The sequence below is a fragment of the Zea mays genome, chromosome 5, assembly GCF_902167145.1.
Source record: "Zea mays cultivar B73 chromosome 5, Zm-B73-REFERENCE-NAM-5.0, whole genome shotgun sequence".
Classification (NCBI taxonomy): Eukaryota; Viridiplantae; Streptophyta; class Magnoliopsida; order Poales; family Poaceae; genus Zea; species Zea mays.
Genome location: NC_050100.1, coordinates 100,432,150 through 100,503,349, shown reverse-complemented (window position 1 = coordinate 100,503,349; position 71,200 = coordinate 100,432,150). Strand labels below are relative to the sequence as shown.

General features: G+C 52.9%; 1 protein-coding gene across 8 annotated transcripts; it reads right to left on the bottom strand.

Moving 5' to 3' along the window:
- Positions 1-16,186: 16,186 nt before the first annotated feature.
- LOC103626744 (uncharacterized) lies at positions 16,187-68,247 on the bottom strand. 8 transcript variants are annotated; one of them, XR_004849541.1, is made up of 19 exons: positions 67,977-68,220; positions 67,467-67,695; positions 66,914-67,037; positions 42,255-42,382; positions 41,485-41,541; positions 41,166-41,357; positions 41,009-41,086; positions 40,555-40,737; positions 40,378-40,458; positions 19,883-19,948; positions 19,685-19,777; positions 19,076-19,201; positions 18,882-18,995; positions 18,506-18,601; positions 18,329-18,426; positions 17,739-18,154; positions 17,042-17,484; positions 16,590-16,880; positions 16,187-16,408 (listed from the first exon to the last, which is right to left on the bottom strand). XR_004849541.1 is itself a non-coding variant. In XM_035959095.1 (18 exons), the coding sequence occupies exons 5-18, from the start codon at positions 41,488-41,490 to the stop codon at positions 16,785-16,787; spliced, it is 2,088 nt and encodes a 695-aa protein (XP_035814988.1). In that variant the 5' UTR covers positions 41,491-41,541; positions 42,255-42,382; positions 66,914-67,037; positions 67,467-67,695; positions 67,977-68,220; the 3' UTR covers positions 16,187-16,784. The 8 variants fall into 8 exon arrangements, 5 of the variants coding, with proteins under 5 accessions (XP_035814988.1, XP_035814989.1, XP_008645344.1 ...); XR_004849539.1 differs by lacking the exon at positions 42,255-42,382 and having other exon boundaries at positions 67,977-68,247; XR_004849540.1 differs by lacking the exon at positions 42,255-42,382 and having other exon boundaries at positions 66,928-67,037; positions 67,977-68,188.
- Between the last annotated feature and the right edge of the window lie 2,953 nt (positions 68,248-71,200).

The following is a 71,200-nucleotide window of genomic DNA, read 5'->3' as shown; positions in this document are numbered from 1 at the left end:
TTGGTAGAGAAAGTCGTCTTCGGAATATCACTGGCCCTGATTTTGATCTGATGATAGCCAAAGCGAAGGTCTATCTTGGAAAATACCTTGGCTCCCACCAACTGATCAAACAATACATCAATGCGGGGCAACGGATACTTATTTTTTATTGTCACCGCATTGGGAGGGCGGTAGTCAACACACAATCTCAGACTCTCATCTTTCTTCTTCACGAACAAGGCTGGACATCCCCATGGTGAAGTACTTGGGCGAATGAATCCCTTGTTCAGCAGCTCTTGTAACTGCTTTTTCAATTCTACCAATTCTGCTGGAGGCATCCTATAGGGTCTTTTGGATATAGGGGCAGTTCCGGGTTGCAGCTCAATTGCAAACTCTATGTCTCTGTCGGGTGGCATCCCTGGCAATTCATCTAGGAAAACATCGGGGTACTCACAGACCATGGAATCCTTTCGATGGGTGACTCTATCAGGGTGAAGGCACAGGAACAGGTACAACCTTGGTTAGGTAAATATAATGTGACTTCACCACAAGTAGGTGAGTGTATTTCAATGGCCCTTGCTGCGATATCAATCACTGCCTGATGCCTTGATAACCAGTCAGTTCCCAATATGATATCCACGCTATCCAATCCCAAGATAAGGAGGGTGGTTTTAATTACAAGACTACCAAATTTTATAGGCACATGCCTGTTGATTTGATAGGTGGCAACCCTGTCTCCTGGTGTCGAAATTGTAATGCCCCCATTTGTGTGATGGAAAGGTAACTAGCATTTTGCACTAAATTTTGCACTGATAAAACTGTGTGATGCACCAGAATAAAAAAGAATGACTGCAGGATAATTCAAAATGGAAAAGATACCAGCCATGACGGGTGCTCCCTCTGGAATGTCAGCCATAGTGGTAAAGTTCAGCCTGCCTTGCCTCACTTGCACCTTCTGCCTCTTGCCTTGGTTTTGATTGGAATTTTGCCCCTGCCTTTGCTGGTTCTTGGGGCAATTTTTGGTGTAGTGTCCCGTGCTGCCACAACTGAAACACCTGTTGTCATTGGCTTGACGGTACTGCTGCTGTGGCTGGTTGTTGTTCCTCTGAACTGGGGGCTGAGAGCGGTTGGGTGTCTGCTGCTGCTGTTGTGGTCAGATCACCCATCGTCCTTGCTACTGCTGAGGTCCCCTATTCTGAGTGTTTGACACAATCCTGAAGCGCTGAGGCTGAGCTGAAGGTCCTGCCATAGGGGTCTTCCTCTTCTTTTCCGCCTGGCGGGCTGTGATGCAGTCTTCCTGAGAAATGGCCATGTTGACTAACTCATTGTAGTTGTTGGCCCTGACTGTGTTGAGACGGTCTCGTAGCTTAGTACTGAGGCCCCTCCTAAACCTGTCCCTCTTCTTCTCATCTGTGTCAGCATGATAGCTTGCGTACTGACACAGGTCATTGAAGGCCTGGGCGTACTGCAACACAGTACGATTCCCCTGAGCAAGCGCCAGAAACTCATTGAGCTTGAGGTCCATGATGCCTGCTGGTATGTGATGCCCTCTGAATGCTGCCTTGAACTCTCCCCATTCCACCACGTGGTCAACTGGCTGCATAGCGAGGAAGTGGTCCCACCATGTTCGCGCGGGTCCGCGAAACTGTTGGGTGGCAAAATGAACCTTGGCCACATCTGAACAAACTCCATTAAGCAGGGGGACTTGGATTCCACCACTCTGAGCCATACATCAGCATCAAGGGGATCCTCTGCCCGAGTGAACAACGGCGGCTGAGTGCTGAGGAACTCCTGATAAGTGGCCGCTGCTGGGGGGACGCTGATGGTGATCACCACCACCGTAGTGCTGAGGTGGTGGCTGACGCTGAGCCAACTGTCGCAGAATCTCATTCTGCTGAGCCATCAGCTCTTGCATGGTAGGAGGCGGCGGTGGTGGTGGAGGAATGCGCTCATTCTGTCCACGGCGTGCTCTTCTTGCCATCAAAAAATTTTGGATGCTCTCAATATCATACTTTTGACATCAGATTTCATACTTGGTAAAAGATTTGAAAGAACAAGGTTTGTAAAACGCCAAACATATCCTTGTATTTTTTCATAAAAGGTACCACATGACATAAAACTTTCCTCATAACTTAAAGTTAACATCATCCATCATTCATAAATCTAAAAGAGTTTTCTAAGGGTTACATCAGTGCTCAAAAGACTCAACTCTTCCTAGCCTAGTACCCCAATGGTGCGAAAGCTAAGCTAGTTTTGAGGAGTTCTACTGCCACACACTTCTATCCAAATTTCTGAAACCTAATGGGCAAACGAGGCAACATTAGACTCGAGGGAAGGTGGTCTCCCTGAGCCAGCGGTGTCCAAACTAGATGCAGGCTTCGGCTCCTCTCCTCCCTCGATATCAATATCCTTGTCGGCCCCTTCGGCCTCCATGTCTTGGATTTCCTGATGATGCATATCCAGGTGCTGGTTGGCTTCCTCAAGTTGCTGCTGAGTGTTTAGGAGCTGATCCTCGAGAACCTGGATGGTGTTCTCCCTGGCTCCTACTTGCTCCTCAAGCTCTTGGATCTGGGTGGCCATCTGCTCCACCTAGAGGTTTTTCTCTACCAGCTCAGTGGATAGGTCTACCACAAGGTCCTCCCTGTTATCAAGGGTGATCTTGGTAGCCTCCACCAGGCCCATCAGTTGGGACATTGCCTCTCCTCGCACTACTTGCAGACGATACAGGGCATTCATGCATCGCACCGTCAGGTGAGCAGTCTACCCTAGGTAAAGAGCCCACACATCCTTGGCATGCTCCACTCGATCCTTCCACATTGGGTCATCCTCCTTTTCAGCGGGGAACAAGCCAATGGGATGAGTGGACAGCTCCAAGGGATAAAAGCCACAAAAGGTCGTCAGCCCGTGGAGGGCAATGGCCTCGATAGTGTCTTCTGCCCGGTATCCGAAAGGCTCGGAGTCCAACGAACGCCAGCCTGGCTGCAAGGGATGAGGCTCCAAGGTCATCCTCACCCTACGGCGGGGTACCCGGTGCTCCTCGAACAATTGCACCGCGTACTGGGGAGGCGTCGTATAACCGGCTCCCTGCAGCACCTCCCATAAAATGCAAGGAAAACCCTCTCGTGCAAGTCCGTCCGTGTGGGAATGTGCGTTCCCTCCTTTCGAGGATTCGAGAGAAGTCATCTGTGTAAGGGTAAGTTAAGCGAAAAAAGAAAAAGAATTACAAAAATAAAGGGAATCAGTGTGTGGCTTTTCTAAGGTTATTTTGAGGTATTGGAGTATACATAATCTTTTATTATCATACCTCATAGCTTTTTAAAGTCCTTGACCACTTACCAAGTAGTTTGAATAAAATGATGCATGCATGCTCGTCCTAAACGACCTCACATCAATCTACAGGGAATAGAGAAATCCCCATCCCTTATAGTAGCCTGTAGGGTTCACTCAAATAGCCACCTAGCTACCCCTCTAGTATCCTAAGGCTTCACGCTCTATGTCCATCCCTATCACCTTACCGATCTATCCAACATTGGTTTCTAATAAGTTTTATTTTTTGAAAAGGATGGTAATTACGGTTTATTGATTCCTCTGTGGTGGTACAAGCTCCGATACCAGCTGTGGTGGAACCGCCCAAATTATTCTAACTTAAGTGACTAAGTCCCACCTCAAAGGCTAGACCACACTTAAATAGGAATAAAACGTCAGTCCCTCGGATCTGGTCCGACGAGGCCGCTAACAGGATCAAGTACCACGTACTCACTCGAAGGTGAGGCACAGAGCAAATACAATAAAGCATAAAACCACACATTAAGGAGTATTTAATTTATTACAACATCATCTGAGTTTATCAAAAGTAGTGATCATTGTTCGGAATGCAGCGGAATATAACTAACACTAAATAAATGGAGGGATGGGGAAGCCTGGCCCATCACTCCACATGCTCCTCCTCTGCTGAGGTAGGGTCCCACTCGAGTGTCCATCCCGGTGGCAAGATGGACGGCCAAGTCACTCCAACAACCATGTCCTCCAGAGAACCTGTAAAAATTTATGCCACAAGCAAGGCTGAGTATACTAATACTCAGCTAGACTTACCCGGTGTGAGGAGTCTACTCCTCTACCTCTAGACATACATCTGTTTGGTTGAGGGGTTTGGTTTGCCAAAAGCACTAGCTGAGTCTAAAAACAAGTTTTAACTTTTCAAGTTTTAGAAGAATCCTTTAGACTAGATGTTTACCTAGCTAATCATACATGATATCAAACATTTTTACCAATCAACATCTTTTGGCAGTCACCTCATTTCCACTTATTACTCAATGTAGCAGCATGGATCAAGCAGTCTCATTAGCTGCGAGAAGCAGACGATTCGAATCGAGTTTTTAAACCTTGCAAGGTAAACCTAAACACACGACGTGGCGAGGCACTCCGTCCCCACACACATCAACCGTCCCCATCGATTCCCTGGCAACAGATCAGGGCTCACCACCTTGGCGTACAATGCCTCACTGACTCCGACTGCCGTCGTGCAGTGACCGCACTTGTACCCACCATAACCGGAATGGGAGACCACGTCTCAGGTCGCGTGAGGGGTAAAGTCTGCGGGCAGGTTCACTCAGGTACTAGGCTTACCGATTTACCATATTTCTCGGCATGTGTTTAATACGTTCAAACGCTTGACACACGGTACCACACCTTAATCCTTATTCCGATTTCCATCTCGTAGACAACGTATCTCCATGGATCGTTGTCCATAGACCATCATCAATATGACAAAAAAAATGGATACAACCAATTCCTGACCTCGCGCGAGTGCTAGAAAAATCACTCGACTTCTACCGAGATCCCTAATTAGTAAAGCAGCTACTCGACCTAGCATACTAGTATCTATCTCAAAAGAAATCCTGAGTTCATGCATCTAAGGTTCCAGTCAACTCCTACACTTAAGTGCACTGTACAAGCCTACAAACATTAAGTGCAGTAAAATAGCATATAGAATAGGTTATGCATAAAACTGGGGCTTGCCTTCCAAGGCTGGGGCAGGCAGATCCTCGATGGCAGGTTCTGGTGCTGGCTCCTGGGCTACCTCCTGAGCAACTCCTTGCTCTGGAACGAGGATGTACTCCCCATCAGCGAGATTACAGTCTATCGAATGCGATGAACAAGATATATGCATATTAATGATATGGCAATTCGTAAATGCTATGCATAGTAAAACAATACTAGTGTAGTGGTATACTAAGGTTTTCTTTGGTTAACCTTAAGGGTTTTATACCTTCATTTTTGGGGTTTTGAAAGAACGTACAATCTTTGATTACATCTTTAGGTTTTATGGGATTCTTAGAAGGTTTTAGTTGTACATTATCTAGTTCTCCCAAAATTTCCATTTTTCTCCCTATTGTGCTTCTTATTAAGTATTTTTGAACTATCATGGCAAGCTAACATTTTCCAAAAATATTATAAAAATTACAGTGGGTAAACACTGACCTCTGTGGGCTATTCTAAAAATTTGAGGTTAAATTTAATTCAGATGCTCCTTGTGCAAAATTAACAAAAATAAGGGTAAACAGGCACTTTACACTATAGCTCTAATTTTTGTGAGGTTTCTAGGTCAACATTTATTTTTGCAAAGATTCTTAGGGAATAATAGGTCTTTGTGTTAAAAATCACAAAAAAACACTTCCTGGATATTTAGTTGTGATTTTCCAAATTTTAATGCCAAAAGGGTACTTATAACTAACTTGTTATTTGAAAAATATCAAACAATAGAACTTATATTTTTCCTAGATTTATAATAACATTTTATTATTTTACCCAAGGTTTGGGGTGCGTTCTCCTCCGGATTATTTTTCTAAGGTTTTTCTAAGTTTTCATGTTTTTCCTAAAATAAAAAGTAGTGCATTTCTTTTGTACTAACAGAGGGTCTAACAAAATTTTCTAGTGAACTATGTGAAATAAGTGAGCTAGCAAAAATGTGGTTGCCCCTGGTTCTTATTTTAAACTCTCTTTTCTATTTTCTTTAATTTTGAGTCAAATGAGTTTAAATGGTAAATCCTTCCTTAATTTGGTGTACCGAGGGGTGTATTATTTTTTAAACAGGCTAGGGAGTGGTTAAGTACCTCTCTAATTTTTCTCAACCCCAGTCTAAAGGTGTAGCTATTTTTCCCTTCTTTATTTACCCTTGGATCAGTTTACTAATTAAATCTAAACTTTAAAATTTTCTGCAATACTTAGGGTGTTTTGCATTTTCCTAAGTAGTTCACATTATTTAGAACCTAGCAAAATTGGTTTGATTAAATTTGGTTGAATAAAACTGAAGTTATGAATTTTACAAGCTCTGTTTATATTTAAATGAATAATGTTTAAAAGGTTTTCTGAAAAGCCAGTTTACACCGAGGACCCTGGGCTTTTCCTAAACCAATTCTTTAACTTATGCCCCTGCGGGACTATTCACCTGGGTCTCTGACTATTCAAACCCCCCCCCCCCCCCGACTTCTTCTTCTTTCTCCCCGAGATCCCTCACCGACGGCGAAAGTAAACAGGGCGGCACGGCTTACCGACGGCGAGGGAGGTCCGACGAAGGGTGGGGTTAGCTCCGGGAAGTCCTTGCGGTCACGTCGAGGTACGGCTCGTCGACGGTGATGGCCGAAATCGGTCGGGCCACGTGCGCAGGCGGGCGGGCTCGTCGGTGGCGTAAGCTCCGTTCTGCTCACGGCGGTAGAGTTCAATCCAAGGGCAAAGGGAGCTTCATGGGGTGCTAAGGTATCTACCCGTGCAAGGAATCGAAGAAAGACTCACCGTGGAGCTCGATCTACGTACGCTGGCGGTCGGGTGAAGTCCGGTGACGTCAATCCCGTGTCTCCGGCGAGGTAGAGTTCGATTCCTGGCTCTGGAAGCTTCATCGAGACACGTAGAGGCTATTTCTAAGGTCGGACGGGGCGGGGAATGGCCAGGGTGGCCGGTCTACGGTGGTCGGGTCTCGGGTGGTCGCTGGCACACCGTGCGCAGAGCGATTGCCGGTGAACTTGCGCTCCAGCGAGGTTGAGAGCGAGCGGGGGCATACGGTCGAGGCCTCAATCGGCTTTATAGGCACGGGCGCAGGCATGGGAACGGGTTTGGCTTGGCGCGACGCGGCGCGCGCGGGGTCGAGCGCCGGGGCATGCTCTGGCGTTGCCAGGGCGCGTCGAACACGTGGCTGTGTTATTCTGCCCAAGTTCTTGCGCCTGCTGAGCACCCAAACATGTGAATCTTGCCTTATGGCTTGTGTAAGATTTCTTCCCTACACCTAGAGCTACCTAGTTCATGTGAGTTCCAAGGGGAGATCGGGTCTGGCTTAGAAGATATGGTGGCACCAAGTCTTGTCTGTCTGCACTGTTCAACCCGAGACAAAACAGGTGTCAACTCATTTCAAACGGTCTTGGCTTTGGTTCAAACTTTTCTAGTGTGTTCCTTAGGTACTTTGGCTCCTTTTTGTTATTTAGACCAAGTGGTTTTGGCGCCATCAATTAGGTGAACACTTCTGATCTTTAGATTAGGGTTCATTTTTGACTTAGAGAAAATGTGTGTTACTCTATAGTGTTCTCCACTTGGGGCTGATTTGGGGTCTTTAAGGGGTCTTTTTGTAAAGTTTCCCATACTGTATTTTGTAGATATATTAATGTACTTGAACTTTGGTAAAGGGTTTAAGTCATGAAATGTTCATTTGCTTACCCTTTCCATCAATTCAGTGCTTGGGACTAATGGCTCAAGAAGGGGGTCTAGGGTTTGAGCCTCTTTTGCCCAAGGTGATAATTGCATAAAATGCTTGGGTATTACTTTTGTCATGAACATTCCTTAGTTAACCCATGGTTTCCAAAGTTTTGGTGCTCCTTCTCCTCCACTTAAACACATGTGATAACAAGTCATGAGTGCATGTATTGAGCCAGGGCCTTGGGTAACACCTGGGGTGTTACAGCACACCACCGATAAGGCTCAGAAGTATGTAGAGTCGTACATTGACCGAATCGTGTGTTTGCATGGGTTATCCCGGACCATTGTATCTGGCCAAGGAGCCCAATTCGTTGCTAGATTTTGGGAACAATTGCAAAAGTCTTTGGGAACTAAGCTAATAAGGAGTTCAGCTTACCACCCACAGACTGATGGTCAGACCGAAAGGGTCAATCAAATTCTTGAAGATATGCTAAGGCCTTATGCGATCGATTGTGGCAAGAACTGGGATAATACCTCTCTTTGGCAGAGTTTGCATATAACAACATTTATCAATCCAGCCTAAGGATGGCACCTTTCGAAGCCCTATATGGAAGAAGGTGTCAAACACCCCTCAATTGGTCTCAGCCTGGAGAAAGAGAAATTTTTGGACCTGACTTAGTGACTGAAGCCGAAAGGAAAGTCAAACTAATCAGGAAAAATCTAGAAGCTACTCAAGCCAGGCAAAAGAGTTACCATGATAAGAGAAGAAAACCCCTCCAGTTTGAAGTGGGAGATTTCGAATATCTGAAGGTATCACCCACCAAGGGAGTGCAAAGGTTTGGGATCAAAGGCAAGTTAGCCCCTCGCTACATTGGACCTTATGAGATCGTGGAAGCATGTGGATCCGTGGCATACAAATTGAAGTTACCTCCAAAAATGTCTGCCATCCACAATGTATTCCATGTATCCCAACTGAATAAATGTGTTCGATTGCCGACCGAGATCTTAGCAGAACCAGAAGTGGAGATAGAGCCAGATCTATCATACCAAGAGTACCCTTCCAAGGTTCTGGATTGCAAAGAAAGATCAACTCGGGCTAAACCGATCAAAATGTATAAGATCCAATGGAGTAATCACTCAGAAGAAGAGGCTACTTGGGAGACTGAGGAATTTCTACGTTCAAATTTCCCCGATTGTCTACCTAAGGGAATTGGTACGTAACCATGCCCAACCCCTCCCCCTGCCCTTTGAGTCTAAATATAAGAAAAATGACCTTAACATAAAATAAGTTAGTTGTAAAATTAAAACTAAGAGGACTTCCATCTGAAGTTGCAAAGAAGATGACATTTGAAGAGCAGTTTACTAAGAAGAACATTAATAAACAAACCACCAAATTCAAGCAAGCCTTAACCTTCACTTCACCCCGAAGGACTCCGACCGAATCTCGGGACGAGATTCCTTTAAGGGGGAAGGCTGTAACACCCTAGTAATTCCCAGAGTTCTTCTTAGTGCTAACTCAAGAACCATTATTTCATGTGAATCAAATTGAGTAAAAGACACCAAAAACTTAAGAGCAAAAAAATTCAACTAATTCTTTTGTCCTAAGACTCATGCCTAAATCATATCATGCATTCAAAATAGGAAAATGTTTAAACCCTAAAACAACCCTAATTAGGCCATTTATGTAGAAAGGAAGAAATTGGTAAAAGGACCATGAAAAATATGGAATCATGGCTTAGGCCAATTATAAAAGTTGAAACACACTAATTAAGCTACAACAATTGTTATAAAAGTTTGGCCAAAATAATTGACTAAAATCCCCAAAAGGCCATCCGAGTGGAAGCTCTTTAGGGAAAATCTAAAATTCAGATTGCTGAATTTCAACCCTCACCTAGAACTTGAGCACGTTCACCTTGATCCCTAGCTCAAATCCTTAAGTCCCCATTGACAAAATTGTTCTTAACTGTGAAGATGGCATCAAGATTCGTGCCGTAGACACGTCAAATCTGGGATTTCCTCTCAGAGTTTAGCAGTGAGACAAACCAAACTTCATCCCTCCATAGCTTTTGATCCAGTCAACAAAACCCATAAGCCTCCACACACAAACGGCAAAGGAATGTCAGAGGAAGAGATATCTCAATGGGATCATGGCCATAATCGCGAAGATTTGGAGCCAATCCGCACTTGAACTTGACCTCTCTCTGCGCTGCCTCGTGCTCGACGCCGTGCCCGGGCGCCAGAGCGCGCACTGGCGCTCGCCCGCGCACACCCCGAGCGCATGTCAGAGCCACCCCTCGGCCGTGCTCGCCCGCGCCTTTAAGACCACTCCCAGACGCGCCTCACCTCACTCCGCACTCACCTACGCTGGCTAGAAACCACCCTTAGCTCCGGCGAGCTCTGCGCCACCCGCTCGAGCCACCCGAGCGCCGGCCACCACGGCCAGCCATTTCTAGAGACCCTCAGCCTCAACCGAGCCTTTGGATAGCTTCCTCGAGGAGCCGTGAAGCTTCTCCAAGCAAGGATTGAAGCCCTGCCTCACCAAAACAGCAAGATCATCGTCGCCGGACTTCGGCTTCCCGCCACCGCGCGTAGACCGAGCTTTCCGGTGAGCCATTCTTCAATTCCTCGTGCCCATGCCTTCCCTAGCACCTAGTGAAGCTCACTGACCAGTTTAATTAAACTACCACCCTAGATAGGTCGGAGCCCTCGCCATCGACGAGTTCCCCCGCCTGCGCACATGGACCAGCCTACTCCGACCATCCCCGGAGGCGATCCACACATTTGCGTGACCGTCACGACCTCCCCAACACCCTCGACCACCCCAGCGGAGCAATCTCGCCATCGGTAAGCCCCTCTGCCCTTTCCTCCGCCGTGGGTATTATTTAATTGGGAGAAGGACCTCGGGTTAGGTTTAGCAAAACCCCAGGGGATTTTCTGAGCTGTCAGTGGCACATCTGAATAGTGACCCAAGGACTAGTCTGTAAGAAAACTTAAAAACATTCGCCAGGGACCCCGATGCAAAGTTAGTTTCCATCTAACCATTTCTGATTTATCTTTTTAAGGAACAAAGAACTTAAGAAATTCATAACTTGAAGAATATTTATCCAAAATTAGTCAAACCAATTTTGCTGGATTCAAAATAATATTAACCATCAAACAAAAATATTGAACACCATGTTTTCTGTAATAATTTTTAGAGTTTTGAATTAAATAGGGAAACTGCCCAAACCTTAATAATATAAAGAAATATAGAAATACTTATGTGCTAGGCTTAAGAAAATTTGTAGAGATACATACCCAACTTAGGCACTATTTAAAAATACTGAGCACCCCAGTATACAAGATTAACTTAAGCTTTGCTATTAAAAACTACATCTGTCCAAAACTTAGAAAATTAAGAAGGATAGTGGAAAATGATAAACAGAGGAAGAGCATATTTTTTCTAGTATACTTAGGTGATGAGGAACCTACGAAAAATACAGAGAACCCAAGTCCAAGACTAATCCATAGGGTTAAATAAATTATTAGGCAATAAGGAAACAAATAATACCATGTATAAGGACAATTTCAAAAATGGGAAGAGAAATTTAGTAGACTCCTAACTGCTAGGACACCACTACAAAAAAAATAAACACCCCAACCCCTCCCAATAAGTGAGCTAAACAATTCAAATATGGTTTTGGCCCATGTTCCAATTAAATCATAAGAAAGCCAAAAATTGTGCAACATTAGCCAAATAAAATTTTACCCAACTATTAATGAAGTAGACCACCAGAGAAAAATATGAAACCTAGTTAAAATGTAAGGTAACACCCAATACCCCCTACCCCATGAAAAAGACCATATAATCCAGAATATTCTACCCCCTCATCCCTTAAGCAAAAAGTTGCCAAATTCTAGAATGATTGCTCTTGCACAAAGAAGAAGATACAAAAAATTAGAAATATGTTGTTTGATATTTTTCAAGTATAGTGGTAGTAGAAAGCACCCCGTTGGCCAAAACTCTTAGAAAATCACAGTAAAATAACCAATAAGTATTAGTGGCTAAAATTTGGTACAAAGTCATATTATAGCACCTAAATACCAAAAAAATGAGCTTTAGGGAATAATCCACTGTTAGAGGAGAGTTGTAGTTAAAGCACCCCCTCTGCCCTAAGATTTGGTAATTTTGTACAGCGAGAACCCTTAACTTTTTAAGCCCCAATTTTTTAGACAAGCAGTTATAGACAAGTGAGAAGCAACTGTAATTTTTACAGAATTTTTGGAAATTTATAAAACTAAATTGTAGTTCAAACCCACCTTAAAACATAAGAGAAAGGGAAAGAAGAGAGAAATTGGGAAGAATAATGAATCTCACCCCAATGAATTAAGCTAGGAATTATAATAAACTTTCACTAAGACACTAAAAGAAAATCAGTGGAATACTAAAATAAATTGACCATTTAACTTAACCATACTTGACCCTAAATTGGCTAAGTGTAACACTAGAATTTTCGTAGTAAGATTAAACTTACCTTATCAATTTAATTACTACTACATTGCATATCATAGCATACATATATCTCACTCATTGCATTCATTAGATTGCAACCTCGCTGACGGAGAGTATGTGCTCTTTCCCGAGCAAGGAGCTGTCCACGAGTAAGATCAAGAGCCAGCTCCCGAACCTGCCACAGAAGATCTCCCTGCAGCCCCAGCATTTGAAGGCAAGCCCCGGTTTTATGCATAACCAGTTTATATATGCTACTTTACTACACTTAATGCTTGTAGGTTTGTAATGTGCACTTAAGTGTAGGAGATGCTTGAAACCCTTAGTTGCATGAACTCAGGATTCCTTTTTGAGATGGATACTAGTATGCTAGGTCGAGTAGCTACTTTGCTAATTAGGATCTCGGTAGAAGTCGAGTGATTTTTCTAGCACTCGCGCGAGGTCAGGAATTGATTGTATTCATCTTGATAACAGGATCTATGATGGTCTATGGACTTGGATCCAGGGTGGATGCCATGTTCATGAGACGGAAAAGGAATTAAGGATTAATGTGTGGATACCTGAGTCAAGCGTTTGAACGTACTAAACACATGTCGGGAAATATGGTAACCGGTAAACCTAGTACCTGAGTGAAGCCGGGTGTGGACTTTCCCCATCACTTGTCCTGAGACTGGGTCTCCCATGCTAGCTATGGTGGGTACAAGTGCGATCACTGCACGACGGCAGCCGGGGTCAGTGGAGCATTGTATCCCAAGGCGGTGAGCCCTGGCCGCGAACGGGGAATCAATGGGGATGGTTGATATGTGTGGGACGAAGTGCCCCTACATGTCGTGTGTTTAGGTTTACCTTGCAAGGTTTAAAAACTCGATTCGAATCGTCTGCTTCTCACAACTAATGAGACTGCTTGACCCCTTGTACTGCATCGAGTAAAAAGTGAAAAGAGGTTGATCTGAGATAATATGTTGATTGTACTAAATGATTGCTACCATGTATGCTTTAGAAGCAGCAAACCTAGCTAAAGTTAATGATACTAGAACTGGAAAAGCTAAAATTCATTTTAGACTCAGCTAGTGCTTTTGGCAAACCAAACCCCTCAGCCAAACAGTTGCATGGTCCAGAGGTAGAGGAGTAGATTTCTCACACCGGGTAAGTCTAGTTGAGTATTAGTATTTTCAGCCTTGCTTGTGGCATAATTTTTTGCTGGTACGTTTCAGGATATGGTTGATGGTGTGACTTGGCCTACCTCCCTGCCACCGGGTTGGACAGTCGAGTGGGATGCTGCTCCAGCAGAAGAGGAGCAGGAGGAGTAGTGGGCTAGGCCTTGCCCTATTCCTCATCTTTCGACGTTATCGACTATCTGCTGCAATTTAAATTATGAACTTATTTAAGTTTATTTGAAAAACTCCGATTCATGTAATAACTCCATTACTTTAATTTGAGGTTTCCTGTTTTATTGTATTTTCTCTGTGACTCACCTTCGAGTGAGCTTGTGGTATTTGATCCTGGATAAGTGGCTTTATCAGACTAGATCTGAGGGATTGACGGGTTATTCCGATTTAAGTGTGTTGCGGCCTCTAAGGCGTGACTTGGGCACTTAAGCTGGAATAATTCAAGCAGTTCCGCCATAATTAGAATAGAAATTTCATGAACACTTCTTCTCAGGAGAGCATGAGTTAGAATTAGTCGATTTAGCTTCAGTCCGACAAGGGCCCGAAGAATCGGTTAATGACTATATCCAGAGGTTCCGGGATATTAGAAATCAATGCTTTCAGATCCATGTCGCGGAGAAACAACTAGAAGGGTTGGCTTTCAATGGGTTGTGACCTTACTTAAAAGAGAAATTAGATGGCACCCAATTCTTTTTGTTAGTGCACTTGCACCAGCGGGCGTTGACCTGTGAAAGCCGAAGTAAAGAAGCATCAAAATCGGCAAGCCATAAGCTGCACCTAGTGGGGTGCGATAATTCGGATGATGAATCCATAGATGTATATGTCGTCGAACTTGTTTGGCCAGCACAGGCTAAACCTTCTACATGTTCTTATTTACAGTCGAATCAAAAGAATAGGCAAGAAGTTAAATTTATTTTAATGTTGCCAAATGCGATAAAATATTTGACGAACTGTTAAAAAATGGCAAATTAAATTAATGCATACTATTCCTCCTCCTGATAAATTCAAAAGACGTGCTTACTGCAAATGACATAATTCTTTTTCCCATGCCACCATTGATTGTAACGCTTTTTGAAGACAGATACAATCAGCCATAAATGAGGGTTAGTTGAGTTTTCAGGAGATACATGTGGACACACAACTATTTCCTATGAATATAATAGAGCTAGCAAGCAAAAGGGTCTTGGTTCGGCCAGAAGTGGCCGATAAAGGCAAAGGAAAAACAGCATCATTAGTGATCTTCGCACGTCAAATGTATCACAAGGAGGAATTGCTCGGAATGCTCCAGACAGAAAGAATAACAAGTCCGGAGGCGCCAGGGGGGGCAGGCTCAATCGAGGAGTCAAGCAAAGGTCCCTGCCTTGAACATCGTGAACTGTCTGGCACCTGCGCGCGGACGGTCCGAAGCTCATGCGGACGGTCCGGCCAACCCAGCCGAACAGTCCGCCCATGGCCAGAGGCACGGGCCTCCACATAAAGCAAAGAAGGGGGTGCAGGGCCAAAGCACATGTAACACACATGGTCGGCTAGTCAAAGCCAACCCTGCTTTTGATCAACTGCTCTCCAAGTATGCTAGCAAGAAGGTCGTTCTACACAATCAGCCAACAAAGAAACCCTGGACAAAACGATCGAATAAGACGGCCCGAAAGGTGACGCAGCATGCATCGCCTATTCATCCAATAATGCCAGCATACTTTCTACCCACCTATTCATCGTTGATGCATTATCATGTTCAGATGTGAAATAATATGACGGTGAACCCATGGTACATGCATAGTCCCTTTGCCTATTCAGACTGGGGGTACCTCAGTTCTATACCTTTTGATCCATCGATCAGATGGTCAAGGTTGAGAAAGATGGAATCTAAAATGGCCTATATGCATTAGAGCTCAATTGAATGATCACCATATTGGTTTGAAATGCCGGTGACTTGCATCAGGCTTAGTGCATATGTTTTTGGTTCATCAATCTCCACGAAAAGGCAGGGGGCATATGTTGAACACGTAAAATGTCCTCGCAGACGGTCCGACCCTAAGGCCGGACGGTCCGCGGTAGTGGCGCGGACGGTCTGCGCGTGCGTAGAATCAGTTAGGATTCCGAGATTCTTGCGGGGTTTGTCAGCTAAATCTGTGGAAAACGATTTGTAACGGGTCCAGACCTCCCCTTTATATAGATGAAGGGCTACGGCCGATTGAAGCCCTCATAATCGATTAAATCAAGTCTACTTATCGTTTTTACCTTATGCATTAGGAGTAGTTCTAGTTTAGCCCTAGTTTAGTCTCCCTCTACCTCAAATCTTCACCCTCTCTTCAGCTCTACGTCGACTAGAGACGTCTTGGGTGGCCTGCCGACGCCAAGACACCCTAGGATCTCTCCTCCCCGATGGGGTCCCTACTCAAAGGCGAGATCTAAGTCTGATGCGAAGAAGACACTCTGCACCATCGTGGACCGTCTGAGCCCCAGACGCGGACCGTCCACAGAGTAGGAGTCGCTCCTGCAACCTATGCCAGGTCACAGACCGTTCGGTCCTGTACCGTGAACCATCCGCCTCCACAGAGTACCACTGCGGTCCTTTCTGGTGTTTAGCGTTCGGATGGACGCCAACACAGACCAAGCTATGGAAAGTAATCTAGACCAATTTCGTTTTGTTAAATGAAAGAAAGAAGAAAAAAAACCTTAGTCCGTTGTGGTTCACGACTTGACATTTGCAGCTAGACTAACAAGGTAACAATGTTGAAAAAAGTAACCAAGCGAGAATCGGACGAACACCGCAGCAACACGTGCCTCGCGTCGGCACGCGTCTCCATTTTCTTTTGTCAGACAACAGGGGGGCGACCATGTATCCACCATTGATGTACACAGTCGCTTTGAAGAAAAGTACACGTATATGCCGTGCAGGCGATTACATAACTCCTCAAAACATATGATACATCAGTTGTCTTTTAGGGGTTCGCCGTTCGCCTACCGTGTAGCCTATTACATTATAGGAGTTACAAACGTTATCTGGCAGATAAAACCACACATGTCTGCCTGTTGCTAAGAATAGAGCGCTCCTGGCTACCCCGCTCTGAGTCCACGGGCCCTGAAGCTTATGGGGTGTTTGGTTTTAGAGACTAATTTTTAGTCTCTCCAATTTATTCCACTTTAGTCACTAAATTGTCAAATATGGAAACTAAAATAGAGTTATAGTTTCCATATTTTGCAATTTATAGACTAAAGTGGAATAAAATGGAGGGACTAAAAATTAGTCCCTAGTAACCAAACACTACCTTAATTTCAAGCCAGTCGATGCATCTCGATCTTGTGCTACTGCATGTCTTACACAAAACAAAAGAATCCGATCCCAATAGATCACCAGGCACTGTAGACAGACATTTCATCTTTATATTACTAGACTGACTGGGCTCTGCTGCAACATACCAATCAATATTCTAAATTTCTACCACTAAGCTACAAGCCTTTTTCTATCCTTTGGTTGCCATCTCCCCTTGCTGCGATAGAATCTTATCCATGGCCGAGAAATACGGCCAAGTCTTCATGCTTTCCGTATCCTTGCTTTCCTGCCAACGTCAGAGAATTACTACTGTCAGATATTGCAACGCGATCTGAAATACATATCAGCTATCTTGCTTCGTTCTACAGGACAGGCCGAGCAAAACAGCCTTCTATACTTGCTTCAGTGATTTTATAGGACTCAGAAGAAACGGAATTTATCACTGACCTCATATTTCTGAACTAGCGATGTCCATAGAGATTTGCACTGTGCCGGAGTACGACTTACTCCTTGGTTCAACATGGTATCAGAAATCTCCTTCCACAGTACCATTCTTCCTTTCACGCTCTGAAATTTCTCATTCATTTCGCCACGCATCTGTATTAAGCTCTTAATTTCCTCAGGTTTCCACTTGTTCCGTTTTGAGGATTTAACTGGAGCAGGAGCTGACTGGATTAATGAGTCCTGACCCATTATGCCAATCTTGCCGAAATTTTGTTTGTCCCCCCCATTGACGATCCGTGCAATTTTGACAGCTGTAGGGGATTTGAATGACTCCCAAAAGTGCTCCAATGTTTTAGGCTGATGTAAATCTGAAGAGAATAATGCTTCGCCATTGGAGCTTGTGGTTGCATCGTCGGGTGTTGTTCTCACAGTCTCGGGAAGGATTTCTGTGTGACAAAGTAGTGACGGGGTCAACACATCTTACAGTATCAAACAATGAAAAGCATAGAACAATGCACAGCCATACGAATTATTGAAAAACTAACAAGTCAATACAAAAGAGACACTTGATGCCAGCTTGAGTGTAGGATTATACCTGACCTGCAGACCAGCCTAAAGTTTCAAGACATGCTATGCAACACCTTATTCAAAGATACTAGAGAATTAGAGTAATTCATAAGAAACAATTTGTTAAGAGTACCTTCAGCATCCACCTCTGGGTTGTCTGGGTGTGTTTTATAACTGCCTTCAAGACTCGTAGCTGGACTCCTGCTCAGGTGGCTAGTAGCTGAGGACGGTCCAAAATTTCCAGATGCTTTAGTGTCGAGGTGTTCTGAGAAACCTGCTGTGGTGTTCTCTGTAGCAACAGCAATGACGTCAGGCCTCTTTCCACTATACTTCCGTACCATTTTCCTCAAGATTTCAGCTACCATCCTCTCCATGTGACTATGTGGACAATTCACAGGACAGCTTGACAATGCAGCATGAGCTGCTTTGTAGAGCGCGTCCAATAATCTTCCATTATCAAGCCATAGACATCTTGTGGTAATCTTAAATTTTCCTTTCAAACCTGACTGCGCTAACCCATGTTCCTTCTGAGGTCGGAAGATCTCCATACTGCAAAGGAATAACACGTGAAATGTTTAGGTGCACTTAACGACAAACACTATAGATGGTTTCACCATTTTGACTATTACAAAGTTCAACATAAATCACTCTGATTTCACATGAGGAGAAAAATTTGCCGAAGATAAATCTAGAAAATACTCCAGAACTGTATAAAGAAACTACCTTACAAAAATAATGCCATCAGATGCAATTCTTAGTCTCTCATCAACGCAGAGATCAGTGGATGTACCAAAAGCCTTATCACCATCACTATACATGAGCTGTAAATATCAAATGTCATGTTAGATATCATAGCTGTTAAAGACAAAGAAAAATTATGGTATAAAATAAATGGTTCACCTGAAGATCCTCCTTCCCTAATGAAACAAACCCATTGGACAAAACTCTTCTGTTTCTTAGATGTGACACACCAAGCATCTCTCCATTTTTTATTACCTGCAATCATAGTAGCAATCTAAGAACCCTACCAATGCTAACGAATATGAGTTTTGCTGTATTCTGGCAATGCAAATAATACTTGGAATTTGAAAAGAAAATAATAATTATACAGATCAAACAAGATTCCTTTATGAATACTCCATTGCTACTCTAGAAAAAAGGCCCTACATTTCTTACTGTAAGCTGAAATTCAATAGCCACTGCAAACTAATAACCGTGCACATATTCTCTCCCTTGTCATACAAATCCAGAGCACCAAGTTACTGAGGTTACTTACAGTTGTGTGCCTTATGCCAGTTGATCTTCCAAGTAATTCATGTTCTTTGAGAAATAGGAGTTCTCCATGAACAGGCAAGAAATGTTGTGGTTTAACAATCCGAAGAACTTCCTCCTGCAAATAATAAATCGAAGGCATGTCATCATCTTAAGGCAACATCACAACAGCGTAAAATAAGGAGAATGAAAATTTACCAGCTCCTCTCGGTAGGCATGTCCAGAGGTATGGAGGCCAGAATCTTTACCCATGATAATTTTGGGGCCAAGATCAGTGAGACGATTCATCATCTTCATTACCCGTGTCTCATTTCCAGGAATGACCTGAAAAAGAAAAGTATATGCAGGACAATAAATTGCAATGCTAACTCCCAAAACCAAAGCATTTTTTTGCGTATAAGGTAGCATTAACATTCTGGAATAGTGGAACGATTATAAAGATTAAGAAAAACATACAGAACTATTTTCAGATGTGTTTCTTCACTAGCATGTTCAGTATCAAATGCAAAGGATACATTACTTTCCAATGTTCTGCACTAGAAAATTTGGTGCCATTTTCCAGGCATTATCTTACTAATAGCAAATAATAATTTGTACAGGCCTTCAAATACCAAAAAAATATGCTTCATAATATAAGTAAGTCCTGTTCAATACAGTTGCGAGCATTAAAAGCACCCACTAATGTGAAGACATATGACCAATATTAAAAAGACCTAGACAGCTAACATGTATAACACCTCCCATGTGACTAATATGAAATATTGCGAAAGCTATGGTCAAAATAAAGTGAAGGATAAATAGCACAACCTTAGCTGAATAAAGAAGGACATCCTCTTTCGATAGTTTAAGAGCATGACTTCCCCCATAAGAAGCAAGATTCAGAGCTGCACGTGGCTCTCCCTGGCAAAGTTTAATACAGCGATGCAAGAGTTTTAAGGTGGCTGATGAGCACATGAAACATTTAGGCCTATATATATATATATATATATAGCATGTATGTCTTACTTGTGAACCTGTAGTGACCACCAGAAGATCTTTAGGCGCATATGCATCCATGTCCTCTACCTTGACCTGCAGGATGCTTCGACTATGCAATTAGGAAGAATACATTCTGTAACATCATAACATGTAACAACAAAATATTATGCCGACAGAGAAATCATGTAGCATATCTATGCGGTGACATCAACTTAAGGTAAACCATCATAATATCTAAAGATAACCGTCAAGCCATACTATCTAAATGTGAATAGAATTAGTGTAATTGGATGGATTGCATTGAGCCCTTGGACAGTTTATACAGACTACAAGACTTGGAAGGCAAGGCAACCCAACGATATATATGGCAGTCTACGATGCACAATATCTAAACTACCAAATATACTCTAACATCCCCCGCAGACGTAGCAGAGCATCACAGACAGTTAGACTGGATAAGAGGAGCCAAAGGATAAACCCCCTCCCTAGTTGGCGTAGCAATGCTGATGTTGCAACCAGAATAGAAACCAACAAGGAGCTCATGCAGATGACAATCCTTTGTGTCGATGTCGATGTAGCTAAGCTTAAGGGCATAGTTGTCATGGTTGAAGAAGTCATGCTGAAGGTAGCCGAGGTCAACGTAGTTGTGGTTGGGTTGTCGTGTTAGTGGAGCTGTAGGCGCAAGAGGCACCATGGTGATGGTGGAAGCGCGTCGAGGCAGTCATCATGGAAGGGAGCAATCCTAAGGTCGACGTGGTCAAGGTCATCTTAGATGAAAAACAATGATGCAATCGAGGTAGACGGGGCAGGAACATGAGGCTCGATACTGAAGTCGATGCAGTCAAGCTGCCTAGAGCAAGGTGTGGGCTGGGTTTGCTAGACCCAACAACGCATCGGAGACAAAAGCATGTGTTGATGTTGCCAATACCAAACATACAAGATAGAGGGCCACAACCATGTATCAACGTCTGAGGGATCAGAAGAGGTCTCGGCGACAATTGTGGTGCATAGAATGACGAGGTACAAGGTGTGGACGCAACATGTGGTTGTCGGAGTAGACGAAGTGAGGATGAGATATGTAGTTGTCCTGGACAAAGAAGCAGTGCTGCAACAAATGCGTCGAACCCGAAAGCGAGCAGTCTGGCGAAAGTGGATGCTCAGGAATGAGCAGTCTAGACGCAAGACGTGGTGGCGGTGATGGATAAGCAACGGTGGCATTACACTCATAGGTAGTGCTCCAAGTTGACAGCAAAGACCTGATCAGCAGGACAAAGACCTTATGCGGACAGATGGCACAGGAAAGTCGTTAATGCATATGAACGACAATGTAGATGACTAGATGCAACAACGAAGCGGACACACGAGCGGTGGTGTTGTGGCCCAACGAGGCGACACCATAGGAAGCCAACAGTCATATTGCTCGAAGACGATACATGGACTCTGATGGACGTCACGAGAGCTGGGCAGATCGCACATAATCGGTTGTACCAATCGAGTATGCGCGAGGTGGAGCAACAATGGAAGAAGTCGGTGGGGGCATCCTAATCTATGGTGGAAATGATGAAATGAAAATGTAGACCAAACTAAATGACCAAGACATGGGCAGGATGGCATCCCTTGGCATCGCATGCTTCGGCCAAGCCACACAGTCGAAGATGTAGATGTCAGCATGGTCAATGTCGGGGCTAGAGCAGGTACGCGCGAGGCCGACGGGCCTCACGATCCTGACCAGTGATCGGGCAAACCAACAACAATACAACAGCAACATCTTGTGTAGGAGCCCTAGGTGTGAGTAGCAAAGGCCCCCTCATCTTCTTACCTCTTCTCGACCCACAAAGTGACTCACAAGGTGAAACCCGTGAGAGAGAGACATAGAGCAATGGGGCGAGGAACAGCGCCGGTGGGGCCTGGCCCGATCGAGCAGAGGGCATGGAGCCTAGCGCACGACAACGGATGAGGTCGGTGTGTTGAGGCCGACTCCTTTCGAGGCAGAGCGCACCTGCGCGGTCACGCGGCCTAGACGTAGCAGGAGGCAGAGCGCACCCGCACCGCTGAGGCGAACCGCGAATGGCTAGGGTTAGGATCTAAACCTAAACTTGTGATACCATGAAGGTGAATGGAATTGGCGTAATTGGATGTTACATTAAGCCCTTGAGCGGTTTATAGATTACAAAGACGAGGCAAGACAACCCATGAATACATATGGCAGTCTATGATATACAATATCTAAACACCAAATACACTCAAACACTATCTCTACTCATAATCATTTAACACACCTAAGCAATTGAACACAACAACTGAATTTGCAATTGTTTCATTATATGTTTATATTAAATAAAGTCAAACCTTCCCAAGCAATGTCAAAGTGTATAAGTTGATTGTCTACCTTCTTAAGCTTTTGAGTTGAACTGGTTAGTGTGTCACTCTAACATGGTATCTGTTAGCGTACGTGTATATGGGTGTATATGGGCCAGGCCCACTAGGCATATATACCCTACTAGGGTTTCTCTATAACATTACATACTGCAATATGGTACCAAAGCCTTAGGTTTTGCTACAGCCGCCGCCGCCCCCTGCCTTGCTACAGCCGCCGCCGCCCCCCACCCTGCTTCCTCCAGCCACCGCGGCCCCTCCATGGTGGGTCGGCCGCCGCCCCCTCCCTTCTCCCCACGCGTCGGCGAGCCCTTTCCTCCCCTCTCCTATCGCGCTGCTCTTGCCGCGCCCCCGGCGGCCATCTTCCCCGCGGCTGGCGCCCACGGCGGCCTTCTCCCCCGCAGCCGGCGCGCCGCCGACCAACTCCCTCGCGGCAGGAGCGCCGCCAGACCTCGCCGCCCCTCTGGCGCCCGTCTCCCCAGCGGCCGGCGTGCTGCCGGTACTCCCTCCGGCACCCCTCCCCTCTGCGGCAGGCACCTCGCCACGCACCGCCGCGTCCCTGGCGACTCTCCCCTATGTGGGCAGCACACCAGCGGCAGCCGCCGCGCCCCCTGTCGCCCCCTTCCCCACCACATACGGTGTCTCCACCCTTGCGCGCCCCATCGCCGCTCTCGGCGCACCGACGGGGCACGCCTTCGTCATCACTACTGCGCTGCCCCCCACCGACGGCCCGCCCCCGCCCGCGCCAACCCAATCCGCCACCCTCGCGGCCGCCCCTGGCCCTGACAGGTCTCAGCCGACCCCTGTGCTCTCCCTGCCGGATGCCGCCCTGCTTCGCTCCTAGCTACTGGCGACGGGATTTCCATATGTCCCACTCGACACGCCTGACGGGGCTCCCGTGCGTAGCATCCCCCTACCGACGACTGTCTACAGCCAGCCGTCCGCCATCACCTCCTCCCTGCGCTACTTCAGATGACGCTGCTGCCATTCTCGCCGCCACCCACGCAGCTGTTACGGCTGCTCGCCAGCGGGCCCAGGACGCCGCCCGTGCTCTTGAGCAAGAGCAGGCGGTTGTCGACGCCATCGAGCGTCAGTACGCCGAGACCTACCGCCGTCTCGACGGCAAGGGCGTGTCGGATGGCTCTCCCACGTCCGCTCGCCACAGCGCCGACACCTTCGAGCCCACACCAGCCCCGGCCTCAACCCTTCGCGCTTCTCTTCACGCTTAGGCGGCGGCCCTCACCAGCATCGGGGCGACCGTCACCGACGTTCTTGTGCCGGACTCCACTCAGTACCCCCGGTGGCGCGACCAAGTCCTGCAGACCCTCCGCCGCTACGCCCTTGCCGACCACGTCCTCTCAGCGGTCCCTGACCCGTCAGAGGATTGGCTTCTGATGGACGAGGTGGTGCTTTCCAGGATCCATGGCACCCTCACGGCCGAACTTCAGGACATCGTCCGCATGTCGGACGATACTGCTCACCGGATCTGGGGTGCCCTTGAGGCTCAGTTCCGCGGCCACCGCCAGACTCGGATCCTGTACCTCGAGACCGCCTTCCGTCAGCTTGCTCAGGGCGATCTCTCTGTGGACGAGTACTGTCGTCAGATGAAGACGATGGTGGACACTCTCCGCACCCTCGGGGCACCCATCACTGACGAGTGCCTCGTGCTCAACCCCCTCCGCGGTTTGAGCCCTCGCTTCGATCATGTGACGCCCATTCTTACCCGCATGAAGCCTTTTCCAACTTTTGCGGAGACCAAGAATGATCTGCTTCTCGAGGAGCTTCGCCTCTCCGCCACTGCGACCGCCGCTCCCGCCACGGCACTCTACAGCGCTCCTCGGGCTGCCCCCTCTGCCTCCGGGGGGGGGGGGGGGGGGGCTCCTCTTCACCGCACTTCGGTCCCCTGCCGCCTGGAGCTCTTCGACAGCCTACTGGCTCCGGGGGGGTCGCGGCCGTGGTCGCAAGAGTGGACGTAGTGGCACGACGGGCGGCCGAGGCACGACAGGTGGTTCCCAGTGGCCATCTGTCTACAAGTGGACTGGCACCATCCACATGTGGCCTGGGCCGTCCGCGGCTGCCTCGGCTCCTCGCCCCGCCACCCCTCAGCAAGTCTTCTTTGCCGCTCCACCTCTGGCAGCGCCCTCGGCACCTCCTCAGCCGCAGCAGGGGCTCCTTCCCCTTCCGGAGCCTCCGACCCGGCCCGTGTGGGGGCCCTGGACAAATGGGTGGGACACGCAGTCTCTCGCCAACTCCTTCTCCACGATGACAGTGGCCCCACCCACCTCGATCTCTGACTGGGTGGCTGACTCCGGTGCCTCCTACCACACCACCCCGGACGCAGGTATTCTGTCCTCCACCTCTCCCCCCCCCACCCTTCCCTTCCTTCTTCCATCGTGGTTGGAAACGGCTCTGCCCTTCCCGTCACCTCAGTAGGTGACGCGGTCCTTCCCGGTCCTTTCCGTTTATCCAACGTTCTTGTTGCTCCCCACATCATTCAAAATCTTCTCTTCGTCCGTCATTTCACTACTAACAACTCTTGTTCCATGGAATTTGACCCGTTTGGTCTTTCTGTGAAGGATCTTGCCACCAGGACCCTCCTCGCTCGGTGTGACAGCCCCGAACCGCTCTACACACTTCGCCTGCCTGCTTCCACTACACCGACCTCTGCCCCACATGTTCTTGCAGCAGCCGCCTCTTCTGTGACTTGGCATCGTCGTCTCGGTCACCCCGGTCGTGATGTGATGTCCAAGCTCTCCAACAGCACCTCTGGTTCAGGTTGTAGGGGATCTTTTGAGCACCTCTGTCATGCTTGTCAGTTAGGTCGCCATGTTAGGCTTCCCTTCCCCATCTCCTCTTCTAGAGCAGCAGGCATTTTTGATCTGATACACTGTGATGTATGGACATCCCCTGTAATCAGCATTTCTGGCTATAAGTATTATTTACTCATTCTCGATGACTTCTCGCATTATCTCTGGACTTTTCCTTTACGTCAAAAGTCTGACACTTATCCCACCTTGTCTCATTTCTTTGCTTGGGTCTCCACACAGTTTAGTCGCACCATCCGGAGCATCCAGTGCGACAACGGGCGCGAGTTCTATAACAATGCGTCCCGTGACTTCTTCCTCTCTCGTGGCGTCCATCTCCACATGTCTTGCCCCTACACGTCTCCCCAGAACGGCCGGGCTGAGCGTATGATTCGCACGACGAACGATGTCGTGCGCTCTCTACTCTTCCAGGCTTCCCTTCCCGCTCGTTACTGGGCTGAGGCCCTCGCCACTGCCACCTACCTGCTCAACCGTCTCCCCACCAAGGCGGTTGCCCACCCCACCCCTTACTTCGCTCTCTTCGGCATCCATCCCTCTTACGACCATCTTTGTGTCTTTGGGTGCGCTTGCTACCCCAATCTCTCTTCCATTGCTCCTCATAAGCTTGCCCCTCGCTCCACGCGTTGTGTCTTCCTCGGTTACTCTCCCGACCATAAGGGTTATCGGTGTCTTGACCTCGCCTCCCACAGAGTCCTCATTTCTCGCCATGTCGATTTTGATGAGTCGGATTTCCCTCTTTCCTCCACCCCCACTCCCTCTCTAACCAAGCTCGACGTGTTCCTCGACCTCGATCATGTGTCCGGTTCGTCCACTTCGCCGCCTAGCGCGGCCCTGCCTGCGCCACCCACCCCCGCACTGCCACGTGCGGCCTCGACGCCCTCTGCGCCGCCCTCCCCCACAACACGTGCGGCCTCGACACCCTCTGCGCCGCCCTCCCCGGCACAGCCACGTGCGGCCTCGGCGCCCTCTGCGCCGCCCTCCCCCGCACAGCCACGTGCGGCCTCGGCGTCCCCTCTGTCGCCTCGCGCGGCCCCACCGTCTCCCACACACCGCTCCGTCGTCTCGCTACACCGACCCCATCCAGACATACCAGCGCCGTGGTCGACGCGGTACCCCGGCTCGTTCTCGCGCCGAGGCCCCGATCTATCACCCCGTCGTCGTCCACCACGATCCTCGACACATCCATCCTATGGTCACCCGTCGTGCGGCCGGTGTCCTTCGGCCACCTGATCGCCTGATTCTCTCCGCGGCCTCCTCTTCAGCTCTTCCGCCGGTACCCACGACTGTCCGTGGTGTGCTTGCCGACCCACAGTGGTGGCGCGCCATGGAAGCTGAGTACGAGGCCCTTCAGGCTAACCACACCAGGGACCTGGTGCCTACTCCACCTGGCGCCAACGTGGTCACCGGGAAATGGATCTTCAAGCTGAAACTGCACGCTGACGGGTCCCTGGAGCGGTACAAGGCCCGTTATGTGCTCCAAGGCTTCACCCAGCGCCCTGGGGTCGACTACGACGAGACCTTCAGTCCGGTGGTCAAGCCTGCCATCATCCGGACTGTTCTGACTCTCGCGGTGAAAGACTACCGACAGATCAGCTTAGTCCACAGTTTTGCCAAGTTAGTCACAAAGATTTTGGCGAATAGGCTGGCACCGCACCTCCCTGATCTGGTTTCCAATAACCAAACAACATTTATCAAAGGTCGAAGCATTCAAGATAATTTCCTGCTGGTTCATCAGTTGGCTAGGTCCCTGCACAGAAGCAAGCAGCCCCATGTAATGCTCAAGCTAGACATGACCAAAGCCTTTGATTCTGTCTCATGGTCTTTTTTGCTGGAAATCATGCAACACCTGGGCTTTGGCAGGAGGTGGTGTAATCTCATCAACTTACTCCTCTCCACTGCATCTATGCAGGTCTTGATAAATGGGCAGCCCGGACAGACAATTTCTCACCTCCGTGGACTTAGGCAAGGGGACCCGCTCTCGCCCATGCTTTTTATTCTCGTCATGGATGTCCTTAACTCCTTGGTTTCAGCTGCCAGCCAAGAGAACCTTTTGCAGCCTATTCATGGAGGTCTCAGTTTACATCGTATATCGTTATATGATGATGACGTGGTCCTCTTTGTGAGACCAGCCAGCAGTGATCTGCGCATGGTCAAGGGGATTTTAGATTGTTTCGGTCATGTTTCTGGCCTCCGTTGCAACCTGCTTAAGAGCGCTGCGGTGCCCATACAATGTTCTGAGGAGGATATTGCCTTGGTGTCTGGTGAACTTCCCTGTACAATCTCTAATTTTCCATGCACTTACCTGGGTCTCCCACTCACCCTTCGCAAACCACCGTAAGCTGTGCTCCTGCCCCTGGTGGACAAGGTGGCGGCCAAGCTTCCTGGGTGGAAGGCACCACTTTTGAATCGTGCTGGCAGATTGGTAGTGGTTAAAGCTGTATTGGCCACAACTCTTATCCATTTAATGACTGCTTTGGACTTACCGAGATGGATGATCAGATCAGTTAATAAGCTTAAAAGAGGTTTTCTGTGGAAGGGTCATGTGCAAGCTTGTGGGGGATGCTGTCTAATATCCTGGACGAATGTGCAGCGACCCCTGTAAGCAACAGGACTCTTACTCTCATCGAGAGAATGACACTACGAGTTGGGGCAATTTTCGTTTATTTCTCACACACTACTCAAAATGTCATACCAATCTAAGGGTTGGAGACACATATTTATAGCCCTAGAGGCTGCACTACCACACTACACAACAGGATTGTCCTCTAGATGCTAAAAGCTAAAAGAGACTAAAGAGGACAGTCAAAAAGCTCATGTTGTCCTCTAGATGCTAAAGGGGATGTTGTCCCTTCAGTCCTGCAACACGCTGTCCTCCACAGATGCTCAAGACTTATTCCATCGTTCTCCCCCTAAGTCTTGGGCGTCGTCTTGTGGGAAAGTTGGGCCACCCCGGACCTGGAGCAAAGCTAAAGAAACTTGATCCTTGTTGGAACTTGCTCTCCTGGGCAAGTGGATCCAACGGGGAAGTGGAAAGAGTGCAAGCAAAGCTTAACGTGGGATGACAATTGCTCTGTAAATCTGGCCTCCCAAGGGCACTGTACGACGGTATTTATAGGTACCCGAGTGTCCAACGTCCCAAGGCAAGGACGTTTATGCCCTCGGGTACCCGTACTATCCCAGAATATTCTCATAAAGGGAGGTTACAGACCGTCATTACAGAAAATCTATTACAGATGAGGCTCGTAACATGCTTGTCCACGCGGGGCCCGTTACAGTGGGCCGAATTCCACGTGGGCCTCCGGGCGAGATGAGGACGCAGGACTAGCAGACTTCGTCGGAGTCTGGCCTTCGCCTTGCAATGGAGAGGACGAAGGGCAACCGCGCCGATCATCTCGCCTTCGTTGGTGTAGCGAGGCGACGAAGGCTTCGCACGAAGGGTAGCGTCTTCGCCTTCGCCCCAACATTTGCCCTCCGAGGGACCAGTTCGACTGAGTCATCTGGTGCCGAAGACGTCGCTAGATGGTGGAGACGCTGCCCTCGCTCGAAGTGGTCCCGCAGGGGTTTTTGAGGTGACCTTTGATGGACGTGGCACTGTTGGACTGCGGGTTTCCCGAAGCGCCGTGCCGTGTGTATGAAAAGGGCGGCGCGGCTCGGGCTGACTCTTACCTTTGCGTGCGCCGGAAAACCCTAAGCTTTTGAAACCGCTCGCCCGCTCGCCTGCCCTCCTTGTTCCTCTACATCGGAGATCTGGCCCGCGTCAAGCAAACCGCGCGCCGCCGCCGACGATACGTAGCAATGTCATCTTCTTCCTCATTTGCTGCAAATGCGCCGCCGGCCGATTCGTCGTCCGAAGATACCTTGAGCGATTTGGCGGCGGTGGAGTTACAGCCGGGCCACACGGTGGAGTTCGGCGTTTCGAGGATTTCCTCGGTTCGCATGCAGGATATGCAGCAGTTGGGGTATTTTGGGAACGGTGTTGGGCGCGTCCCGGGGGCGGAAGAGATTCCCGAGCCTGAGGGCGAGTTAGTCGTGTTTGAGGCGTTCTTCATCGCCGGCCTTCGCCTACCTGCGCATCGTTTCGTGGCGGAGGTCCTGCAGAGGTTTGAGGTCCAGGTCCACCAGTTGACACCTAACGTCGTGGTGGCCCTGGTGAAGTATGTCTGGGCGGTGACTTCGTACAGCGGTCAGCCTTCCGTAGAGGTCTTCGCCAAGAATTACTGTCTGCACTAGCAAAAGAGAAAGATTGGAAGTAAGATAGCACAGTTTGGATCGTGCACCTTCACGCCGAGGACCGGAAAGACTTCGGCGGAAGTCGTGGAATTAGTTCCCTGTGCTCACAACAAGTGGGGCAACTGGTGGGATTATTGGTTTTATGTTTCGGGAAGCGAAGTCGAAGACCTCCCAGGGCTCCCCGCGGCCGTAATGTGCTCCCACTGTTATGTGGCATTCCCACCATTTGAGGTAGCGGAGGATGATGAGGACGAAGGGGCCCTCCGGTGCGCTGCCCGCATGAGCAGCGGGCGTGATTTGGTTAAGAATTCATTGGTTATGGAGTGTGGCCCCTGGCGCATGGATGGGTGCTTGGCGAAGTATGCCCTCGCCAGATGCCCAGATGCCTACTTTGGGCCAGCAGCTGGTGCGAAGTCCGGCCTTCGCTTTGGATCTGCGCGACCGAGACCCAGCCGCGTTCGTTCGTGAAGTGGAGGATGGGGCTGTGAGGATTGTAGGGCGGTATGCGCCGAGGACGGAGAGTCTACGGAGTTGGGATATTCGTGGATCCAATGTTCGCTTGAATCGGTTCTTCGAGTTAAACTGTTTGCCATACGGTGGTTACCCTGGAGACGACATTGCTGCGGCTGTTGACCGCCGCGGGAAAAAGCCAGTGGTCGTGGCTGAGGAAGGCCCTTCGCGGGAGGCTGCCCCGGCCATTAAGAAGAGAAAAATAGGTACTGCAGTTGGGGGGTTGGGGGTCTCTGATCGTTTTGTTGTGCAGTTGATGGGGACTTGTGCGGCCCTCGGGGGAAGGATGTCTTCGCCCGAGCTCCGGGAGTCTTCGACGCGAATGCTGAAGGTTACCGGGGGTCGATGGCCAAGGAACGTTCCGATTCCCTGGGCGGCCGGCGAGGACATATTTACGTCTCGCTTTTGACTGTCCTCTGTAGTCTCTTTAGCATCTAGAGGACAATCCTGTTGTGTAGTGTGTGTGAGAAGGTGTGGTAGTGCAGCCCCTAGGGCTATAAATATGTGTCCTCAACCCCTCTAAGGGTATGGCATTGTGTAGTTTTGAGGAAATAAACAGAAAAATTGCCTCAACTCATAGTGTCATCCTCTTGATGAGAGTTAGAGTCCCTCTACTAACAATTGGTATCAAAGGCAAACTATCCTGCAGCCTAAACATCTCGTGCTCATGTCCTTCCCGCGCCTCTCCCCACACTCAGTCGACAGCAAGAGCTCCAACTGTTCCTTCCTCCCCTGCTCAGACGAGCAGCCTTTCGTCTGAGACAGCCTCTTCCACACGCAGCGACCCCTCACTAGCCCACCATGTCCCTACGCTCGGCCACTTCGAGTGCGCGGCGCCAGCAGGAGGCCGAGGTCGCCGCGGCACAAGAACGCGAGCGAGCAGCAGCAGCGGCTGCAGCGACAGCGGCGAGGGCAGCACGGTTGGCGGCGGCGGAACTGGCAGCGGCGAGAGCGGAAGTAGAAGCAGCGGAGGCGGCAGATGCTGCACGTGCGGCGGCAACAGAGCTCGAGGTTCTGCGCGGCAGTAGAGCTGGCAGCTCTGCTTCTGTCGACGACAACACCGACGAAGAGCTCAGGCTGGCGAGGGAATCAGCGCGAGAGCAGGCGGCACAGTGGGCAGCTGCGCATCCCCATGGGGGCGCGCGTGGCGGCAACCCAGATAGGCGCCGACGCGCTGACGGCGCTCCAGGCGAGGGCGCACGCGGCGGCAGCCCAGACGGGCGTAGACGCGCCGGCGGTGCTCCCGGCGGCGGCGACCGAGTCGACGGAGATCGCGGCCTCTACAGGCGGTCCGACTCTCCCTCCCCAGATCGGTACCATGGTCGCCGCATGGCCCAGGCCATTGTCAGGGACATCGGTCCCGGCGGTGGGTGGCCTACCCTCACCAAGACCAACTACGTCGAGTGGGCCGCGGTGATGAGGGTACGGCTCCAGGTTCGCCACATGTGGGAAGCAGTTCGTTACGACGACGTCGACTACCACGAGGATCGGCGGGCGCTGGATGCCCTCATTGCTGCAGTCCAGCCCGAGATGCAGTTTTCGCTTTCCCAGAAGCAGACTGCCAAGGAGGCCTGGGACGCCATCGCTGCGACCCGCATCGGCAGCGATCGTGCCCGCAAGACCACACTGCAGGCACTTCGCAAGGAGTGGGAGAACTTGGCCTTCAAGCCAGGTGAGGATGTTGATGACTTTGCTCTCCGCCTCAACACTCTGTTGCAGAAGATGGTGCAGTTCGGCGACGACACCTACACCTACGATGAGGAGAGAGCTGTTGAGAAGCTCTTCTGTTGCATCCCCGAGAAGTACAGGCAGATTGCTCGCTCGATCGAGTCTCTGCTAGACCTCTCCACGATGACGATCGAAGAGGCGATTGGTTGCCTCAAGGTGGTCGACAGCGACGAACCACAGGCTCTCTCTGGGCCTATCACTATCGGCGGGAAGCTACATCTCACTCGGGAGCAGTGGGAGGCCTGCCAGGGTGACAAGAAGAAGGGGGAGTCCTCCTCGACACGAGGCCGCAAACGCGGCAAGCCGCGCAAGGCGCGTGGAGGCGCCCAGGGCGGGGCGCGAGGACATGCTGAGGGTGGTGCACGTGGAGGTGCCCAAGGCGGCGCCGTCGGCAACAAGAAGCCGGCACGAGACGACGGCTGCCACAACTGCGGCAAGCTTGGCCACTGGGCCAAGGATTGTCGGCAGCCACGACGTGGCCAGGCCAACGTCGCACAGGCGGAGGCGGAGGAGGAGGCCCTGCTCCTGGCACATGCAAGCATCGAGCCATCTCCAGCGGCACCGGCCGCAGCGGCACTCCTCCACCTTGATGAGTCGAAAGCACGCGCTTTCCTCGGCGACGGCTCCAACAAGGACATAATCGAAGGATGGTGCCTCGACACCGGCGCCACTCATCACATGACCGGCCGACGGGAGTTCTTCACCGAGCTTGACTCTAGCGTCCGAGGCTCCGTCAAGTTTGGGGATGCCTCCGGCGTAGAGATCAAGGGCGCCGGCTCAGTCGTCTTCACCGCCGCGTCTGGTGAGCACAGGCTGCTCACCGGAGTCTACTACATCCCCGTGTTGAGGAACTCTATCATCAGCTTGGGACAGCTGGATGAGAACGGTTCGCGCGTGGAGGTCGAGCACGGAGTCATGAGGATCTGGGATCCCTCTCGTCGCCTTCTTGCCAAGGTACGCAGGAGTCCAAATCGGCTATACATCCTCAATGTGAAGGTGGCGCAACCTTGCTGCCTTGCTGCTCGTCGAGACGACGGGGCATGGCAGTGGCACGAGCGCTTCGGGCACCTTAACTTCGAGGCCCTGAAGCGGCTCAGTGCCAAGGAGATGGTACGAGGCCTGCCGTGCCTTGACCATGTGGAGCAATTCTGCGATGTCTGCGTGTTGACAAAGCAGAGACGGCTCCCCTTTCCCCAGCAATCGAGCTTCCGAGCCAAGGAGAGGCTCGAGCTCGTGCATGGGGACTTGTGTGGCCCGGTGACACCAGCCACACCAGGAGGACGACGCTACTTCTTGCTGCTCATCGACGATCTCTCCCGCTATATGTGGGTGATGATCCTTGGCAGCAAGGGAGAGGCTGCGAACGCCATCAGGCGTGTGCAGGTCGCTGCGGAGGCGGAGTGCGGCCGCAAGCTGCGCGTGTTGCGCACTGACAACGGCGGCGAATTCACGGCGGCTGAGTTCGCGTCGTACTGCGCGGATGAGGGCGTTCAGCGCCACTACTCCGCGTCGTACAGCCCGCAGCAGAACGGCGTCGTCGAGCGGCGCAACCAGACGGTTGTGGGGATGGCTCGGGCTCTCCTCAAGCAGAGAGGAATGCCAGCTGTCTTCTGGGGAGAGGCGGTGGTGACAGCGGTTTACATCCTCAACCGCTCGCCCACCAAAGCTCTCAACGGGATGACACCGTACGAGGCTTGGCATGGGCGCAAGCCAGCGGTCTCTCACCTACGGGTCTTCGGCTGTCTCGCGTTCACCAAGGAGCTTGGCCACATCAGCAAGCTCGACGATAGGAGCACCCCGGGGGTGTTCATTGGCTACGCGGAGGGCTCGAAGGCCTACCGCATCCTTGACCCAAGAACACAACGTGTGCGCACGGTGCGCGACGTAGTGTTCGACGAAGGGCGAGGATGGGCGTGGGACAAGGCGGTGGACGACGGCACGACTCCGACGTACGACTTCACCATCGAGTACGTCCACTTTGAGGGAGCTGGGGGAGTAGGCAACTCTTCTCCGAGCAGGTCTACCCCAGCCCCCAAGTCTCCACCGACTCCAGTGCCACACTCTCCAGCTCCGGCTACAACGAGCTCTTCACCACCACGCACTCCATCCACGACTCCGGCTACAGCGAGCTCTTCGCCACCATGTACTCCAGCACCGACAGTACCCTCTACGGGAACGCCCTCTCCGACACCAGCTCGTGTCGAGCACGACCCGGTGGAGCTCGTGACCCCTCTGTCCCGCGACGAGGAGCGCATCGACGCGTGCTACGACGGCGAGCCGTTGCGGTATCGAAGAGTGGAGGGCCTTCTCATCGACCCGTCGGTGCCAGGCCCTGCATCTCGCATTCTGGCAGGAGAGTTGCATCTTGCATGCGACGATGGTGAGCCTCGGTCTTTCGCGGAGGCCGAGAAACATGCGGCTTGGCGTGCCGCGATGCAGTCGGAGATGGACGCGGTTGAGACAAACCGCACCTGGGAGCTCGCTGATCTCCCTCATGGTCATCGTGCGATCACCCTTAAATGAGACAAACCGCACCTGGGAGCATCTAGAAGACAACAGTCGCTTTTGACTGTCCTCTGTAGGGATGTTCCTAAAACATCCGAATTGTATCACAAATTTAATATTTTAGCATAGATATACATAGAATTTAAAGCTAATTTTTGGCAATGTTATTAAGAATATTATGAAGTATTTAAATAAATTTTTATATAATTTTTTATGTATATTATTTTCTTCCTACAATAAAAAAGGTGAAAAAACATCTGAATCCGTATTCGAATAGACATCCGAAGTTTATATCAATTATTTAAAAATATATAGAATGAATTTAATGTTTATTTTTTGTGAAGATTAATAGCCTCAATGCTAAAAACAAGAATATAAATTTACATAGCAAATTCTATTTGTTATTTGTTCATAATCGAAGAAAGAAGACCAAAAATTTGACATCCGAATAAATATCCGGATCCATCCCTAGTCCTCTGTAGTCTCTTTAGCATCTAGAGGACAATCCTGTTGTGTAGTGTGTGTGAGAAGGTGTGGTAGTGCAGCCCCTAGGGCTATAAATATGTGTCCCCAACCCCTCTAAGGGTATGGCATTGTGTAGTGTTTGAGGAAATAAACAGAAAAATTGCCCCAACTCATAGTGTCATCCTCTTGATGAGAGTTAGAGTCCCTCTACTAACAGGTTGTACGGCGCGGAGTAGTGGCGCTAGGGGTGGATATCGGGCTGGCTCGACTCGGTTTGACTCGAGCTGGCTCGTTTTGATAACGAGCCAGCTCGACTCGACTCGTTATGGTAACGAGCTGGAGAAGCTGCTCGACTCGGCTCGTTTAGTAACTCGGTCTGACTCGATTAACTCGTGAGCCAACTCGTTATCAAAATTGCCACAAGTAGTGAGCCAACACGCCGCACGCGTCGGGCACACGCCGCACATCTGGCCGCGGTGGCGGTCGAGCTTGCGCAGCGCGACCTCGTGCTCCATCCGGAGGAAGTTGCACTTGGTGCGGAGGATCTCCGCCTGGAACTGCCACTTCTTCCGTTCCTCGGCGTCTTCCTGCGACCGCGGCGCCGGCGATGGCGGTGCGGACTCCAGCCCGCGCACGCGGCGCTCCATCTCGAACGGCGCGCCGAGGTTGACCGGCCTCGCCAGCGGCGGGCGGGTCTGCGCGCGCCCCGTGCCCCGCTGGGCCTGATGCCGCCCGGCCTCCTCGCCAGGTTGAGGTTGATGGCCCTCAGCGTCGCCGCCGCGTGGTGGCTCTTGGCCCTCAGCGGCGCTAGGGTTTCATTTTAAGGGAGAGAGTGAGAGACCGAGAGGGTGAGTGGGTGAGGGTGACCATGAGGGTCTGAGGGAGAGCAGCTGTGTGACTGTGTGAGTTGTGGGCTGCTCGATATGGGGCTGGGGCGGTCAACAGTGCATGGGCCGTGGGAGTGAGGATGAATGTACAACTCGTTTGGCTCGCGAGTAACTCACGAGCCAGCTCGAGTTTGGCTCGTTAAGAACTGAGTTAAATTGTTAGCTCAGCTCGTGACTCATTTTCAACGAGCCGAGTCGAGTCGAGTCACTAATGAGTCGAGTCGAGCGAGTTACCGAGCCTCGAGTTTTTTGTCCAGCCCTAAGTGCGTTGAACGCCCTCATCCGCGAAGTACGACGCGAACTCAGCCGCCGTGAATTCGCCACCGTTGTCGGTGCGCAGCACACGCAGCTTGCAGCCGCACTCCACCTCCACAGCGACCTGCACACGCCTGATGGCGTTCGCAGCCTCTCCCTTGCTACCAAGGATCATCACCCACATGTAGCGGGAGAGATCGTCGACGAGCAACAAGAAGTAGTGTCGTCCTCCTGGTGTGGCTGGTGTCACCGGGCCACACAAGTCCCCATGCACGAGCTCGAGCCTCTCCTTGGCTCGAAAGCTCGACAGCTGGGAAAGGGGAGTCGTCTCTGCTTTGTCAACACGCAGACGTCGCAGAACTGCTCCACATGGTCAAGGCACAGCAGGCCTCGTACCATCTCCTTGGCACTGAGCCGCTTCAGGGCCTCGAAGTTAAGGTGCCCGAAGCGCTCGTGCCACTGCCATGCCGAGGATCTGGGACCCCTCTCGTCTCGACGAGCAGCAAGGCAGCAAGGTTGTGCCACCTTCACATTGAGGATGTAAAGTCGATTTGGACTCGACGACGAGAGGGGTCCCAGATCCTCATGACTCCATGCTCGACCTCCACGCGCGAACCGTTCTCATGCAGCTGTTCCAAGCTGGTGATAGAGTTCCTCAACGTGGGGATGTAGTAGACTCCGGTGAGCAGCATGTGCTCACCAAACGCGGCGGTGAAGACGACTGAGCCGGCACACTTGATTTCTACGTCGGAGGCGTCCCCAAACTTGACGGAGCCTCGGACGCTAGAGTCAAGCTCGGCGAAGAACTCTCGTCGGCCGGTCATGTGATGCGTGGCGCCGGTGTCGAGGCACCATCCTTGGATCATGTCTTTGCTGGAGCCGTCGCCGAGGAAAGTGCGTGCTTTCGACTCATCAAGGTGGAGGAGTGCCGCTGGAGAAAGCTCGATGCTTGCATGTGCTAGGAGCAGAGCCTCCTCCTCCGCCTCCGCTTGTGCGACGTTGGCCTGCCCACATCGTGGCTGTCGACAGTCCCTGCCCCAGTGGCCAAGCTTGCCACAGTTGTGACAGCCATTGTCTCGTGCCGGCTTCTTGTTGCCGACGGCGCCACCTTGGGCACCTCCACGGGCACCACCCTCAGCATGTCCTCGCGCCCCGGCCTAGGCGCCTCCACGCGCCTTGCGCGGCTTGCCGCGTTTGCGGCCTCGTGTCGAGGAGGACTCCCCCTTCTTGTCACCTTGGCAGGCCTCCCACTGCTCCCGAGTGAGATGTAGCTTCCCGTCGATAGTGATAGGCCCAGAGGGAGCCTATGGTTCGTCGCCGTCGACCACCTTGAGACGACCTATCGCCTCTTCAATCGTCATCGTGGAGAGGTCTAGCAGAGACTCGATCGAGCGAGCAATCTGCTTGTACTTCTCGGAGATGCAACGGAAGAGCTTCTCAACAGCTCTCTCCTCATCGTAGGTGTCGTCGCCGAACTGCACCATCTTCTGCAACAGAGTGTTGAGGCGGAGAGCAAAGTCATCAACATCCTCACCTGCAGTGTGGTCTTGCAACAGAGTGCTGAAGGCTAGGTTCTCACACTCCTTGCGAAGTGCCTGCAGTGTGGTCTTGCGAGCACGGTCGCTGCCGATGCGGGTCGCAGCGATGGCGTCCCGAGCCTCCTTGGCAGTCCGCTTCTGGGAAAGCGAAAACTGCATCTCGAGCGGGACTGTAACAATGAGGGCATCCAGCGCCCGTCGATCCTCGTGGTAGTCGACGTCGCCGTACCGAACTACTTCCCACATGTGGCGAACCTGGAGCCGTACCCTCATCACTGCGGCCCACTCGACGTAGTTGGTCTTGGTGAGGGTAGGCCACCCACCGTCGGGACCGATGTCCCTGACAATGGCCTAGGCCCCACGGCGACCATGGTACCAATCCGGGGAGGAAGAGCCGCGCCGCCTGTAGAGGCCGCAATCTCCGTCGACTCGGTCGCCGCCGCCGGGAGCACCGCCAGCGTGTCTACGCCCGTCTGGGCTGCCGCCGCGTGCGCCCTCGCCCGGAGCGTCGTCGCCGCGTTGGCGCCTATCTGGGCTGCCGCCACGCGCGCCCCCATGGGGATGCGTGGCTGCCCACTGTGCCGCCTGCTCTCGCGCTGCTTCCCTCGCCAGCCTGAGCTGTTCGTCGGTGTTATCGTCGACAGAAGCAGAGCTGCCGGCTCTACTGCAGAGCAGAGCCTCGAGCTCTGCTGCCGCCGCACGTGCAGCATCTGCCACCTCCGCTGCTTCTACTTCCGCTCTCGCTGCTGCCAGTTCCGCCGCCGCCAGTCGTGCTGCCCTCGCCGCTGTCGCTGCACCCGTTGCTGCTGCTCGCTCGCGTTCTTGTGCTGCGGCGACCTCGGCCTCCTACTGGCGCTGCGCACTCGAAGTGACCGAACGTAGGGACATGGTGGGCTAGTGAGGGGTCGCTGCGTGTGGAAGAGGTTGTCTCAGACGAAAGGCTGCTCGTCTGAGCAGGAGAGGAAGGAACACTTGGAGCTCTTACTGCCGACTGAGTGCGGGGAGAGGCACGGGAAAGAGATGAGCAAGAGATGTTTAGGCTGCAGGATAGTTTGGCTCCGATACCAATTGTAAGCAACGGGACTCTTACTCTCATCGAGAGGATGACACTACGAGTTGGGGCAATTTTTTTATTTCTCACACACTACTCAAAATGTCATACCCATCTTAGGGTTCGGGACACATATTTATAGCCCTAGAGGCTGCACTACCACACTACACAACAGGATTGTCCTCTAGATGCTAAAAGCTCAAAGAGACTAAAGAGGACAATCAAAAAGCTCCTGTTGTCCTCTAGATGCTAAGATGCTAAAAGAGGACAGTCAAAAAGCTCCTGTTGTCCTCTAGATGCTAAGATGCTAAAAGAGGATAGTCAAAAAGCTCCTGTTGTCCTCTAGATGTTAAAGGGGATGTTGTCCCTTCGGTCCTGCAACACGATGTCCTCCACAGATGCTCAAGACTTATTCCATCAACCCCTTCGGTTTGGAGGCCTAGGGTGCTTGACTTGGAGCGTTTCGGGTGGGCCCTGCGCATCCGGTGGTTATGGTTACAAAAGACAGACACTTCTAGACCTTGGGCTGGACTGTCAGTCATGGTCCCCATGAAGGCTCGTGCTCTCTTCGATATGGCAGTGTATACCACGGTTGGGAATGGGAGATCCACGAAATTTTGGACTGACTGCTAGATCCAAGGTAAAACACTTGCTGAATTGGCGCCTAACCTCTTCAAGGCGGTTCCTACAAAGGCGGTAAAGTGGCGTACAGTGAGTCAGGCACTTGCTATCAGGAGTTGGGTGAATGATATTCGAGGAGCACTAACAGTTCAGGTCATTACTGATTATTTGCTCGCCTGGGATTTGATTGATGGACTGGAGCTGCAGCCCGACACCCCGGACCAACACCACTGGAAGCTCTCCTCCACTAGGTCTTATAGCTGCAGCTCGGCTTACAAGTTACAACTCTATGTTTACAGGGACCATCAATTTTTCTCCCTGGAAGCGGGTCTGGAAGAGCTGGGCACCTCCAAACTGCAAGTTTTTCGTTTGGTTGGCTTTAAATAATAAATGTTGGACTTCAGACCGTCTAGCGAAGCAGGGTATGCCACATCAGCCGGCTTGCCCCTTCTGCGACCAGGTGGAAGAATCCATCAATCACCTCCTCTCCACCTGTGTGCTTTCCAGGGAGGTTTGGACATGGATTTTGAGGGAGCTCAGGCTGGACAAAGTCAAGCCACCCTGCCCTTCTAGCAGGTTCCGTTCATGGTGGAGTCAGGCTGCTGCATCTCTCGACAAAGATCTGAGAAAAGGTTTCAATACTTTGGTCATCTTGGTCACCTGGATTTTGTGGAAACACAGGAACGTCTGCGTGTTTGATATTGTCTAACCTCAAGCACAGGCGGTTCTTTCTCAGGTGGTCGCCGAAGGTCACATGTGGTGTCTAGCTAGGGCTGCAGGTCTGCATAAACTCCTCTTGAGGAGGGAGCCCCCTTAGCTGCTAGCTAGTCGGTCATGGTGTCTTGTTCGTTGTTTTCAATGTGAGTTGGTGTCTTGTGTTTGGTGTTCGGGGAGTTTTCCTCCATGTGTACTTGGTTTTTCTATCTTCATTAATGAAATGACACGCAATTCTCCTGCGTTGTTCGAAAAAAAGTTACTCTACAATTCTACATGCTGCCAGACCTGCTGCAATTAGCACTCAACTATTTGAATGTAATGGGCTAAAATATTTGTGTACCCAAAGCTGGCAAAACTACTCCATTATTAAAACTGAAGCAAATAGCACTCAAACACCTTCAGTGAACTCCGAGGACTTATGTGTATATTTTTCTTTATAAGGTACTCCCTCCGTTCCAAAATATAATTCGTTTTAGACTAATTACACATTCATTAAGTAACATATGAATGTAGTTTGTATGTATGTCTATATTCATTATCATTTGAATGAATGTGGACAGAAAAAAGTGAGCTAGAAAGAACTATATTTTGGGACGGCGGGAGTATATGATAATGTGTGAATTAAAGAAGATAGCTGAAGTAAACTATAAATTATAAACCGATGCAGAAACGAATTATTCTCACAACGGATTTCAGCAAATGTCGATACTAGCATATCAATTGCATGTGTCACAAAAAGGAAAAGTTCCATTCATAACATCAGAGTAACAATAAACACAGAACATTTGACTCGTCTAATAAAGTTGTAGCATACCAAGGTTGATGGATCCAGTGGTGCCTTTCCATCCTTGAAAGCAGCTTCAAGGTATGTCCTGAGTGACATTCCAACAAACACCTGTTCTAACCCACCAAAACTACAAACTAGTTAAAACATTATCGAAATTGAACCTAGTAAAGCAACACTCTGTTGAATAAAATTTCAAAAGTTTACCATTTTTCGACCAGTTAAATCTGCAGCAGCTTTGATGCTCCCAATTCGATGTATGTTTGAAGCAAATTGTGTCGTAATTACTCTTCCTTTTGCTTCCGAAATATGTCGCAGCAATGAACCAGCAACAACAGATTCGCTGATTGATCTTCCAGGGGAAAGAACATTTGTTGAGTCACTCATCATCTTGTATTTTTTTGGGGGGGAGGGAAAAGAAAAGGCACCGTCAGGAAAATATCAACAAGGAGTTGCTCATGTCAGTACTCAGTATAGATTAGACCTAGGTGAACATTTCATTAGTCTATTGATATTTGAAAAGTTATTCCTAATCTTTTAATATGTTCGTAGCAGCATGAATGCATCGTTGAAGCTAGACAACATCTGTGCAACCGAAGTCAATGACCTTTATCATAGAAACAGAACTAGTCCAGATGCACAAGATATTGGGTCGACTTACAAGAGTAACACCTTCTTTGGAGAGCTCCTCCAATGCTTGTCGGTCAAATTTTTTTCCATCCACTGGTGATTCATCAATCTATAAGAGAAAATAAAGTTATACAAAATAGTCAAAGGTACACAAAATCTAGGGTACACTTATTGCTGATTTAACTTACTTTCCAGTCACCAGTATGGAAAATTATCCCATCACCACAGCGAAGCACTAAGCCACAACAGTCAGGAATTGAATGAGTTACACGGATGGGTTCAACTTCAAAAGGTCCAGCCTGAAATCTCTTTTTAATTCTTAAAACCTTAAGCCTGGATGAGAGGAAGATCCCAAACTCCTTCAAACGCTTCTTTATTAGCTGTCCAATTATCAATAATGCATTTCAAAATTCTGACGATCTAAAAATTTTATGCAGGTCGTTCAACAGTACAAAAGAGCAATGATATGACTAGCAATCAAAACAATTTTCAGTCATTCAGTGTTACCTCCATGGTGAAAGATGATGCAAAAATCGGTGTTGTTGAATCGAGTGCTGGAATGACCTGTTAACAGTAAAAATGTTTGAACAGAAATAAGAGCTTATGACAATTCCAAATATTGTGAAAGAGCCTCTAGCTGAGTTGGTTAGGTGGTCTGAGTAGCACTCCTTAGATCCTGACTTTAACTCCCCGCAGGAGCGAATTACACGATGGGGTTAAAAAACTCATCGGCAGGGCTTCAGGGTTTTCTTGACCTACGTGAGAGTTCTTAATGCAATACCCTAGGGCTATGGTACCCCCTATAGGTTGAGTTTTTTATATAATTCCAAATACAGATTGAAATTCAGTGGGATAGATTACAAAGATACGCATAATATTCAGATGTCACATTCTCCACAAAAATAAAATATTCAGATACATATAGGAATTCTAGAAACATCCGCAAACATATGAAGAGCTAAACTTGATCAAAAGCATCGCTTCGGTTTCAACCATAAATACTTGAAGTATTTTTTAATAGGACAAGCCTGCCCAAATTGACCTGAACAACATCACACATGCCACATAAAGATTATAAAAATCAATAATGCCAGATATGTCTTCAAATTTAGATAATTCACAATGGATAAATTTCAGAAACTACATCTGATTTGGCCTATTTTCTAGATAAATGCAACTTTTATGATTTATTTTGTAGAGACACCTTCAACAATACTAGGTATTGTTTTCACATAATAATTACATCGCATATTATCCATCTGGCATTGCAGTCCTACCTGTCATACAGCACTCCCCAACCCTACACATTTGTTGTCAAAGGATGCAGTAATGCATTGGCATGGTCCATTGGTCCCATTCGTCTTATGAGGCACCTCCCCTTGCTCAGTTGAGACGGGACCATGGTCTGTGAAAGGCAGGTGCAGCATTTCAGAATTACTGGCAGTGACAGAATTTTAGCCTTTTAACAATGATGCTCAGTGTGGTTGTACCTCAGCACACAGAAGTTGGTCGGCACTTGTTGTGGTCTTTAGTATAAATGTATAATCCATTAATTTATAAGTGAATCTTGTTCTGCCTTTATAGCAGAGGTAATTGTGAAAGAACCTCTTACATTGTGGTTATACAAGATAATTACTATTTCCCACACATTAGAATATCTTGCTAATCAAATCGTTATGGCACATAACTTCTGCTTGTGTTTTGGGTAGGACATCTCCAGCAATGCCCAGGTTTGGTGTCGAGCAGGAGCAAAATAGTTGAGGGCTCTATGGTTGTAGGTTGGGTCTTTCAGTTCAGATCGTTTTCACTTCTCTTCATGGCATGTATGCCTGTCCAAACAGAATCTGCTAGGGTGTTCATTTTTCTTTGTGAATTTGTTCATTTTACTTGAACCATTTTACTCCTTAATACAATGACATGGAGCTCTCCAACAGGTTTAAGAAAGAAAAGAAATATCCATGATTACAAACAATATAAAGGTGGCATTGCATTTATTAGACAGCTGCCTGTGTCATTTATGGCATGCGCCATGGCATTAAGCCGGCCAGCCATCTATAGGAGGTCTAGAGAGATATCAGGGGAGGAGATCAGGCTGCAGGATTATCTCCAGGTGGCTATGGCAGGGGTTCAGGACAGAGGGGGAAGAGGGGGGAGCGCGGCGGCAAGAACAATAGCGGTGGTAACGGTCGCTGCAGCTACAGCGGTGGTGGCATGTCTGGCTCTCCTTCCATGGGCCAGTCCACCAGCTACAGCAGCTACAATTCCTAGACGGGAGCCATTTACATGTGGCTAGGCCAGCGTCCCCCGTCCACACCTCGGCCTCCCGCTGGTCCAGTCCAGTCGTCCCATGCCTTCCTGGCTGGACCTCCCGGCCAGTGGGCCGATCAGTGGGGTGTCCCACCTGCGTCTTATGGGTCCTCTCCAAATTAGGGATGAAAACGGTTTCGGAATTTTTTGGAATTCCGGAAACCGATTTCGAAAATTTTCGATCGGATTCACTGGTAACGGTATTTTTCGGAAACGGAATCGGTTTTCGGAATTTTCTATCGGAATCGGTATCGGAATCGGCGTGGTGTTTTACCGACCGTTTCCATCGGTTACCGGTTTTTGTCAGAAATTACCGGATTTGTGTCTCGGAAATTTCCGGAATTGTCTCGGAATTTTTTCGGAATTTTCCAGCATGTGATTTTTTCGCATCGCCTGTACATTTCTGGATAAGGATTGCTTATTTTTGTATTTTTTGGACGCTTTAAGATTTTTTTGGGGTTAGATGGTGTTGGAAGGCAATTGAGATTAACGATTTGGTCTCTCGAACGAATCCATCATTTTCTATGCACATGTTATGTATTAGTAATATATAATGATAGAGAGCCGACAGTCTGTCTTTTTCACACACTAGATTTTAGGGTTTTCCTGTGAGGCTATGAAAAAAACCCTTTATGTGAGGAAAAAATATTTCATGAGTAAGCATGCCATGTCAACTAAATCGAGTGGATATTGTGAATTGTGAACTTTAAGTCTGTGAACTTGTGATCTTTATGAACTTGTTATATTGTGAGCTTGTGATCTTTGTAAACTTTTTATATTATAAATTTGTGATCCTTGTGAACTTGTTATATTGTGAACTTGTTATATCATGAATTGTGAACTTGTGGTATTTGTGATCTTTTGTCAATTTTGTTTTATTGTGAAGTTTGATACGTTTACCGATCGTATTTTAGATTTCGACCGTTACCGGTGTATTTTCCGCACCGAACTTTCATTTCCGATGTTTCCAAAATACCGATATCGTTTCCGTTTCCGGAGTTATCGTTTCCGATTTTGTTTCCGATAAAAAATATGAAAACGGTAATGGTTTTAGTGTTTACCGACCGTTTCCGACCGTTTTCATCCCTACTCCAAATTATGTCGGCCCATCCTCGCCGGTTCCGGTCTAGGATCAACAGACTCTTGCAGCAAACTTTCAGACCGTCGCTCTCTAGCCGCCGCCTCAGTACAAGTGGCTTTTGACACCGGTGCCTCCAGTCACATGACATCTAATGCTGGTATACTCTCTCGCACTCTTCCTTCACGGCATTCACCATCCCACATTGTTGTCGGTAACGGGAATCTCATCCCTGTCACCTCCACTGGCACCACTCATCTATCCCATAATTTACCTCTTAATAATGTCCTCGTTTTGCCTTCCCTTATTAAAGATTTGATTTATGTCCGTCAGTTCACCACTGACAACAATTGTTTCGTCGAGTTTGACCCCTTTGGTTGTTCTATGAAGGATCTACCCACTCGACGAGAGATCATCAGATGTGACAGCTCTGGTCCTCTCTACCCGCTATGACTTCCTGATTCTGCTCTCCATGCGTCCACCGGGGTCCCTTTGGCACCAGCGACTCGGACATCCCGAACACAACATTTTGTCCCATCTAGCTCAGTCCTCCGCTATTTCATGTAATAAAAACAGTAGCACTCCTATTTGTCACGCCTGTCAGCTAGGCCAACACGTTCGCCTACCTTTCATGCATCTTCTTCTCGTGCTACTCGTAATTTACAGTTAACTCATTGCGACCTTTGGACTTCACCTGTCACTAGTGTTTCTGGTCACAAATATTACCTAGTCATTCTGGACAATTGCTCGCATTACTTATGGACGTTCCCCTTGCGCCTGAGATCTGACACCTTCTCCACCCTCACTAACTTCTTTGCATATGTTCATACTCAGTTTGGCGTCACCATTTAGGGCATTCAATGCGACAACGGCCGTGAGTTTGACAACCTCAGCGCCTGCAAGTTCTTTTCTTCGCACGGCGTTCACCTTCGCATGTCTTGCCTTCACACCTTCGCCCAAAATGATAAAGTCGAACGCATTCTTCGCTCCATAAACAATGCCATTCGCTCCCTTTTGTTTCAGGCTTATCTCCCTCCTCGCTTCTGGGCCACGACTCTTGGGACAGCCACTTACCTGTTAAACATTTTGCCAATCAAAACCTTAGCTTTTACAACACCTCATCTTGTCCTTTCGGCCAGCCACCGTCATATGAGCATCTTCGCGTTTTCGGTTGTGCATGCTACCCCAATCTCTCCACCACAGCCCCCCATAAACTTGCCCCACGCTCTGCCCTTTGTGTCTTCCTTGGCTACTCCCCTCATCACAAGGGCTACCTTTGTCTCAATCGTCCATCCAACCACATCATCATCTCGCGCCACGTGGTCTTCGATGAAACCTCATGTCCCTTCTCCGAGGATTCCTCTCCACCCTCGTGTGCAGCATTTGATTTCTTGGACGATACAACTAACTCAGTCACAGTTCCATTTGGACTGTCACATGTTTCCATTTTTTCAGGTAACATTGCCGGCTCCAGTCCTGCTGCTCCACTGGCCCTGGTCAGGCTCCCCGCTAAGCACTCCCTGCCAGCAGGGTGCCCTCTACCAACCAGCCCCCAGGTACCTGCCACCCTCGCTCGGGCTCGGGCTGTCGAGGCTCCTGCCTCCAATCCTGAACATACCACTGCCAGCGACACCGCTCTTCGACGGCCTATCAAAGTTGCTGGCTCTAGTCCCGAGGCCTCTGTCGCCCACGACACCGCGAGTTTCCGGACTGTCGATGGCTTTGCCTCCAGTCTCGGGCTTCCTGGAGCACCCGACGCCATACCACCCCGGGTCGTCGAGGCCCCTGCCTCTGGTTCCGGACATGCCGCAAACACAGGTCATTTCTGCGGTCAGGTCTACGTTCGTCGTCCCCCGGCCGCTCCTGCAGTTTCTGCACCGACACAGCTAATCCCAGAATTACCACCTGGGCAATCGGTGTTTAGCCTGTGGTCAATCAGCATGGAATGGTCACCCGCGGCAAGCGCGGCCTTCGGTTCCTAGCCCTGTTTGAAGCTTCAGCATTGTATCCTATTCCCCGCAGCTACCGTGCAACTCTCGCCGATCCAAATTGGCCTACTGCTATGGAACAAGAGTACATTGCTCTCATTGGCAACAACATTTGGAATTTGGTTCCTTAGACCCCGAAGTGCAACGTCGTTATTGGCAAGTGAGTATTCAAACATAAGTTTCATGCCGATGGTTCTCTGGAGAGCTATAAGGCGTGGGTGCTTCGTGGTTTCATTCAACGGCCTAGTATTGACTTTGTAAGTAGAGGGACTCTAACTCTCATCAGAGGATGACACTATGAGTTGGGGCAATTTTCTGTTTATTTCCTCAAACGCTACACAATGCCATACCCTTAGAGGGGTTGGGGACACATATTTATAGCCCTAGGGGCTGCACTACACTACACTACACACTACACACCGCAACACACAGATGCTGTCCTCTAGATACTAAAGTGCTAAAGTGTGTAGTCAAAAACTGCAACTGCCAGCTACTGCTAAAGTGCAGTCAAGAACTGCAACTGCCAGCTACTGCTACTGTCCTGCTGCTGCAGCAGTCAAAAGGTGCTGCTGTGCTGCAGCAGTCAAAAGGTGACTGACTGTCTAAAGGTGACTGACTGTCTCCAACTGCACTCAACTGCACTGCTGCTGTGCTGCAGCAGTCAAAAGATGATGTTGTGCTGCAGTCCTGTACTGCTGTGCTGCTGTCCTGTTCACCACAAAACAGAGACCACATGACTTATTCTATCATTCTCCCCCTAAGTCTTGTGCGTCGTCTTGTGGGAAAGTTGAGCCATCCCGGACCTGGAACAAAGCTCAAGGAACTTGATCCTCCCAAGGGGCTTGGTGAGCAGGTCTGCAAGCTGATCCTTGGTGTTGATGTAGCGCGCATGAATGCTCCCTTCTGCCAAACAGTCACGGATGAAGTGGTATCTCACCCGGATGTGCTTGCTCCGTTCATGGAACACGGGGTTCTTGGCCAATGCCAGAGCGGACTGGCTGTCCACCCTGAGTTCCACCGCTCCAGTGTCTCTCCCGAGGAGATCACCGAGCAGCCGAGCCAGCCAGAGCGCCTGAGTCGAAGCAGTGGACGCCGCTATGTACTCGGCCTCGCAGCTGGACATGGCCACCACCTGCTGCTTGATCGACTGCCAACTAATGAGGCACTTGCCGAGGAAGAAGAGGATCCCGCTTGTGCTCTTGCTAGTGTCGATGTCGCCGGCGTGGTCGCTGTCGCTGTACCCGACAAGGTGTGCCCCCCAAGGGCACCTCGGGTAGTAGAGACCGTGGTCGAGAGTCCCCGCAACATAGCGAATGATCCTCTTCACAGCCTGCTCATGCTCCGTCGTCGGTCGCTGCAGAAACCGACTAACGTAGCCGACGGAGTATGCCAAGTCAGGCCGTGTGTGGACGAGGTAGCGAAGGCTCCCCACAAGACGCCGGTACTGTGTAGCGTCCACCTCCTCCGTCGTGCTGTCGCGACTCAGCTTCAGCCTCTCCTCCATCGGAGTGAGAGCTGGGTTGCAGTCGGTGAGCCCAGCCAGCTCAACAATGCGCTTGGCGTAGGCGGTCTGGCGAAGTGTGATCCCGGAGTCCCCCTGGTGCACCTCAATCCCCAGGTAGAAAGAGAGATGCCCCAGGTCACTCATTTGGAAGGTGGCCTTCATCTCTTCCTTGAACACTGCCACCTCTGCATCCTTGGCGTCGGTGATCACCAAGTCGTCGACGTAGACACCCACCAGCAGGGCATTTTCTCCATTGCCCCGCCGATAGATGGCCGCCTCGTGCGGGCTTGGCATGAAGCCCATCCTCTTGAGCGTGGAATCCAGCTTGGCATTCCACGCCCTTGGTGCCTGTCGCAAGCCGTAGAGAGCCTTGCGCAGGCGCAACACCTTGCCCTCCTTGCCAGGGATCGCAAAACCTGGCGGCTGGTGTACGTAGACCTCCTCCTTTAAGTCGCCGTTAAGAAACGCCGACTTGACATCCATGTGATGAACATGCCAGCCCTCCAGGGCTGCCAGCGCGAGGAGGAGTCGCACGGATTCCATCCGTGCTACAGGGGCGAAGGCATCGTCGAAGTCGATCCCCTCCTGCTGCAAGAAACCGCGTGCCACCAAGCGAGCCTTATGCTTGACGATGGCGCCGGCTTCATCCCTCTTCAGTTTGAACACCCACTTAAGGGTGATCGCGCGATGACCATGAGGGAGATCAGCGAGCTCCCAAGTGCGGTTCGTCTCAACCGCGTCCATCTCCGACTGCATCGCGGCACGCCAAGCCGCATGTTTCTCGGCCTCCGCGAAAGACCGAGGCTCACCATCGTCGCATGCAAGATGCAACTCTCCTGCCAGAATGCGAGATGCAGGGCCTGGCACCGACGGGTCGATGAGAAGGCCCTCCACCCTTCGATACCGCAACGGCTCGCCGTCGTAGCACGCGTCGACGCGCTCCTCGTCGCGGGACAGAGGGGTCACGAGCTCCACTGGGTCGTGCTAGACACGAGCTGGTGTCGGAGAGGACGTTCCCGGAGAGGGTACCGTCGGTGCTGGAGTACGTGGTGGCGAAGAGCTCGCTGTAGCCGGAGTCGTGGCTGGAGTGCGTGGTGGTGAAGAGCTCGTTGTAGCAGGAGCTGGAGAGTGTGGCGCTGGAGTCGGTGGAGACTTGGGGGCTGGGGTAGACCTGCTCGGAGAAGAGTTGCCTACTCCCCCAGCTCCCTCAAAGTGGACGTACTCGATGGTGAAGTCGTACGTCGGAGTCGTGCCGTCGTCCACCGCCTTGTCCCACGCCCATCCTCGCCCTTCATCGAACACTACGTCGCGCGCCGTGCGCACACGCTGTGTTCTTGGGTCAAGGATGCGGTAGGCCTTCGAGCCCTCCGCATAGCCAATGAACACCCCCGGGGTGCTCCTATCGTCGAGCTTGCTGATGTGGCCAAGCTCCTTGGTGAACGCGAGGCAGCCGAAGACCCGTAGGTGAGAGACCGCCGGCTTACGCCCATGTCAAGCCTCGTACGGTGTCATCCCGTTGAGAGCCTTGGTGGGCGAGCGGTTGAGGATGTAAACCGCTGTCACCACAGCCTCTCCCCAGAAGACAGCTGGCATTCCTCTCTGCTTGAGGAGAGCCCGAGCCATCCCCACAACCGTCTGGTTGCGTCGCTCGACGACGTCGTTCTGCTGCGGGCTGTACGGCGCGGAGTAGTGGCGCTGAACGCCCTCATCCGCGCAGTACGACGCGAACTCAGCCGCCGTGAATTCGCCACCGTTGTCGGTGCGCAGCACGCGCAGCTTGCGGCCGCACTCCGCCTCCGCAGCGACCTGCACATGCCTGATGGCGTTCGCAGCCTCTCCCTTGCTGCCAAGGATCATCACCCACATGTAGCGGGAGAGATCGTCGACGAGCAGCAAGAAGTAGCGTCGTCCTCCTGGTGTGGCTGGTGTCACCGGGCCACACAAGTCCCCATGCACGAGCTCGAGCCTCTCCTTGGCTCGGAAGCTCGATTGTTGGGGAAAGGGGAGCCGTCTCTGCTTTGTCAACACGCAGACATCGCAGAATTGCTCCACATGGTCAAGGCACGGCAGGCCTCGTACCATCTCCTTGGCACTGAGCCGCTTCAGGGCCTCGAAGTTAAGGTGCTCGAAGCGCTCGTGCCACTGCCATGCCCCGTCGTCTCGACGAGCAGCAAGACAGCAAGGTTGTGCCACCTTCACATTGAGGATGTAAAGCCGATTTGCACTCCTGCGTACCTTGGCAAGAAGGCGACGAGAGGGATCCCAGATCCTCATGACTCCGTGCTCAACCTCCACGCGCGAACCGTTCTCATCCAGCTGTCCCAAGCTGATGATAGAGTTCCTCAACGCGGGGATGTAGTAGACTCCGGTGAGCAGCCTGTGCTCACCAGACGCGGCGGTGAAGACGACTGAGCCGGCGCCCTTTATCTCTACGCCGGAGGCGTCCCCAAACTTGACGGAGCCTCGGACGCTAGAGTCAAGCTCGGTGAAGAACTCCCGTCGGCCGGTCATGTGATGAGTGGCGCCGGTGTCGAGGCACCATCCTTCGATCATGTCCTTGTTGGAGCCGTCGCCGAGGAAAGCGCGTGCTTTCGACTCATCAAGGTGGAGGAGTGCCGCTGCGGCCGGTGCCGCTGGAGATGGCTCGATGCTTGCATGTGCCAGGAGCAGGGCCTCCTCCTCCGCCTCCGCCTGTGCGACGTTGGCCTGGCCACGTCGTGGCTGCCGACAATCCCTGGCCCAGTGGCCAAGCTTGCCGCAGTTGTGGCAGCCGTCGTCTCGTGCCGGCTTCTTGTTGCCGACGGCGCCGCCTTGGGCACATCCACGTGCACCACCCTCAGCATGTCCTCGCGCCCCGGCCTGGGCGCCTCCACGCGGCTTGCGCGGCTTGCCGCGTTTGCGGCCTCGTGTCGAGGAGGACTCCCCCTTCTTCTTGTCACCCTGGCAGGCCTCCCACTGCTCCCGAGTGAGATGTAGCTTCCCGCCGATAGTGATAGGCCCAGAGAGAGCCTGTGGTTCGTCGCCGTCGACCACCTTGAGGCGACCAATCGCCTCTTCGATCGTCATCGTGGAGAGGTCTAGCAGAGACTCGATCGAGCGAGCAATCTGCCTGTACTTCTCGGGGATGCAACGGAAGAGCTTCTCAACAGCTCTCTCCTCATCGTAGGTGTCGTCGCCGAACTGCACCATCTTCTGCAACAGAGTGTTGAGGCGGAGAGCAAAGTCATCAACATCCTCACCTGGCTTGAAGGCCAGGTTCTCCCACTCCTTGCGAAGTGTCTGCAGTGTGGTCTTGCGGGCACGATCGCTGCCGATGCGGGTCGCAGCGATGGCGTCCCAGGCCTCCTTGGCAGTCCGCTTCTGGGAAAGCGAAAACTGCATCTCGGGCGGGACTGCAGCAATGAGAGCATCCAGCGCCCGCCGATCCTCGTGGTAGTCGACGTCGTCGTAACGAACTGCTTCCCACATGTGGCGAACCTGGAGCCGTACCCTCATCACCGCGGCCCACTCGACGTAGTTGGTCTTGGTGAGGGTAGGCCACCCACCGCCGGGACCGATGTCCCTGACAATGGCCTGGGCCATGCGGCGACCATGGTACCGATCCGGGGAGGGAGAACCGCGCCGCCTGTAGAGGCCGCGATCTCCGTCGACTCGGTCGCCGCCGCCGGGAGCACCGCCGGCGCGTCTACGCCCGTCTGGGCTACCGCCGCGTGCGCCCCTGCCTGGAGCGCCGTCAGCGTGTCGGCGCCTATCCGGGCTGCCGCCACGCGCGCCCCCATGGGGATGCGCGGCTGCCCACTGTGCCGCCTGCTCTCGCGCTGCTTCCCTCGCCAGCCTGAGCTCTTCGTCGGTGTTGTCGTCGACAGAAGCAGAGCTGCCTGCTCTACTGCCGCGCAGAACCTCGAGCTCTGTTGCCGCCGCACGTGCAGCATCCGCCGCCTCCGCTGCTTCTACTTCCGCTCTCGCCGCTGCCAGTTCCGCCGCCGCCAACCGTGCTGCCCTCGCCGCTGTCGCTGCAGCCGCTGCTGTTGCTCGCTCGCGTTCTTGTGTCGCGGCGACCTCGGCCTCCTGCTGGCGCCGCGCACTCGAAGTGACCGAGCGTAGGGACATGGTGGGCTAGTGAGGGGTCGCTGCGAGTGGAAGAGGCTGTCTCAGACGAAAGGCTGCTCGTCTGAGCAGGAGAGGAAGGAACAGTTGGAGCTCTTGCTGCCGACTGAGTGTGGGGAGAGGCGCGGGAAGGAGATGAGCAAGAGATGTTTAGGCTACAGGATAGTTTGGCTCTGATACCAATTGTAAGTAGAGGGACTCTAACTCTCATCAGAGGATGACACTATGAGTTGGGGCAATTTTCTGTTTATTTCCTCAAACGCTACACAATGCCATACCCTTAGAGGGGTTGGGGACACATATTTATAGCCCTAGGGGCTGCACTACACTACACTACACACTACACACCGCAACACACAGATGCTGTCCTCTAGATACTAAAGTGCTAAAGTGTGCAGTCAAAAACTGCAACTGCCAGCTACTGCTAAAGTGCAGTCAAGAACTGCAACTGCCAGCTACTGCTACTGTCCTGCTGCTGCAGCAGTCAAAAGGTGCTGTTGTGCTGCAGCAGTCAAAAGGTGACTGACTGTCTAAAGGTGACTGACTGTCTCCAACTGCACTCAACTGCACTGCTGCTGTGCTGCAGCAGTCAAAAGATGATGTTGTGCTGCAGTCCTGTACTGCTGTGCTGCTGTCCTGTTCACCACAAAACAGAGACCACATGACTTATTCTATCAGACTTCTCCGAGACATTCAGTCATGTGGTCAAGCTTGCTACAGTTCGTACAGTTCTCTCGCTGGCTCTCTCCCGCGGTTGGCCCATTCATCAGTTGGATGTCAACAAGGCTTTCCTGCCGGTTTGGACATCCAGAACATGTGTGTCATCTCAACCGTATCTTTATGGTCTGAAACAAGCTCCCCATGCCTGGTATAGCAGGTTTGCCTCACATCTTCAGCTTGGGTTCACTATGACAAAGTCCGACACGTCATTGTTTGTCTATCAGAAAGGCACTGACATGATCTATCTCCTATTATATGTGGATGATATAGTCCTCACTGCTTCCTCGGCTGCTCTCCTACGGCGTACCATCTCTGCTCTGCAGCAGGAATTTTCCATGAAGGACCTCGGCCAGCTACACCACTTCCTTGGTATGCAGGTTCAACACACAGCGCCATTTATATGTCTTCCAACCTCGTCCAACATCAACGCACCAAGCACATTGAAATTGACCTTCACTTCGTTCGTGACAAAGTGGCTCTTGGTGATGTTCGTGTTCTTCATGTTCCAACAGCCTCTCAGTTTGTTGATTTCTTCACCAAAGGATTGCCATCTTCAGTGTTCACTGATTTTAGGTCCAGTCTCAATGTTTGCTCCACGGACGCTTCAACTGCGATAGGGTGTTAAACAGCTGCCTGTGTCATTTATGGCATGCGCCATGGCATTAAGCCGGCCAGCCATCTATAGGAGGTTTATGTCTAGAGAGATATTAGGGGAGGAGATCAGGCTGCAGGATTATCTCCAGGATTGTCTCCTGGTGGTTTCCTTAGATGTAGTTGGTTTCCTTTAGCCTCATGCCTATCCTCCCCTATATATGTGTCGGGGACCATAATTAGGGGTACCCTCAAGACTCCTAAATCTCAGCTGGTAACCCCCATCAGCACAAAGCTGCAAAGGCCTGATGGGTGCGATTAAGTCAAAGGTCGGTCCATTCGAGGGACGCAATCACGCCTCGCCCGAGCCCAGCCTCGGGCAAGGGCAGCCGACCCCGGAGGATCTACGTCTCGCCCGAAGACCCCCTCCAGCAACGGGCATACCCTCGGCTCGCCTGAGACCCAGTCTTCACCAAGAAGCAACCTTGGCCAACTCGCCACGCCAACCGACCAAATCGCAGGGGCATTTAATGCAAAGGTGGCCTGACACCTTTATCCTGACGCACGCCCCCCAGTCGACAGAGCCGAAGTGACCGTAGTCACTTCGCCGCTCCACTGACCGGTCTGACAAGAGGACAGCGCCGCCTGCGCCGCTCCGACTGTTGTGCCACTCGGCAGAGTGAGGCTGACAGCAGCCAAGTCCGGCCTCAGGCGCCATAGGAAACTCCGCTTCGCCCGACCCCAGGGCTCGAACTCGGGCTCAGCCCCGGAAGACGGCGAACTCCGCTCCGCCCGACCCCAGGGCTCGGACTCGGGCTCAGCCCCGGAAGACGGCGAACTCCGCTCCGCCCGACCCCAGGGCTCGGACTCCGGCTCAGCCCCGAAAGACGACGAACTCCGCTCCGCCCGACCCCAGGGCTCGGACTCGGGCTCAGCCCCGTAAGACGGCGAACTCCGCTCCGCCCGACCTCAGGGCTCAGACTCGGGCTCAGCCCCGGAAGACGGCGAACTCCGCACCGCCCGACCCCAGGGCTCGGACTTGGGCTCAGCCCCGGAAGACGACGAACTCCGCCTCGCCCGACCCAGGGCTCGGACTTGGGCTCAGCCCCGAAGGACGACGAACTCCGCTTCGCCCGACCCAGGGCTCGGACTCAGCCCTGACATCAGCCGACGGTCTCCGCCTCGTCCGACCCGGGGGCTCGGACTTGACCTCGACCTTGGGAGACAGACTCGACCTCGACCTCGGAGGAGTCTCCACCTCGCCCAACCTAGGGCGCGGACCGACCACGTCAACAGGAGGCGCCATCATTACCCTGCTCCAAGCTGACTCAGGCTACGGGGAACAAGACCGGCGTCCCATCTGGCTCGCTCCGCCAAACAAGTAATGATGGCGCCCCGCACGCTCTATGACGACGGCGGCTCTCAGCCCCCTTACGGAAGCAAGAGAACGTCAGCAAGGACTCGACAGCCCCAACAGCTGTCCTTCCGCCAGGCTCCAGCGCTCCTCCGACGGCCACGACACCACACGAACCGGGTGCCAAAATCTCTCTGGCTGCCACGATGGCATGTACTTAGGGCGCTAGCTCTCCTCCGCTAGACACGTTAGCACACTGCTACACCCCCCATTATACACCTGGATCCTCTCCTTACGCCTATAAAAGGAAGGATCAGGGCCCTCTTACAGGGGGTTGGTCGCGCGGGGAAGGACGGGACGGCGCTCGCGTGAGGCCGCTCGCTCCCTCCCGCGTGGACGCTTGTAACCCCCTACTGCAAGCGCACCCGACCTGGGCGCGGGACAAACACGAAGGCCGCGGGATTCCACCTCTCACGCCCGTCTCCCTCCGGCTTCCTCCCCCCTTCGCGCTCTGTCTCGCGCCGACCCATCTGGGCTGGGGCACGCGGCGACAATTTACTCGTCGGTCCAGGGACCCCCCGGGTCTCGAAACGCCGACAGTTGGCGCGCCAGGTAGGGGCCTGCTGCGTGTTGACGAACAGCTTCCCGTCAAGCTCCAGATAGGCAGTCTCCAGCAACCTTTCCAGCCCGGGACGGTACTCCGTTTCGGGAGTCTTGAGTTCATGTCCCTCGACGGCAGCTACGACATGAAACTCCTTCGGTCCTTCCCCCGCCGCGCGACAGCGACAATGGCGGCCGACAGCCCGCCCGCCGGCGGCGGAATCGACGACGTCTTCCCCGCGTGGTGGAAGAACAACATTCGAGCTCGCCCCGTCCCCTCCCCCGCCGGCGGAGGAGGAGGCGGGGCAACCAAGGCCAAGCAGGAGGCGGCACCTCGTCGGCTGTCGAGCGAGTCGACGGCGTCGGCGCCCCAACGGGGGGCACGTCGGGCATCGACCTCGCGTCTGAGACGAAGACGAGCGTCGTCTCCCCGCAACACGCCAACCCCAAGCCAACGGATGACGCCAGCACGCTCGCGAAGGATTTGTTGGGCGTCACCCTCGTACCTGAGACGACGGTGCAGCCAGCCCCTGACGTGACTTCATCACCGCCCGTCGACCAAGAGGTACAACCGGTTCCCAACTCACGCCTTTTGGATTCGGCCTCGACCCACCAAGCGACTTCGCTTTGGTGGACGCTCTCATAGAGGCGAGTCCCAACCCTCTGGGGTATCGTATGCGGTCACCCTGGGACCGGCTGACGGACGTCTCGACCTACGGGCCCTCGGGGTCCGAGGAAGATGACGAGCCCGACTTCTGTTGGGATTTCTCCGGACTTGGTAACCCCAGTGCCATGCGGGACTTTATGACCGCGTGCGACTACTGCCTTTCCGACTGTTCTGACGGTAGCCGCAGCCTCGGCGACGAGGACTGCGGCCCAAGTCGTGAATGTTTCCACGTCGATCTAGGGGATCCCAACGAAGGCAACCATCTTGGTATGCCGGAGAACGGTGATCTCCCTAGGCCTGTGCCTCGCGTTGACATCCTACGGGAGCTAGCTGTGGTCCCCGTCCCGGCGGGGGGTCATGACCCACAGCTCGAGCAAATTCGCGAGATGCAGGCCAGGCTCGACGAGGGGGCAGGAACACTTGAGCCAATCCGCCGGGACATCGGGCAGGAATGGGCGGGCCAACCTCCGGCCGGAGAAGTGCGTCACCTACCCCAGGGTATCCAGCACCGCATCGCCGACGATGTCAGGGTAAGGCCGCCACCGACTTCCAGTGGAGTCGGCCAGAACCTGGCTGCAGCGGCAATGCTTCTCCGCGCGATGCCGGAGCCATCAACCACCGAGGGGCGGCGTATCCAGGGAGAGCTCAAGAATCTCCTGGAGGACGCCGCGGTCCGACGGGCCGAAAGCTCCGCCTCCCGAAGGCAGGGGTACCCCTCGGAACATCGCGCCGCGACTTCCCGATTCATGCGGGAAGCCTCGGTCCACACCGGGCGCACGCGCAACACAGCGACTGCGGCCCCGGGTCGCCTCGGCAACGAGCACCACCACCGCAACCGTCGGGCCCACCTCGACGAGAGGGTGCGCCGAGGCTACCAGCCCAGGCGTGGGGGACGCTACGACAGCGGGGAGGATCGGAGTCCCTCGCCCGAACCACCCGGTCTGCAGGCTTTCAGCCGCGCCATACGACGGGCGCCGTTCCCGACCCGGTTCCGAACCCCGACTACTATCACAAAGTACTCAGGGGAGACGAGACCGGAACTGTGGCTCGCGGACTACCGGCTGGCCTGCCAACTGGGTGGAACGGACGATGACAACCTCATCATCCGCAACCTCCCCCTGTTCCTCTCCGATACCGCTCGCGCCTGGCTGGAACACCTGCCTCCGGGGCAGATCTCCAACTGGGACGACCTGGTCCAAGCCTTCGCCGGCAACTTCCAGGGCACATACGTGCGCCCTGGAAACTCCTGGGATCTCCGAAGCTGCCGACAGCAGCCGGGAGAGTCTCTCCGGGACTACATCTGGCGATTCTCGAAGCAGCGCACCGAGCTGCCCAACATCACCGATTCAGATGTCATCGGCGCGTTCCTCGCCGGCACCACCTGCCGCGACCTGGTGAGCAAGCTGGGTCGCAAGACCCCCACCAGGGCGAGCGAGCTGATGGACATCGCCATCAAGTTCGCCTCTGGCCAAGAGGCGGTTGAGGCCATCTTCCGGAAGGACAAGCAGCCCCAGAGCCGCCCACCGGAAGATGTCCCCTAGGCGTCAACTCAGCGCGGCGCCAAGAAGAAAGGCAAGAAGAAGTCGCAAGCGAAACGCGACGCCGCCGACGCGGACCTTGTCGCCGCCGCCGAGTACAAGAACCCTCGGAAACCTCCTAGAGGTGCCAACCTCTTCGACAAGATGCTCAAGGAGCCGTGCCCCTATCATCAGGGGCCCGTCAAGCACACCCTTGAGGAGTGCGCCATGCTTCGACGCCACTTTCACAAGGTCGGACCACCCGCAGAGGGTGGCAGGGCTCGCGACGACGACAAGAAGGAAGATCACCAGGCAGGAGAGTTCCCCGAGGTCCGCGACTGCTTCATGATCTACGGTGGGCAAGTGGCGAATGCCTCGGCTCGGCACCGCAAGCAAGAGCGTCGGGAGGTCTGTTCGGTAAAGGTGGCGGCGCCAGTCTACCTAGACTGGTCCGACAAGCCCATCACCTTCGACCGAGACGACCACCCCGACCGCGTGCCGAGCCCGGGGAAATACCCGCTCGTTGTCGACCCCGTCATCGGCGACGTCAGGCTCACCAAGGTCCTCATGGACGGAGGCAGCAGCCTCAACATCCTCTACGCCGAGACCCTCGGGCTCCTGCGGGTCGATCTGTCCTCGGTCCGGGCAGGCGGTGCGCCTTTCCACGGGATCATCCCCGGGAAACGCGTCCAGCCCCTCGGGCAACTCGATCTACCCGTCTGCTTTGGGACGCCCTCCAACTTCCGAAGGGAGACCCTCACGTTCGAGGTGGTCGGGTTCCGAGGAACCTACCACGCCGTGCTGGGGAGACCATGCTACGCCAAGTTCATGGCCGTCCCCAACTACACCTACCTCAAGCTCAAGATGTGGGGCCCCAACGGGGTCATCACCGCCGGCCCCACGTACCGACACGTGTACGAATGCGACGTGGAGTGCGTGGAGTACGCCGAGGCCCTCGCCGAATCTGAGGCCCTCATCGCCGACCCGGAGAGCCTCTCTAAGGAGGCGCCAGACGTGAAGCGTCACGCCGGCAACTTCGAGCCAGCGAAGACGGTTAAATCCGTCCCTCTCGACCCCAGCAGCGACGCCTCCAAGCAGATCCGGATCAGCTCCGAGCTCGATCCCAAATAGGAAGCAGTGCTCGTCGACTTTCTCCGCGCAAACGCCGACGTTTTCGCGTGGAGTCCCTCGGACATGCCCGGCATACCAAGGGATGTCGCCGAGCACTCGCTGGATATCCGAGCTGGAGCCCGGCCCGTGAAGCAGCCTCTGCGCCGATTCGACGAAGAAAAGCGCAGAGCCATAGGCGAGGAGATCCACAAGCTAACGGCGGCAGGGTTCATCAAAGAGGTATTCCATCCCGAATAGCTTGCCACTGCAGCGACCCGAAGATGGAAGCATACTGCGATGAGGTTCGCCGCCTGGAAGACAAGTTCTACGGGCTTGAGCTCAACCACATCGCCCGACGCTACAACGAGACTGCGGACGAGCTGACTAAAATAGCCTCGGGGCGAACAACGGTTCCTCCGGACGTCTTCTCCCGAGACCTGCATCAACCCTCCATCAAGACCGACGACACGCCCGAGCCCGAGAAGGCCTCGGCTCGGTCCGAGGTACCCTCGGCTCGATCCGAGGTACCCTCGGCTCGGCCCGAGGCACTCTCGGCTCAACCCGAGGCACCCTCGGCTCAACCCGATGCACCCTCGGCTCGGCCCGAGGTACCCTCGGCCCCCGAGGGTGAGGCACTGCACGTCGAGGAGGAGCGAAGCGGGGTCGCGCCCAATCGAAACTGGCAGACCCCGTACCTGCAATATCTCCACCGAGGAGAGCTACCCCTCGACCGAGCCGAAGCTCGGCGGTTGGCGCGGCGCGCCAAGTCGTTCGTCTTGCTGGGAGACGGGAAGGAGCTCTACCACCGCAGCCCCTCGGGCATCCTCCAGCGATGCATTTCCATCGCCGAAGGTCAGGAGCTCCTACAAGAGATACACTCGGGGGCTTGCGGCCATCACGCAGCACCTCGAACCCTTGTTGGAAACGCCTTCCGACAAGGTTTCTACTGGCCGACGGCGGTGGCCGACGCCACTAGAATTGTCCGCACCTGCGAAGGGTGTCAGTTCTACGCAAGGCAGACCCACCTGCCTGCTCAGGCCCTGCAGACCATACCCATCACCTGGCCGTTTGCTGTGTGGGGTCTGGACCTAGTCGGCCCCTTGTAGAAAGCACCCGGGGGCTACACGCACCTGCTGGTCGCCATCGACAAATTCTCCAAGTGGATCGAGGTCCGACCCCTAAACAGCATCAGGTCCGAACAGGCGGTGGCGTTCTTCACCAACATCATCCATCGCTTTGGGGTCCCGAACTCCATCATCACCGACAACGGCACCCAGTTCACCGGCAGAAAGTTCCTGGACTTCTGCGAGGATCACCACATCCGGGTGGACTGGGCCGCCGTGGCCCACCCCATGACAAATGGGCAGGTAGAACGTGCCAACGGCATGATTCTACAAGGACTCAAGCCTCGGATCTACAACGACCTCAACAAGTTCGGCAAGCGGTGGATGAATGAACTCCCCTCGGTGGTCTGGAGCCTGAGGACAACGCCGAGCCGAGCCACAGGCTTCACACCGTTCTTCCTAGTCTATGGGGCCGAGGCCATCTTGCCCACAGACTTAGAATACGGTTCCTCAAGGACGGGGGCCTACGCCGACCAAAGCAATCAAGCTAATCGAGAAGACTCACTGGACCAGCTGGAAGAGGCTCGGGACATGGCCTTACTACACTCGGCGCGGTACCAGCAGTCCCTGCGACGCTACCACGCCCGAGGGGTTCGGTCCCGAGACCTCCAGGTGGGCGATCTGGTGCTTCGGCTGCGACAAGACGCCCGAGGGCGGCATAAGCTCGCGCCTCCCTGGGAAGGGCCGTTCGTCATCGCCAAAGTTCTGAAGCCCGGAACGTACAAGCTGGCCAACAGTCAAGGCGAGGTCTACAGCAACGCTTGGAACATCCAACAGCTACGTCGCTTCTACCATTAAGATGCTTTCAAGTCGTTCGTATGCCTCGTTCCCACGCAAAGTTTAGTCATCAAGGAAGGGTCAGCCTTGACTCGGCAAAGCCCGACCCTCCCTCGGGGGCTAAAAGGGGGGGAACCCCCTCTGCGCCAAAATTTTCCTCGGAAAAAGATCTTTTTCGCAAGAATGTCTTTCGTGCTTTTCGACTACTTCGAAAGTGGATCCTGAAAACGACGGAGTACACGTAAGCAGCCAAGGCTGACCGAGCCGAGGGACTCCTACGCTTCCAGGATACGGATACCTCACTCATCACCTTCTGCGATAAGTGACTCGCGCTCGGATAAGTGATTCCGCGGACCGAACAAGTCTTCACGCTCGAAAGCTCCTCTGCCGGAACGATTTTTCGGGCCTTCTCCACTGCGTCGGTGACAGAACCCTATGGACGAGTAAGAGTGCGCGTAAGCGGCAAGGCCGACCGAGCCGAGGGATTCCTACGCCTCCGGGATACGGATACCTCACTCATCACCTTCCGTGAAAAGCAACTCTCGCTCGCACAAACAATTCTGTTACCGACAAATAAGTCCAGACACTCGAAACAAGAGGAAAAGAAACGCAGCTTTACAACACGACGATGGTATGTTTGGGCCCCGGCGGCCGCAGAAAACATAGACACACTACAAGATAATCCGATCCTGCAGGCTCGGATCTTGACAGTTGAAGCCCTCGGCGTCAACTACACCTTCGGCGAGCTCCGGCCTAGCCTCGGACGGCGACGCGGTCGGAGGATCTCCACTCTGAAGGACGACATCAGCACCACGCCTAGGCCATCGCCGCCAGGGTCTTCTCCAGGAATCCGGCTCGAGCAGACGGCTCGGCCGGCCAACCCGAGGCCTCGGCCGGCTGTCCCCCGAAGACATAAGCCCGGCCCGTGGCCTCGGCAACTCAACTCCGGCGTCGGTCCCGCCAGCGGACGACCCGGCCAGGCTCCGGCCGACCAAGTCTTCTTTTCAAAGCCAACTCTGCCTCTGTTCGAGCTGACACCGCTACCCCCGGCTTCGGCTCATCGAAGAGCGGCCGAGGGGTCCTTTTAACTAAGCAAGAGAAGCCTCGGACAGCAAGGCCGACCGAGCCGAGGGACTCCTACGCCTCCGGGATACGGATACCTCACTCGTCACCTTCGCACGAGGCGACTCACACTTGGTGAAGCGGTTCAGATAACCAACAGGCGAGTCTTAGTGCTCGAAAATGAGGAAAAAACACGGCTACGCGCCGAAAATACATACATGTTCAGGCCCCGACAGCCACAATGAACAAAAGACCAGCATTCAAGGTGCCATTACAAACGGAACCCCGGTTCCACCTCCGCAGGTACGAACAACCCCACACGATTGGGGGGCCTGCGGAGCAACAGAAGATCGACGAACGGCTCGCCGTCGCCCGCTCCAGCAGCGGCGACGACGACGACTTCTGCTCCGGAGGGCCAAACAGCAGCAGCGATGACCTCAGGGCGGATGCTGCTGCCATGAGGCCCTCGCCCATGCCCTCACTCGAGAGGCAAGGACGAGCAGAAGGCCGTAGAGTTGGAGGTCAATCCGTGGGCGGCACCGGCTATCTCGTCGGCGGAGAAACCTCTTTCGGCTGCCGTGGCGGAAGGCGGCGCCGGGAGCGGCTCCGAAGCCACTCGGTTCGAAGAGCCAGGCACGCGGCAGCTGCCAACGCCACGAACGGCGAACGCCCTTCCCCCCGATCACTGAGGGAAGGAGCGGGCTGCCGCCCGCGCAGGACCGACCCCAACTCGGCACACTCCCCTACCCAGCACTGATAATGAAAATCCTTGAAGCTGAGGGAGGGGCAGAGGCCGCAGCCCGGCTCGTTTTTCCCCGCCATCGAACTGGAGGTCACCGTCTTGGGTGACCACCGGCGAGGGGATGCGGCCGGGCTGCATGATGAAAATCCTTGAAGCCGAACGATGGCTGAAAGGTACCAACTTCCACGAAGTTGCGTTCCTCCAACGGCAAGTCGGGAGGATTGCAGGTGTTCCCCATCTAGGGCTCGGAAGGTGGAAAGACACGATGCATAGGGAGCGCGAAGACATGGTCGCCTTCCAAGGGGGTCACCCTCCTTTTAAAGGCGACTCTCCCTACTTGCGTTCCTAGCCGTCGCGGGCTGAGTCTTCTCCAACACGCTCCAAGATCCTCCCCCTACGGCGCGGGGGCTGGGTCCCACGCGTCATGCAAGTTGGCCCAGAGCAGAAGAAGCCAAACCGCCGCGCGCGGTGCATGCAACTGCCCAGCGGTTACGAGCATTCCTCCACTTTCGCCCAGACCAGCGGGTGAAAGGGCGGGCAGCCATGCAGGCGGCATGCAACCGCGCCAAGTGGGCGCACCCCTCCGACTTCCAACGCACCCAGCATGGAGGCCCAGGCCCACGCGTCATTCAACCGGCGCGCCGGTTGCTACGTGCGAGCAACCGCACCGCCACTCGCACCACTACCACGCCTCCTCGACTGTGGAACCGGTACCGCGACTCGAGGCAACCCTGCGTATGACCCAGCAGCGCCAACCAGGCGCGATGGTCAATACGGCCAAAATGGGCCGGCAGTAATGGCGGTGGCAGGCGGGCAGGACAGCGGTCACGTCATCAGCCAAGCTTACGTCCCATCCAGGGGCAGCGAGAGAACCCTCTCTCACGGCGTGAAGACGGCGCGCCCGTGTTCCGTTCCTCGAACGGCTCGCGCACGCGCAACGGCCGCCTCGCGAACCACTCGCCCCGTCGCATTAACTCCGCGGCGGGACAGGCGGTGCCTCAGGCAGGAGAAGCAAGTGATGCTTCGCCTTCGCCATAATGACCGCGTCAAAAAAGGTACGCCACGTCATTCGATTTTGTATCCTTTTCCTTTTCCTCTTTCTCTCTCTTACAACAGGGACCGGGAAAGGGGATACACCGAAAAGGATCCTTCTCCGTGAAGGAAACAGGCCCCGAGCCTCCCTACTGATCAGAGGTTCAAAGGCTGGCCCCTCGAAGGGGTTCAACAGCCGCCTCAGAGCGCCTGGGTTCCGCGCCCACTACTGGTCAGAGGTTCGAAGGCCGGCCCCTCGAAGGGTTCAACGGCCGCCTCAGGCCACTCGGGCTCCGCGCCCACTACTGATCAGGGGTTCGTAGGCTGGCCCTCGAAGGGTTCACAGCCGCCTCAGACACAAAGCGAGGGATGACCCTGGGTACGTTCATTACATAGCCGAGGCTCGGGCTACGCTCCCGAGGTACCCTAGGACATTTTCGAGACCAGCGGGAACGATCTTGTAACGGAATCCCATCAGAGGGAGGCATCGAGCCCTCGGACCCCGTCGAAAGGGGACCGGGTCCGGCAGATCACCCGCAGGTACTTTTGGAGCGCGCCTCCGGGCCTCTAGCCGACCCCTAACAAATGGGGCACGGGCGTCCACTCGGATCACCCGTCAGCAGCTCACCGGAGACACCATGTTCGGCGCCCTCCGAGGGCAACCTGGCGCTTTCCCCCCCTCCTCCTTGCGGAAAGGCGACGCAGGGGCGTATGTAAAAAAGTCGAGTCTGTCCTTGACCGTCCTCTCGCCCTGTGCAGAGGCTCGGGGGCTGCTCTCGCGAACCCGGCTCCGGCCAAACCGTTGACAGCGTCAACATACCAGCCCGAGAACTTGGGACCCTACCGTACACCCGGGCTACGGCCAGCTCGCATGAGGGAACAACCAGACCAACCGAAGTGTTGTGAAATGCATTAAGACCTCGAAGGAGTCAAACCACTCCTCCGAGTCCTCGGGGGCTACACCCGGCGGGTGCGCTCGCGCGCACCCACCGGAACAAAACGCAACCGAGAAAGGCTGGTCCCCTTGCAAAAAAGTGCGACAAAAGCCTCCAAGCGAGTATTAACACTCCCTTCGAGGCTCGGGGGCTAATGTCGTGGACCATAATTAGGGGTATCCTCAAGACTCCTAAATCTCAGCTAGTAACCCCCATCAGCACAAAGCTGCAAAGGCCTGATGGGTGCGATTAAGTCAAAGGTTGGTCCATTCGAGGGACGCGATCACGCCTCGCCCGAGCCCAGCCTCGGGCAAGGGCAGCCGACCCCGGAGGATCTACGTCTCGCCCGAAGACCCCCTCCAGCAACGGGCATACCCTCGGCTCGCCTGAGACCCAGTCTTCACCAAGAAGCAACCTTGGCCAACTCGCCACGCCAACCGACCAAATCGCAGGGGCATTTAATGCAAAGGTGGCCTGACACCTTTATCCTGACGCACGCCCCCCAGTCGACAGAGCCGAAGTGACCGTAGTCACTTCGCCGCTCCACTGACCGGTCTAACAAGAGGACAGCGCCGCCTGCGCCGCTCCGACTGTTGTGCCACTCGGCAGAGTGAGGCTGACAGCAGCCAAGTCCGGCCTCATGCGCCATAGGAAACTCCGCTTCGCCCGACCCCAAGGCTCGGACTCGGGCTCAGCCCCGGAAGACGGCGAACTCCGCTCCGCCCGACCCCAGGGCTCGGACTCGGGCTCAGCCCCGGAAGACGGCGAACTCCGCTCCGCCCGACCACAGGGCTCGGACTCGGGCTCAGCCCCGGAAGCCGGCGAACTCCGCTCCGCCCGACCCCAGGGCTCGAACTCGGGCTCAGCCCCGGAAGACGGCGAACTCCGCTCCGCCCGACCCCAGGGCTCGGACTCGGGCTCAGCCCCGGAAGACGGCGAACTCCGCCTCGCCCGACCCCAGGGCTCGGACTCGGGCTCAGCCCCGAAGGACGACGAACTCCACTTCGCCCGACCCAGGGCTCGGACTCAGCCCTGGCATCAGCCGACGGTCTCCGCCTCGTCTGACCCGGGGGCTCGGACTCGACCTCGACCTTGGGAGATAGACTCGACCTCGATCTCGGAGGAGCCTCCACCTCGCCCAACCTAGGGCGCGGACCGACCACGTCAACAGGAGGCGCCATCATTATCCTGCCCCAAGCTGACTCAGGCTACGGGGAACAAGACCGGCGTCCCATCTGGCTCGCTCCACCAGACAAGTAATGATGGCGCCCCGCACGCTCTATGACGACGGCGGCTCTCAGCCCCCTTACGGAAGCAAGAGGACGTCAGCAAGGACTCGACAGCCCCGACAGCTGTCCTTCCGCCAGGCTCCAGCGCTCCTCCGACGGCCACGACACCACACGAACCGGGTGCCAAAATCTCTCCGGCTGCCACGATGGCATGTACTTAGGGCGCTAGCTCTCCTCCGCTAGACACGTTAGCACACTGCTACACCCCCCATTGTACACCTGGATCCTCTCCTTACGCCTATAAAAGGAAGGACCAGGGCCCTCTTACAGGGGGTTGGCCGCGTGGGGAAGGACGGGACGGCGCTCGCGTGAGGCCGCTCGCTCCCTCCCGCGTGGACGCTTGTAACCCCCTACTGCAAGCGCACCCGACCTGGGCGCGGGACAAACACCAAGGCCGCGGGATTCCACCTCTCACGCCCGTCTCCCTCCGGCTTCCTCCCCCCTTCGCGCTCCGTCGCCGACCCATCTGGGCTGGGGCACGCGGCGACAATTTACTCGTCGGTCCAGGGACCCCCCGGGTCTCGAAACGCCGACAATATGTAATTGTACAATCTCTGAATGAATCATTCCACTATTCCTCCAATTCCTTTTACTTTCAGCATCGATGGTGCATTTTGTTGGATTCACCTGATTCTAAGTTTTTTAACCCATGCTATTAGGGGAAAATGAAGTTATCTGCTAGGAATATTGGATCATTCACTGCAACGTCATGCGATATAATATAACCAATGACTCGGCTGGCAACTAACATTATAATATTGATCATTGATGTTGATGATAAACAAGGGGGAGACCTAGACTACCCATCATCATACTAGAGCAAGAATTTGGATGTTTCCTACTACCTTTGTTCAAAAACATATTCCAATTAGGATATTAGCACAATATCTAATAATCACATTTGGCCGTTTTCTACTTGTGTATTAGTAGAACTTTTGCAAAGTATAATAACATAGAAGAATTTTTTATAACAAATATATTGTATTACTATGTTTAAACTACGCCTTTTGTGGGGGCACCAGTTCACTTATTCTTTCGCATAGACCAACTTAGGAACAAAGAGATAATTTTCCAATAGTCCATGTTCTAGATAAGAAACAGCATAAAAAAGATCTGCACCAGTATAGATCATCAATTATGTATTATAACATTTCAAACAAAAAAATAATACAAATCCAGTGCTTCTGCAAAATGTAAATTACACTGAAATCCAGCAAAGGGGCAAACAGGTGCCAAATTAACTAGCTTGTACACAAAACATCTAATTCCAAACTAGTGCAACAAATTTTCCTTTTCTGCTATTGAGACTGTAGAATGAGCTGACTCAACAAAGGGCTGTTGATTTGCATGTGACTAAAGTATGTAGCAGATCATAGCCAAGCAAACATGATGAATATGAATGGTTTACTCAATAAGCAGGAGAATTATTTACCCAAGGCAACGCACCGATGTGATCTTCATGGCCATGCGTGATGATAACAGCTTCAATTTTGTGGCTCCATTTCTTGATGAACGTGGTGTCTGGTATAATCTTTTGCACACCAAACTCATCATAACTGACAACATTTTAAACAGATTCTAATTCAGTGAAAATCAGCATACTGCTAAGGAAAATTTACACAGAATAAATACATCTATTATGTGCAGAAAATGCTGAGTCCTTGAGTGGCAATGTGATAGTCTGATAGACATAGACTATAAGAGACTTTTCACTGCTCATAAACATGACTTTGTAAGGAACTTTACTTGAGACTCAACACAGAATGACAATGCAGAAAAATGCTAATTACTATTTCATTATCCAGCAGCATGATACAACAGAAATAGTTATTCATCGAATTTGTATACAATTTTTTCACACATGTAGGCTTCAGGAAGGAAAAAAAATAAGTCATTACACACACACATAATTATATAAGGCGTTAAAAATAATGGGAGCTCAACTGTAGTGTAAGCAGGAGAAAGATATTGTTTTGATTACGTACTCTGGGAACATAACCCCAGCATCAATCAAGATATATCGATCATAATTCCCCACAAGCATGCAATTCATGCCGATTTCCCCAAGACCGCCAATAGGGAGCACTCGCAGAGGTGGACCATCGGCCCCTTCATAGAACTGCTCCATCTTTCGCTTGACCGAATCTTCCAGGCTCTTGGTAGCACCCTCAGTTTTCCTCAGCCTTCTTCGGGGTGTTCTAGATTCCTGGGGTCCTGCACACATCAGGAGAGAGTTCCCTTGTCCTATGAACATCTATAAGTACAATAAACTATGCATTTGCATATTGCATTGGCAACGTTCGAATTCCTATATCACATTACAACCAAAATATCCTGTTGAAGAAATGGAAATATCCTGTTGAAGAAATGGAACCGAGATGCTTTGCAAAGTAAAATGGTGACTTAAAAAAGGCAGTTACGTGTCGACACAACATTTAACTTTATCCTAATAAGCCTTTCGAAATTGAACAGGTACGGGCGGCCGCCGTGCATACCTTTCCCTGAGAAGGACGGGGTCGCGACGGCGCAGCACGAGATGGAAAAGGCGGTGGATGAAGTGGCTGACGCAGCGCGGCGGCGGGCGATGCCGCAGGGACAGAGAGATGAGAGTGAGGCGAGCGCCACCATGGCGGCGGCGGTACGCTCGAGTCGCTCGCTCGCCCCGTCCGTCCAACGCCCAAGATAAGGAAAGCGGTGGCATTAGCTGTTCGGAGTTTTTGCTACTATAACATTCAATTAAACATGTTTCTCTCTTCCACTATCGGCAAATTTAACTTCTCTAAAATAGTACTTATAAGTTAACTAGATAATTGCCTGTGCTTCGCAACGGAACCATTACAATGCAAAACACAATGGATTTGCACTTGTGTCGGCGTTTCGAGACCGGGGGATCCCTGTGCCGACGAGTGAATGTCGCCGCGTGCCCCAGCCCAAATGGGTCGAGCGCGAGGGCGAGCGCGAAGGGGGGAGAGCGAGGCGGCCGGAGACCGGCATGAGAGAGGTGAGAATCCCGCGGCCTTCGTGTTCGTCCCGCGCCCAGGTCGGGTGCGCTTGTAGTAGGGGGTTACAAGCGTCCACGCGGGAGAGGGAGTGAGCGCCTGTCTCGTCCTCGTCCCCGCGCGGCCAACCCTCTCTAAGAGGGCTCTGGTCCTTCTTTTTATAGGCGAAAGGAGAGGATCCAGGTGTACAATGGGGGGTGTAGCAGAGTGCTACGTGTCTAGCGGAGGAGAGCTAGCGCCCTAAGTACATGCCGTTGTGGCAGCCGGAGAGATTTTGGCACCCAGCTGGTGTGATGTCGTGGCCGTCGGAGGAGCGATGGAGCCTGGCGGAGGGACAGCTGTCGGAGCGGTTGAGTCCTTACTGACGTCCTCTTGCTTCCGTAAGGGGGCTGAGAGCCGCCGTCGTCACAGAGTATGCGGGGCGCCATCATTGCCTATCTGGCGGAGCGAGCCAGATGGGACACCGGTCTTGTTTCCTGCGGCCCGAGTCAGCTCGGGGTAGGGCGATGATGGCGCCTCCTGTTGACGTGGCTGGTCTGCGCCCTAGGTTGGGCGATGTGGAAGCTCCTCCGAGGTCGAGGTCGAGTCTGTCTTCCGTGGCCGAGGTCGAGTCCGAGCCCCTGGGTCGGGCGAGGCGGAGTTCGTCGTCTTCTAGGGCTGAGCCCAAGTCCGAGCCCTGGGTCGGGTGGAGCGGAGTTCGCCGTCTTCCGGGACTTAGCCCGAGTCCGAGCCCTGGGTCGGGCGAAGCGGAGTTCGCCGTCTTCCGAGACTTAGCCCGAGTCTGAGCCCTGGGTCGGGCGGAGCGGAGTTCGTCGTCTTCCAAGACTTAGCCCGAGTCCGAGCCCTTGGTCGGGCGGAGCGGAGTTCGTCGTCTTCTGGGGCCGAGCCCAAGTCCGAGCCCCGGGTCGGGCGAAGCGGAGTTTCCTATGGTGCCTTCGGCAGGGCCTGACTGACTGTCAGTCTCACTCTGTCAAGTGGCACCGCAGTCGGAGCGGCGCAGGCGGCGCTGTCCTTCTGTCAGGTCGGTCAGTGGAGCGGTGAAATGACCGCGGTCACTTCGGCTCTGCCGGCTGGGGGCGTGCGTCAGGATAAAGGTGTCAGGCCACCTTTGCATTAAATGCTCCTGCGATTTGGTCGGTCGGTGCGGCGATTTGGTCAGGGTTGCTTCTTAGCGAAGGCAAGGCCTCGGGCGAGCCGGAAATATGTTCGCCGTTGGAGGGGGGCCTCGGGCGAGACGGAAATCCTCCGGGGTCGGGTGCCCTTGTCCGAGGCTAGGCTCGGGCGAGGCGTGATCGAGTCGCTCGAATGGACTGATCCCTGACTTAGTCGCACCCATCAGGCCTTTGCAGCTTTATGCTGATGGGGGTTACCAGCTGAGAATTAAGAGCCTTGAGGGTACCCCTAATTATGGTCCCCGAGAGTAGCCCTCGAGCCTCGAAGGGAGTGTTAGCACTCGCTTGGAGGCTCTCGTCGCACTTTTTTGCAAGGGGACCAGCCTTTCTCGGTTGCATTTTGTTCCGGTGGGTGCGCGCAAGCGCACCCGCCGGGTGTAGCCCCCGAGGCCTCAGAGGAGTGGTTTCACTCCTTCGAGGTCTTAATGCCTTGCGTAATGCTTCGGCTGGTCTGGTTGTTCCCTCATGCGAGCTGGCCGTAGCCCGGGTGTACGGTCGGGTCCCAAGTTCTCGGGCTGGTATGTTGACGCTGTCAACGGTTCGGCCGGAGCCGGGTTTGCGAGAGCAGCCCCCGAGCCTCTGCACAGGGCGAGAGGGCGATCAGGGACAGACTCGGCTTTTTTACATACGCCCCTGCGTCGCCTTTCCGCAAGGAGGAGGGGGGGAAAGCGCCATGTTGCCCTCGATGGGCGCCGAACATGGTGTCTCCGGTGAGCTGCAAGCGGGTAATCTGAGTGGACGTCCGTGCCCCGTTCGTTAGGGGTCGGCTAGGGGCCCAGAGGCACGCCCAAAAGTACCTGCGGGTGATCTGCCGGACCCGGTCCCCTGGCGACGGGGTCCGAGGGCTCGATGCCTCCCTCTGATGGGATTCCGTTACAAGATCGTTCCCGCTGGTCTCAGAAATGTCCTAGGGTACCTCGGGAGCGCAGTCCGAGCCTTGGTTATGTATTGAACGTACCCATGGTCATCCCTCGCTCGGCGTCTAAGGCGGCTGTGAACCCTTCGGGGGCCAGCCTTCGAACCCCTGATCAGTAATGGGCGCGGAGCCCGAGTAGCCTGAGGCGGCCGTGGGACCCTTCCGAGGGGCTGGCCTTCTAACCTCTGACCAGTAGTGGGTGTAGGGCCCACGCGATCTGAGGCGGCTGTCGAACCCTTCCGGGGGGCCAGCCTTCGAACCTCTGATCAGTAGGGTGGCTCGGAGCCTGGTTCCTTCACAGGGAAGGATCCTTTTTGGGGTATCCCTCTTTCCCGGTCCCTGTTGCAAGAGAGAGAAAGAGGAAAAAAGGAAAAGGATACGAAATCGAACGACGCGGCGTACCTTTTTTGGCGCGGTTATTACGGCGAAGGCGAAGCGTCGCCTGCTTCTCCTGCCAGAGGCGCCGCCTGTCCCGCCGCGGAGTTAATGCGACGGGGCGAGTGGTTGGCGGGGCGGCCATTGCGCGTGCGCGAGCCGCTCGAGGAACGGAACACGGGCGCGTTGTCTTCACGCCGTGAGAGAGGGTTCTCTCGCTGCCCCCGGATGGGACGTGAGCTTGGCTGACGACGTGA

Coding starts and splice junctions, on each gene's coding strand:
- LOC103626744 (XM_008647122.2), bottom strand. CDS start 68,109: ATGGTGGCGCTCGCCTCACTCTCATCTCTCTGTCCCTGCGGCATCGCC. Junction 41,358..41,484: donor CATCATCTTTCACCATGGAG/GTAACACTGAAT, acceptor ATAATTGGACAG/CTAATAAAGAAGCGTTTGAA. Junction 19,949..40,377: donor CACTGGATCCATCAACCTTG/GTATGCTACAAC, acceptor AGCATCCTGCAG/GTCAAGGTAGAGGACATGGA.